Source organism: Passer montanus, unplaced genomic scaffold (assembly GCF_014805655.1).
Source record: "Passer montanus isolate IOZ18808 unplaced genomic scaffold, ASM1480565v1 scaffold49, whole genome shotgun sequence".
Taxonomy (NCBI): Eukaryota; Metazoa; Chordata; class Aves; order Passeriformes; family Passeridae; genus Passer; species Passer montanus.
Window position 1 is genome coordinate 4,396,467 of NW_024369818.1, and position 71,040 is coordinate 4,467,506.

The 71,040-nt window shown below is 43.3% G+C and overlaps 1 protein-coding gene across 3 annotated transcripts; it reads left to right on the forward strand.

Annotated features, from left to right (window-relative positions):
• The first annotated feature begins 18,766 nt into the window (after nt 1-18,766).
• Nucleotides 18,767-47,525, forward strand: RPS6KA6 (ribosomal protein S6 kinase A6). Of its 3 annotated transcripts, none has more exons than XM_039722555.1 (21): nt 18,767-18,822; nt 22,451-22,567; nt 25,151-25,232; nt 26,321-26,401; nt 26,898-26,977; nt 29,741-29,847; nt 30,109-30,146; nt 31,195-31,337; nt 32,090-32,160; nt 33,450-33,538; nt 33,959-34,023; nt 35,738-35,840; nt 36,876-37,000; nt 37,287-37,412; nt 37,861-37,950; nt 38,584-38,742; nt 39,168-39,329; nt 39,719-39,795; nt 40,492-40,609; nt 41,632-41,772; nt 42,603-47,525. In XM_039722555.1, exons 1-21 carry the CDS (start codon nt 18,778-18,780, stop codon nt 42,726-42,728), a joined length of 2,145 nt encoding a protein of 714 aa, XP_039578489.1. In that variant the 5' UTR covers nt 18,767-18,777; the 3' UTR covers nt 42,729-47,525. The 3 variants fall into 3 exon arrangements, with proteins under 3 accessions (XP_039578489.1, XP_039578490.1, XP_039578491.1); XM_039722556.1 differs by lacking the exon at nt 25,151-25,232 and adding an exon at nt 25,475-25,556 and having other exon boundaries at nt 42,603-42,865; XM_039722557.1 differs by lacking the exon at nt 25,151-25,232 and adding an exon at nt 25,475-25,556 and having other exon boundaries at nt 37,290-37,412; nt 42,603-42,865.
• The last annotated feature ends 23,515 nt before the right edge of the window (nt 47,526-71,040 follow it).

Here is a 71,040-nt window from a genome sequence, read left to right on the forward strand (position 1 = left end):
GCACCATGGAGAAATGGAATGGCAGAACAAGAAGAGCTGGGAATGCTCAGAGTGCCCGCCATGGACACCTAGATCCTGGGGGAGAGAGGAGGAGCAGCTGGGAATGGGAGCAGAGCACAGCAAGGCTGGGGTGGCCCTGGCTGACCCTTCAGAAGGCTGGGAGCAGTCACCTGAAGTGTCACCTGAAGTGTCCCTGGTGTCACCAGGGCTTGGTGGAGCGGCTCCGCGCGAGCGCTGACGGCGCTGCCCGTGGGAGTAGCTGTGGGCTGGCATGACGGGGGATTTTTAGCTCAATAAGGAAAAAAATAAACCCCAACCTAATTTTTTTTTGTTGTTGTTGTTTGCTTCAAGCCTCACTATGAGCTGCATATTGTGTGGACTTTTCACTGGAATGTTTTAGGAGTGGAATGCGTGCAAGGAAAGGAAAATCCGTGCACAAAATAATGATTTGTATTGAAAGCAGTGTAGTAATAAGCAAAAACTAAAATACAGTCCATTAGAAAATCCCCTGCTTAAGAGGTTTTAAAAGCTGTTTTTACCCTTATCTACTAATAATAAGTTACTCTTTTTTTTAATATCCTAAAGGTTTTACAGTGATGAGTGTTTTTGCTGGAAGCATTTGTTAGTCCAATGTATGAGAGCTTGAACAGATCCCACTCATGCTCTGGATAAACTGAGTCATTCCAGCTTTCTCATGCCAAGATCTGACCTTTGATAACTTTAATTTATGCTTTTTGGGTGCCTCTTTTGGGTGACTTTGGATGACAAGGTGTATTGTCATTTACAATATAACCACTGAGGCTTACAAGTGTGTTTAGGGCTGATCAGCCTGCTGGTCAGTGAGGGGTTAAGGACACCTGTAAAAGTTCAGACCATGATTTCCAGCTCAAAAACATCCTGAGGGAGGAGGGAAGTGGGAGGTGTCAACAGGACACAGAATGGGTTGGGGTGGGAGGGAAACCCATCCAGTGCCATCCAGGAACAATTTCCACTGTCCCAGGCTGCTCCAAGCCCCATCCAGCCTGGCCTTGGGCACTGCCAGGGATCCAGGGGCAGCCAGGCCCTCACTCCTCCCAGAAGGAAGAATTTTTTTTCTAATATCCCATCTAACCCTGCCCTCTGGAAGTTTGAAGCCATTCCCTCTTCTCCTGGCATTCCAGGCCCCTGCAGCCTCTCTCCATCTTCCCTGTGGGCTCCCCCAGGCACGGGAAGGCCACGATGGGATCTCTCCTCCAGCTTTTCCTTGCAGCATTGCTGCTCCATCCCTCTGAGCATCCTGGAATATCCCAGCCCTGGAATATCCCAGCCCTGGAATATCCCAGCCCTGGAATATCTCAGCCCTGGAATATCTCAGCCCTGGAATATCCCAGCCCTGGAATATCCCAGCCCTGGAATATCCCAGCCCTGGAATATCCCAGCCCTGCCTTGCTGCAGGGCCGTGGCAGTTCTTCTGGCAGGTGCTTTCCCAGCCTGTGTGAATTCCTCCCGTTCCATGCCCGCTCCAGGGATGGGAGCAGCAGCCAAGGGGAGCTCTCCCTGTTTTCCAGCTGTGTGGAGCAGAATGAAGCAGAGGTGTCACTGTGACAAGCCAGCAGCCCTGAAAAAGCACTCCCAGAGTCTCCAAGAGAATTTGGAGGAAGCCAGAACCGCGGGGCTGGAGTTAAACAAACAGGCAGACACACAGGGAATGACAATTTTGGGCTCCCCTGAGCTTTCCACAGCTCTCAGCAGATCCATCAGAGTGACACGAGGGGAGTCAGAGGGAAATGCTGAGCAACCAGTCTGGCATTTTATGGAGGAAACATCCTTTGTGGAGAAAATATTTATGGCAAAATGTTCTGTACAGAAAATTGATACCATGTGTTTATCCCATTAATATCTTATCTAAGGGGTCTGGGGGTCTCCTGCTGGTTCTGTGCTCAGGTAATCATCTCCCTCACTCAAAAAATGTCATTAATTGAGTCCATTGGGTGCAAAAAACCACCATTAATTTAATCCATTGGGTCAACTGAGTAAAAAAAATGCCATTAATTGATATTAAATGGGTTAATAGTTTTATTTCTAGCATTAATACAGATGAAATAATCTCTGAGTGAAAACATCTTTTACCTGGAGTGCTAAAGAACCAATATTAATAGCTAGGTGCAACATAAAATACTTTATAATTGTCTTATTAAAATGCATTAAGCAATGAGGACTTTGTCATAACGGAAGAAATATGTTACTTCTGTTGCTGCCAGCTTAATGATTGTGCTTAATCACCCATTGTTTGGTGATTGAAAATTTGGAAAGGTGTTTTAATTTAAATTTTGAAGCAATCCCAGAGTTCATGTGCTTCTGAAAGGCATTTTTGAAGGCAGTTGTGGCACTCACAAAGGCACAAGCTCGCAGTAAATCCAAGCTGCTGCTCTCCCAGCCACATGCTGCCTCAAGCCCTCGCTGCTGAGCTCAGGGACAATTTTAGATATCATTTAACAAGGCTGACTTCTTTTTTTGAGTTAATTTGATCTTCAACCCTTGATCATCTGCCTCTGTTTATGTGCAGTTATCCATCCTTGAAGATTTTCAAAGTAATATTTCGCTGTGAATATTGGAAGTATTTTAATTCTGACTATCTCTTTCAATGGTTCCTGTAATTACAAGGTACGTCATTCATTTGAGATTTAAATCTGCTTCCTTCCCACACAAACCCAGCATTATTTCTTTTTTCCTCGAGATTACTGTTAGCAGATTTTAAAAGTGAAGCTTATTAATTTTTTTTTGTATTAAAAAAGCAGATCATCCTCTTTTGAAGAGTCCTGCCCTGGTGCTTTTTGCTGGCCTTCCAGGGGTGGTACCAACTGTGCTTGTTGCAGGAAGAAAAGTCAAAGGGTGCTCCTCCTCCTTTTACGAGGTAAATATTGATGCTCAGAATTACATTATTTGAATTTTCTTCAAAACACACAAAGTGGTGAAACATAGTTGGGCTGGAGCTGAGGTTTTGTAGCTTCATCAGGGAGGCTGAGGTGCCCCACCAGAATTGTCCTTGCTGTTTGCAGGTGATTTCTGCTCACTCTGTGCCTCTGCTGCTGGGCTGTGGGTAAGAGCCATTCTTTACAAGTCTGACCTCATCCTGTGAGATGTTTCCTCCTGAGTGCTCCTGCTTCTCACTGAAGCCAATTCACAACATCTCCTAAAAACCCTCCCATTAAGGGCAGGAGGATCTGCCTCTCCCATGGCGTGGACTGGATTTTTTCCTCATCACTGGAACTCTGCTTGTCTCTCAGTTTTTACCCCTTTTAGCTGTTCTGCCACTGTTCCATCAATGCCTGTGACAGCTCCTCAGTGACAGGAGAAGCAACTCTTTCAGTGTCAAACTCAGCTTGTTGAAGACTCCTCATAACTGCTTGTCCCTGTAGATTTACAGCAAAGGAGGAAATATGACAAAGAGGTGGCAGGGGTGGTGAGCCCTGTCCCTCCTCGCTCAGCACTCGCTGCCCCGTGGCTGCTGTTGGTTATTAAGAACAAGGTAATGACCTGCAAAGTGTTTTGTGGCATCTCCCTGTAGGAAAGACACTGATTAAAGATCCATTGCCTGGAAACTGCTGCTTCAGATTTGTCCTGGATGTGACTGGGACAGTGTTGACACTGCTGGCAGTGTTCTGCTATTGGATAGTGTTGGAGGATGGGCAGTGAGCTCCTGCAGGGCAGCACAGGATCCCAAAATCCCTGAGGCTGGGGAAGACCTCTGGGATCATGGAATCCAGCCTGGGACCAACCCCACCTTGTCACCTTGAGCATTGAGTGCCACCTCCAGGCATTCCTTGGACACCTCCAGGGATGGGGACTCCAAACCTCCCTGGGCAGCTCCTGCCAAGGCCTGAGCACCCTTTCCATGGAGAAATTCCTGCTGTTCTCCAACCTGACCCTTCCTTGACACAGCCTGAGTCCATTCCCTCTCCTCCCCTGGCTGTCCCCTCCTGTCAGGAGCTGTGCAGAGCCACAAGGTCCCCCCTGAGCCTCCTTTTCTGCAGACTTATACCATTCACGGCTCCATAAGCCGCGGCTGGAGCTCCAGCTCCTTCTCCAGCTCTGTTCCCTTCCCTGGACATGCTCCAGCCCCTCAGTGTCTTTCTGGCAGTGAAATCAGGAGCAGGCTGGAGTTCTGGCACGTTGACATTCTGTATTTAACACACCTGGAAAGCCCAGCTGGGGGAAACACGAGTTAGAGGCAACTTGCATCGTTCCTGAGTCTTTTCAACAACCCCATTGTGGCTCGAGAGGCTTCTCAGCCTAGTAAAGAGTTTCAAGTTAGTTCTAGTCACTTACCTGCTCATCTACATATAATACTGTTATTTGTCTAATTGTTTCTATTCTGGTGTGTTTGCTATGTAAAAATGCAGTAAAGCCATTATGCAGGAAAGGAAAAGTGGTTGAGATGATTATTCTGTTATCAGTCATGACTAAGATGAAGAGAGATATACTAGCAAGACATTGTTCCTAAAATAGATATCTTGCAAACAAGAAATGTCAGTCAAATGAGGTTTAAATTAAATTCCTGATAGCAATTACTTACAGAATTATCATGCTCCCATTGAAATTATTATGAATATTGTCACCAGAGTTAATGGGAAAAGAAGTTGGGCTTAAGAGACTGATTCTGAAACACATTCCAGAATGTGCTCAGCTCATGTCCTGCTGAACCCAAAGTCACAGGACTGCAAAGAGCATCCCTGGCTGAAGAGTGGCTCCAGACTCAGGGCAGTGGGAAGAGGTGAAACTGAGAGCTGGGCACTTGCAGGAAGTATTGAATGGCCACAAACGAGTGACCTCACTGGGAGCAGAACTGATGAAGTGCAGAAATGTGATGTGTGTTCCAAATAAAGAACTGATGAGTCAAGTTGTGCCCCAATTGGAGCAGGAGCAAAGTCAAGACGGCTGGAAAATAACCTTGATTGTGGTGGAGGAGAAAGAGCAGTGGAGCTGTGGGGACCCCCAGGGCAGCAGGGGCTGGCAGGCTGTGGGGCTCTGCCCCTCCAGCACTGGGGACCCTTTCAGCACTCACTGCTGCTGCAGCAATTATCTGAAGAGCCAAACTGATACCCCTCAAGTGGCATCCACGACCTCCTCCCTGCTCCAGCAGTGCAGCTATTACTCATCCAGTCAAGTCCTTTTGTTACACAATAAGGAGAAAACAACTTCTAAATATATAATTTTAAATCAGTATCTTTATACTGCAAGACACAAACAGCTACTGCTGAATTATTTCTGACAGATACTAAGTTCCTATTTCATCTTTCAGGTTGAGGCATTTTTCTAAGCATGGCTCAGTAGGAAGTTAATTATAATCTTCCAAAACGGGAAGAATTTTCACCTGGGATGATTAGGATACTGGTTTGAGGCATGGTATGTGGGCTCCTAGCTAAAGTTAGGCACTGGCAACATCTTTGGCTCTCTCTCACTGCAGAAGTAACACCTTCTGCTGTCACAAGAACTACCCTGAAGATGGAGATCACGACGATTTTGGATGCAATCAATCCCTTAAGTATTCCTCATTGTTGATACATTTGCATCTTGGAACGTCATGGTGGTTTATTCTGCGCTCTGAGGCGATATTCGCTCTGAATTCCAGTTGGATTTTTCAAGTTTGGTTTCAGCTCCAAGGATAAATCAGGTTTGAAGAACTACAATGAAGCAAGTTCTGGAAAAAGGACAAAAGTATGTGAGATTCAGGTTTTTTTTAAAAAAGGATCAATTGCTTGTGGTAGATTTGCCATCTGTTGGTGTGTGCACACTGCTGCAGTGACTTATTTCAGTATTTAATTACGTTTTCTGACTGCACTTGGCTCAGCTAACCTTGGGAGTTTCTATCAGAAATACACTTGGTCATGTTTTCGTCAGTGGCTTTTGGAAAGAGATGAATTACCAAAGAAATTCTTGTTGATGAGTCCTTAGGAGGAGCTTGGACAAAGCTGGGCCTTGGGGTTCTCACTGAGTCATTACGTGGAGGCTGCAGGATTCCTGTGGTCTCTGCTGGGCTTTCCTAAGCTCAGACTCCAAAAGTGCCCACAAAGCCTGAGGTCCATCCCTGGAGGTGGGATGTGCTCCTGTGTGAAATCCCAAATGTGCACAGGGGATTAATGCCTCTCCCTTGCAATAGAAAGCCAGGGAACAGCAGATCCAACCAAGCAGCAGGCTCAGAGTGAGGGACTTTGGTGATAAAGGTGGAATTTGTGAGGTGTTACAATCACTTAATTGTAGATATTCCAGAAAATTTTGGCAAGAGGATGGAAGAAATATCCCACAAGATTGTTCTGTGCAGGATCTCACCCTTGGTTTATGAAACCCGAATTGCTTGAGCCTGAACACAAATCTGGAGCTGTATTTTTAGCTATTGCTTACCCTGTTTGTAGGTTCTGTCTGGCATCTACTTTCCTAGCCAATGTGGAGACAGGATACTGCATCTTTAATTTCTATTTTTCTTTGAGGATAGAGAAGAACTGAGATGTGTCAGTTGGCTGGTTTATAGCATTCACTCAGTTTTGGGGTTAAAATACAAACTACAGTATATTTGATTTCAAAATGCATTTCAAAATGAAGGAAAACGAAAAGGTTTTAAATGAAACAAATATATATAAGCATAAATAAGTCAAGTAGGATCTTCATTCACCATGCCTATGTGCAGTTTCCATCTCCTACTGCCAAAGCACTGTGATCAGCAGAGATAAATTCATTGTATTTTCCATATGGCTGGGATATTTCTTGAGCTCATTTTGGACAAATGTGGCAAAATTTGCTGCTAAGTCTGTCCTGTGGTTCCAAAATATCCCCCAAAATATGTTTGCTTTGACGGTGAGAATGAAATAGTAGATCTTTCTTAAGGTGTTGATCTGGGAGCATCATCTCCCAATTGGCTTCCTTTTTTTATCCCTAAGTGAGCATTTAAAACCTCGCTACAGAAGCACAAAGATGGGATGGGGAAATATAATGAAGCTGAGGCAGGGACTCACCACGGGCCTCTTCCCTCGCACTTTTACTCTGACATAACCACAACAGAGAGGTTCTGGCTGCTCCCTCGTGTGAGTGCCTCCTCAAGCACACAATAAACTGTTTAACAAGTCACACTGTTTGTGTCTGATACCACATCTCTGTGAATACACATAAACCAGCTTGGCTTAGGTGCATATTTTAAATATCCAGAATATACAGGGTGGGATATGGACTCTCACATTTCTGTTTCATAGTCACACTAACATAGCATTGACTGAAGATTTTGTCGTGATGCTGTTCCATGACTTAATAATAGAATCTTAATCAGATGTTTGGTATTGGGATATCAGTGTCTAAAATGGTGAAAATGTTGTTGTATTTACCTCCTTAGACCTGAACAATTTCCTCTGTGTGTAGAGGATTTCCACATTTTAGAGGCCCCAGCTGTCCCACGGAGCTCCCCAGGCCCTGTGTGAAGCAGTCCCCCCTCTGGAGCAGTCCTGGCAGGGACCCAAGGCCACAAGGACACGTTTTGGTTGCATCAGGACAGTTGTTTTTCCTGCTGGTGGGAGAGCACGGACAGGACGTGCTTTGTGCCCAGGAGCATTCATCCCCACAACAGGGAAGGGCTGTGCTGCCCTGGCTCTGCAAATGTGCTGAGCTCGTGTTGTACAACAGATTAAAGGTGAAAGGATGATGAACTGGAATAAACTCGCCCTGAGGAATTAACTGTATCCCCCCCCAGCCAGCCTCACAATCAATCCTGGAGTTCAGCTTGCCTTGAGCTGAACCCCCAAAGCCAAATTTGTACCTTCTCCCTTCCAGGGGCATCACCAGAGCTGTAAAAGCAGAATGGAACAAGCAAGGGCAGCTCCTCAAACTTTGCTTTTTGCAGTTTCCTTCCTGAGCTCTTCCAGGGGAAAGCTCTGCTGTCCTTGCTGTGGTTTGGCTTCAGTGTCACTCAGCTGGGAAAGGAGGGGAACAAAAGGCACTGGCCTGATGAAAATATTTTTATTTTTCCTTTCCTGGAAAACTTGCTGGGTGAATGAGCACAAAATTTACAGGATTCTTCTGAAATAATCCTGTTTAGGGTAGCTACAGATTGCCAGAAAACTGGAGAGGGAGCACCAGTCTGTCATTGGCCTTTCTCAGAAGTGTCCTGCTGGGAATGACATGCAGGAAATGTGCAGGGATTTAAAGTTCGTAAATAAGCTGTTGTTCATATGTTCAAGTGTGAATGATGACTTTCAGGGAAATTGAGTAAGTAAAGTAAGTATGGATGCTGTCAGGGCTGCAGGTGCATAAAAGGGACAGCTGAGTGCTTGGATTTCATGTTGCTCATACTGAACAAGCTGAATTTTGGCTGCAGATTCCATTTACTACTATATTATTATTATTACTTTTATTTTTATTCCTTTCCTATTAGGCTCAGTAAAATGCCACTGTCAGCAACTTTACCATGCTGTTGAATTAATTTTGAAGCAAATCTATATTAAGACAGTAATTATTTTGAACCCTTCATCTAATGAAAGTCCCTCAGAGGTTCTCATGCTGCTCCTACAAGGACCTGCTGAGGGATGGAATGGGCAGAACCTGCTGAAGAGATGAAGTTGCTGAAATGTCAGAAATATTCAGCTGCAAATTGCACAGCAGGGATGTGATACCCCCAGCTGAAACCTGGGCACCAAATGAGAGCTGATATCCCTACAGGCAGATTAGATGCTCAAGAAATATATCCAGGTATATAATATCCAGATATATAATATCAAAATATTCATTTGAAACCCAAGATATGGGGCCCTGGTCCTCCTAAAACAGTGACTTGCTAATGTATTTTTGATGGCTTATTTCTCTGTAAAAGAGCATTTGAGGGGGATCTTGCTAATTTTTACATTTTAGTGACATACTGTTGCCTTTTTATTGAATGCCTGTTGCTTGTTTGGTTGTGAGACCTAAAATAACAGAAATTCTGAATTTCCTTTTTCTTATATCTACATACATAATAATTTCTCTTTTCTAGCCTTTGACACAAATAACAATCCTAGCTCCTTTAATTATTGCTTTGCTCTGAACTTCTCAAATCCCTGGGGATGCAGAACACTTGTTTGCAGCCTGTTATTATTTGGAGCAATGGGAGAAGTCAGATGCAGGAAACAGCATCTGCCACAGGAGTTTTAGACACAAGTTCTTGTTGAGCACTCCAAGAACTTTCAGAACTCACGTCTCACTTGCTTTCCTTTGTATTTAAATTAAGTGCCTGATGGCACTGATGAGGTATGTACAGATGTAATGTCACAGAAGATTTGGTGACACTGGTGTGGCACTGGGATATGGCTGTGTGCACCAACAGCCTGCAAATCGTTCCTACCACAACAAAAATAAAGTGACTCAGCCTGAACCATTCTATATTTAAAGTATAAATTATTGGTTGGCATAAACTACCTGTGACTTTGCTCCTCCATTTTCCCACCTGATTTTTATTTCCTGAAGGACAAGCATTCCTGGTACACACTCCAAAACATTTGTCTTCCATGGTTGAGTTCCAGACCCTTAAAAACAGGCTGAGGTGGCAGCTGGCTGCTGCTGCAGTGACACACTGACAGCAGGCAGCTCTTCAGCCACAGGGAAGGGCAATGGGCAGCTCCGGGGTCTGGGAACCAGCTTTAATCAGGGGCTGGAGCAGCACAGCTCGTCTGTGCACTGGCTGACTTCTGAGCCAAAAAAATCAGCATGGAAAGTGTTTGAGCTATGGGGTGCACCAGCTTGTTCCCTTGTTTGTGCTCATTTCATAGAAATTATTTGGCAATTAAGAACGGGTTGAGTCTTTGCTTTATCTAGCGGGCAAGGCTTATCAATAAGTCATGCAGCATGTCCAAATACAATCTGTCATTGAAGCAGCTTTCTATCCTTTAGAAACATACTGTTGACAGCATCACCTAGTGCCATCCAGCTCCTGAAATCGAGCGAAGTGGGAATATTATTTTTCCCCTTCCCCTGGCCCCGTGGGGCAGCGCTGCCGCGTTTCTCCCCGCACACCCGCCCGCGGGCAGAGGCGCGGGGCCGACTCGCTGTGAGGGCGGCGGGGCCGGCTCGCTGCGAGGGGCGGCGGGGCCGGCTCGCTGTGAGGGCGGTGAGGCGGTTCCGCTGCTTGCCGCAGCCCACGGCCCCGGGGGAGCGGGCTCTGCCACCCTGCCGCCCGCGCTTCCTGTCCCCACGCCTCGCACATTCGGAAAATAACAAAACCGAACGAAACTTTTCGTGGGTTTTTTTTTGTTTTTTTTGGTTTTTTTTTTTTTTTTTTTTTCCCCCCCCCCCTGTCCCCTCTGGGGGGAACAGCCTCGCCGTGCGCGGCCCGCAGCCGGTGCCCCTCAGCGCCGAGCCCTGACAGTCCCCTCAACACCTTATTCCTCATCCCCAACCCTTTTATCCCCAATCCCTGGGTCCCCGTCCCCTCAGCCGTGATCCCCCTCAGACCTGTCCCCGCAGCCTCGTCTCACCTGCAATTCGCTCACCCCCGTCCCTCACCCCCAATGCCCCTCATCCTGTGTCACTCACCCCTAATCCATCCACCCCACACCCCCTCAGACCTGTCCCTCACCCCCAACCCCTCCATCCCAAATCCCCTCGTTCCCAATCCCCTCATCCTCAATCTCCTCATCCCCATCCCTCCATCTCCAATCCCCTCATCCCCAACCCCTCCATCTCAATCCCCTCATCCCTCATCCTCCATTCCCAACCCAATCCCCTCATCCCAATCCCCTCATTCCCAATCCCCTCATCCCAAACCCCTCCGTTCCCCATCCCCTCATTCCCAATTCCCTCATCCCAATCCCTCCATCCCCAACCCCTCCATTCCCAACCCCTCCATTCCCCATCCCCTCATCCCAAACCCCTCCGTTCCCCATCCCCTCATTCCCAATCCCTCCATCTCCAACCCCTCCATTCCCAATCCCCTCATCCCAAACCCCTCCATCCCCAATCCCCTCATTCCCAATTCCTCCATCCCCAACCCCTCCATTCCCAATCCCCTCATCCCAAACCCCTCCATTCCAAATCCCCTCATCCCAATCCCCTCATCCCAAACCCCTCCATCCCAATCCCCTCATCCCAATTCCTCCATTCCCAATCCCTCCATCCCCAATCCCCCTCAGCGCGGCGGCGGCGCCGCCCGCCCGCAGCCCCGGTGACGTCACCACGCGTCATTCCCCCCCCCTCTCCCCATGCAGGGGATTCTGCCCCCGGCGCGGGCCGTGACACGTGTGGAGGTAGCGGCACCGGCACCCCGGGGAGGCCGGGGCTTTGTGTCGCCTCCCGGCCGCTTCGTGTCACAGGTGTCCCTCCGCACGTAGCCTCCGAGGCGTTGTAAACTCACTTTTATGGCCGTAGCTGCTGTGAAAAGTTACTTTGAGTTCTGCAGGAAATTTGCTGGCGTTAATGTGGCTGCGCATCCAGGTAGGTTGTCACTACGGAGGTGCCTTTGCCTTCTCCTGGAATAATTATACATTAATTACCATACGCGCAACGAGCAGAGGAGAACCAGGAGCGCCTGGTGAGGTTTGGATGCTTAAACGTTGAATAACTAACTCTGCGTTGGTTATCATAAACACAACGGGCAGAGAGAAGCAGGGGCGCCTGGCTGAGGTTTGGATGCTTAAACGTGTTAAAGAACGAGGAGCAACTTCGAGGTATTGTTTAGGTGCTTCATCAGCAAGGAGCAAATGCAATTTAAAAGAAAATAAAAGGTGAAACTGGTTCTGTTGCAATGATTCCTGTGCCTCAGCAGAACGTGGTGCTCGAGTATTAAAACTCTGGCACTTTGAAATCAGCAGTGAAGGGTTGCGTATCAGGTATCGTCAGCTATGACAAATAAAAGATTACACCTAGGTCTGTTAGACACACAAAAGATGTTATCTAAACAAAGTTGCTTAAAACTGGTCAGACTTGCTCTCTGTAGTGCACCAGACTCTGCTTATTGCAAGTGAAAAGGGTCTGTAGCAAAACCATCTCAAAGTACAAAATGTGCAAGAGTGAAAGGATGTCCTTGTCTTGTTGAATTTTTTTTTTCCCTGATAAAAATTGAAAGGGAAAAAAATCCCAAGATTTCTTAGTGCTTTTAATATTTGGGGATTTTAGTACCACTGCCAAGTACTATAATTACTGGATATGCATCGTATACCAGAAAGTCAGCAGAACTATTAAGGTTTATTTGTTCATATTGTTTGTAAAAGCAGTTTATTGTAATTGAGGTACGAAACTTAGCGAAGGTCTGAGAACTTTCTTGGTCCTGTTGATCAGTTCTTCAGGAAATATTAGGAAATTACGATGTATCAGTGGTGAAATAATCAAGTGTAGAGCTGAAGTGGGATGTGCATCCCTGGGTGTTTTTTGGCTGGACAAGCCCCCCCACCAAGGGGAGCCAGCAGAGCACGGGCAGGGGTGTCCAGCTGAAAGGGCTCTGTGTGTGTGACACTCAAGGCGACTGTTTGCAGCAGTCACTCGTTAAATTGCATTTTCCAAGGTCTGTGTGAAGCTCCTGCAGTTGTGCTCCGATTAAAAGGAGATTAAAAGGTGTTTGTTGTGTCCCTGTTAGGTTTGGCCAGCAGCACTTAGAGCCCATTTGTGCCAAACCAGTTTCTTCAAGTTGAGTGTGAAGTTCCCAAATGACAGGAACAAATACCTGTGTTGTCATAACCCTTTCTGTAAGTGATCTCAGGGGTGTGCTGCACTTCTCACTTGGATTTCTACATCCACGCAGCTTGGGGATTCAACAAAGGTGCATTTTATGTCAAAATGAATTTTAGTTTTGACTTTCAGTTCGATTTTACAGAATTAAGTATAGCTCACAGTATTCCTTACAGCCTTGTACTGGCAGTCTGAGAGATCTCTGACCTTGGCCTTGCTGGAACTACAGTCAACAGAGCTACTGTGAAATAGGTTTTTATTTTGAAGATTAACTTGTGCCTTCTGGTGCTCTTGTCCATCAGCTGTGGCACAGGAGGAGAAATCCGAGGAATGGTTTTCTCTGAGACTCTGCTTGTTGACTAAATTTAGGATTATGTTATTAGCAGTAAGTGCATTTCCAGTAGCACTTGTGTTGACTTGGAGTAAAAACACCTGGCAAGGAAAGGAGGTGATCTTGAAAGTAGGAAACAAATTTTCATGCTTCGAGTGACAAGAACAGCATGAACTTTTGGAAGAAATTATTGAAGGTCAGGATTTAATTATTTTGCCCTTTTTGTGAGGGGGTCTTTGAAGTGCTGAGGATTTGGGGCTGTGCACTGTGTTTATATTCCTGTGACACTGTCACTTTTGAAGCTGTTTTGTGACTCTGGGAATTCCTTAAGCCTAGGTAGGAAGGATTAACGTTGTGCAGTTAAAGCTTCAAATATTCAGTGAACTTCTTCCCCCCTGGATATTGGATTAATAAGTATTTCCATGGTGATAAAAATAGGTATGAGGGTGTTGATCATAATCAACTGTTGTAGATTATGAAAATGTAATTACAGTCTACAAAGAAACGGGAAAGTAAACATTAGCATTTTAGTGACCAAGCTGAATGAAGTACAGAAATAGTTGGAATTGGGCAGAATACAGGAATTTGGGCACTTTCTGCCCCTTGAACTGGGAGGATTGCATTTACAGCGAGCTCTGTAATTGCTGTAAGCACATGCTGTTTGCAAGACATGAATATTGTGAGTTGCATAAATGCAACCTCTTCTCAAATACTTATTTTTGCAATAAATACTTCAAGAACCAGTTGCTTAATTGCCTGATTGTGACAAGCAAGACAAGGCTGAAACAAAAAAGTGACTGAAAACTAAAGTATTCTGCTGGAAAACGGGGCTGCATTGAAAGTTGCTGCCCTCCGAAAGGATTTTTCGCGAGCTGAGCTCTGCTGCTCCCTTTGCCAGTTGAGATAAATACATCTTTGATTTTGGCCAGTGTTTTCAGCCCATCTCTGGAGCACGTTCTGAGCCCGGTCTGTCAAAGGCCACTGAATTTTGTCAGTGTTAGGAGTTGCATAACTCCTTTGTGAGTAATTACTGGCAGTGACGTGGATGACTCAGCTCTACCTAGTTCAGTGCATCTCTCAGAATCTCCACAATCGCCTGGTGTTCTGCTGAGGGGACAAAGTAAAACATTGCCCCCTAATTTGAGTGCCCTCAGCCACTGCAGCAATGCACGGATTTTGTAAAGGTCTTGGAGAACAAGTTGCCTTTAAAAAAAAAAGTTTGCACGTTAATGCTCTTAAAGAGAAAACAATGAGTGTCTTTATGCACTGAAGTGCTGCAATGCAATAATAATGATGGTGGGTTTGTATACCACTTCTGAAATTAATTTTGGAAATCTGCTGTAGTGTTCTGAGTCTGACAGGAGCCAGGAGTCTGTTGCAGGTAGCTCAGCTTGCTTCCTGCAGGATACCTTTGGAGGCACTTCACAGTAACCCTAAAGAATGGCATGATTTGTTTACTCATTATAGGTAGAATTCTGCTATTTATGTAGTACTTCACTACATTAAGAATAAAATTTGAAATAGTTGCTTTCCTCAAGTTTAAATCTAATCCTTTTGTAGAATTACCTGCCATTAAATATAATTTGCAGGCTGGCTGCTTTGTGCCCTTTGATTCTGGAGTTAAGGTTATGTACACAGGCAGGAATGAAAAGATCTCAAGTCCTTTGCTAATTCAGTGATCCCTGTGCTTGGGGTCAGCTTTGTGTCTTGTCAGAGCTGTGACTTCTTGGAGGCACACGTAATTCTCCCTTGATCTGATAATGGGAAGGATCAAAACGTTCTTTTAAAATCACTAATTATATGTTGCTGAAGGTTTGGTGTCCTGTCTGAATGTATGATTTATTTGCCACAGGAAAAGAACTTTGTAGCTCTCCCTAGTAACTGATTATGGGTTTCAGGTGCTTTAGATTGCTTTATCCCCTTTTTCACTTGGTGTGTTAAAGAGTGTGAGGGAGTTTAGAGGCCTCTTCCCTTTGTGGGGGGGATTGAGAGAGTGGGGCTGGCCCAGAGTTTGTGTAGGTGGGGGGTGCATGTGCCCAGAACCCTCAAACTCCTCAGACCTATCTCAGGAAATCCTCAGTAGGCCAGTGTGTTGCTAATTAAATTAATGGTGCAAACTCTATATAGATGTAATTAAGAATAAATGAGGAACAAATGTGATCGTCCTGTCAGGGTATTTTTTTTCAAAGTCTTTTTGACATAATTGGGATTTCTGATGTAAGCTTCCACTCAGATATTTTGAAATAACTACTTGAAGGATTCCTTCTGTTTGTGGGGAGGGAAACTGCTCATTCCTGTGTTCATGTGGGAGACCTGAGGTGCAGCTCTGGGAACACCCCAGGAACTTCCCAAATGGAGCCCAGGGAAGGAGGAGCTGGGGAGGACACAGGAGCTTTTGGTGACCCTTGGGTAGAATTTACCTGTTTGAAGCCAGACAAGATTTTAGGTGACTAGTGCTGAATACTGCTTTTTACTTCTAATTATAGTATGATGATAAAATTCCCAGTTCTGCTTTTTCTAGAATTTTTAAAATTCTGTTTGAATCCCTCAGCGAAGACATAAAAAACCAGGGCAGGATGCTCCTGCTTTGTATCTTCCACTGCATTTCCTGGGATTAGGCTGTTTTGCCGACCTTTTGCTTGGCTTCTTTCAACCCAAACCTGTAGACCCACCAAGTCCCAAGGAATTTACCGTGTAAACAGTGAAAACATCCTTAATATGGGGGGGCAGATGGTTCCAATCTTTGGTGATACTGGGAATAGTTCTGCTGTACTAATCAGAGGAGGAACATGTGCAATTGTCATTAAGCCTTTTCCCAGCCCTTTGGATATTCTCCCAAGGAAACAGGGATGGTCCCAGCCATGGGATCCATTTAATCCAGAGGCATTTTTCTCCCTGCCAGGCTGTTGGGACCCTCATCCTGCACCTCTGCAGAAGTGTCCAACCTGCCAGGTGCTCTGACCTAAACTTTGAGCTCATCTATTTACATAGTTCCTTTTGTTATTTTTTACTAATCAACAATGTGGGGTACTTTGTGTCATTTCCAGATTGTATGTTTGGAAAGTGTCGTCAGTGTTTGCCTAAAAGTCTGAGTTCAGTTTGTCTTTTCAGAGAGTTAATGTTTAAAATGTTCAGTTGTAGGACTTGAGCAGCACCGAACAGCAAAATGACTGAAAGATGAAGGAATCTCCTTCACAATCATAGTATTGGCTTCTTTCACCTGCTCTTTTTATGGAGAGCTTTGCTTTTTAATTCACAATAATAAATTAAATTTGTGCATTGGTAGATATGTAGTAACTATTGACTTAGAGGTTAAAATTGATCTGTTCTGTATGTTTGTGCATGAATATTCATGAATAAATCACTAAAAGGAACCTCACTTGGCTGTGGAAGCTGCATTTTGTATCTGGTTTCCACAGAGGTGGGAAATAAGTATTAACTGTCACTTTTCTTTTTTGCCAGCTTCTGGTTATTGAAACTCAGCCAATTAAGTGACTGTACAAGACAGTAATGATTTGATTTTTGTCATTGACTTTTTTTAGCTGAATTACTTAACAAGCTACCAGACTTTGGGTTCTATTCCAACAAGTTTGCAGATTTTTGTTCCTTGTGGTTTTTTTTTTTAATGGACAGTGACCAGGATTCATAAACAAATATGGCAAAAGTGTAGTTGTGTGTATCAAGAAATAAAAGCAGATTCATGCTCTTGAACATCAAATTCTTTGGACTAGAAATTGGCAGGTGTCCCAGTCTGTATCAGCACAGAGAGACTGGACAGGAAAAAACAAACACAAACCAAGGAGCACCAGTGAAGGGGAAAAGTGTACGATAGGAAATTGTTAATTAGGATGATTACCTGCCATAAAAATCCCATAGCTTAGTGCACTTGATTTGCCAGCAAGTTGAAAGTACATTAAATGGTGTTCTCAGGAACAACCTAGATGAAGTGACACGCTGATTTTGGGTTCAAAACCCCCTTTCAGCCCCATTTTTTGTATCTGTATTGTTTTCAGTGTATCTGCAGTTCTTCTGGTTGGTAGTGTTGGTTCCAGAGCTTAAATTTAAGTAACAAAACTGGAAATTGTTGCCCATCTTTATAGAAGGAAAAGGTGAAGTGCACAATAAAATCACTTTGTTCCTTCATGGACTTTAACTCAATGTTATTACATTTCTGGAGTAGAAACCCAGTTTATTTCTAGTTCCAAATAAGTTTTTTGGACAATTTTTGTGGGCTTCACGTTGATTCACACTTGAATGTAATTTATGGTGTTATGAAAAGAAATTGCATGGAAATGAGGTTGGAGGTCAGGCTGAACTTTGGTGTCACTTCTGGATTTATTCACTTAATTTGTACAATAACAACCACAGTGAGTGTCTTGTCCCTCCTACTGTCTAATTTGTGAAAAAATATGCAAAAAAAGAAATAAGTTATGTAGCAAATGAGTAGCTTTGGTTTCTGGATCCAGAGTAATGCAGGAGTGATTTTTGCCTGGTGGAGTTGGGGTGGCAGCACATGAGAGATGAATGATGGGCATGGGTTGGAGGTACCATTGGTTAAACTGAGTTATCATAAATAGAAATTGGGGAGTGAAAATAAATGCAGCTTTCTGCTATTTCCTTGATCTGTTTTGCTTTTTTTTTTCCTTCAGTGAGGATATAGTCCAAATATAAGTGCCAGTATCTTGCTACAAAAACTGGAGATTTAATTTTATCAAAAGCATTAATTAGTGAATTAACTCTTAAAAGCTCTGCTGGGTACAGAGCTGTGGTACAAACCTGTCCCTGCAGCCCCCCCTGTTCCTGCAGGTTCTGGGTTTGGCTCTGAGCAGAGGAATCTGGGGGCATTTCTCTGTAGTGCTGTGTTTTACCAACTCCCATGCTGACAGCAACTCCATCTTCCACTATCTTAGGGATTTTAGAAAAATTCAGAAGTACAGGGAAAAAAGTCATTACCTACCCTAAGAGTTGAATTGGTCGATTTTCAGAAAGAAAAGTTTGAGTTTTCTTATGTCATTTCTAGTTAGTATTTTAGTGTGAGACCTGTGCCATATAAAGGTAGAGATGCTGAGCAATTAATATATAAATAAATTAGCAATTAGTAGCAAAATCCATAATGGCATTCACCCGTTTTTGTCAGGTATTTCCAGTTTTTAATGATTGCTTTGCATGTCTGAACAGAGCATGTCCTTCATATTTCTGGGGTTTGGTTGGGGTTTTTTTGTTGTTTTTTTAGTTTCAGCACTGAATTATTTGTGACTTAGAGAGTGCTTAAACTGAGTTTAATTTTTTTTTTTGTACTGCAGCTGTGGGCTTGGTATTTTCCAAAAGGCTTGGAATCACTTTTGCATCTTTTCCCTTTAAACTGCAAATTAATTTTCCTTAGAAGACTCTAGGTTTCTGAAAAGCATCTGCAGCATAAGTTTCATGCATAACTGAGGAATTCTGCATTAGTGTCATCTTGTAGGAGTGGTATCTGTAGCTTTTAAAGGAGTTTAAATTAATCCCAATTAAATAACACTGGCATAATAATAATAATGATGGCATTTACAAAGGGAGATGCTAAATGATACATAAGGGAGATGCTAAATATAACTACTGAGTAGTAGTGTTTGTTTGAAACTACAGCTTTAAATTAGAGCAACCCCACCACCAGTTCTCACTTGTGTGCTCTGAAATGTAAATTGGTCGAATTTTGAGCTCTTATTAATTTGAAATTGCTGGGTCTTAATGATGTTTTTCTTTTTTCTTTTCTTTTTTTCTTTTTTTTTTTTTTCCTGCAGCTAAATGGCCGGAAAATGGCAGATGAGCCTATGGAAGAAGGTGAACCATATTCCTACCATGTAAGTGTTTGATTCCTGCTCTCTTCAGCCACTCATTAGCATGACCTCCTGTTGCAGCAAAATTGATGCATTCCCTGCTCTTTAATAACTTCTGAAGCCATCATTTTATTATTGACAATATCTGAGGAGACTCTGAGTCTCAAAGATGGCTTTGGAAATCAGTACCTGGGTAGGGACTGTTGTAAATGCCTTGTTTGGGAAACTCTGCTGCATGAGGCAGAGCTTTGTGGAAAGACTCCCTGTGCTGGAGGGAGCATTTGTTCATCCCTCAACCTCTGAAATGCTCAGGCCAACCTGGGACCTTTCATACAGAGTGCTGAATGCTGCTCTTGCTGCAAGAATTTGTTCTGCTTTTGTAGTTTTTTTGTGTAGCTGCTGTACTTTCAGCTCAAAGGTACTGAATTCTGCTTTTTTAGAGCAGAATTAACGTGTACACCAGTATGTTAATTTTGCTTTTATGTAGAAATATCCCAGGTAAGCCCCTCTTGTGCAGGTTTTTGCCCAGTGCCCCTTCAGGAGATGCTGAAGATGAGTGTTCTGTGTGCTGGCTAAACCTTGGACTAAACTTAGGCTCCTCCTGTGTGTGGTGAAGTGGCTGCCTGCCCATGGAAACACTGGCCAGCATTTCCCAGCACACTCCTTGTGTTTCTGAGCTGGGTCACAAAGGCATCTGCTGCCCAGAGTCCCTGGCAGTGCCCAAGGCCAGGCTGGGCAGGGCTTGGAGCAGCCTGGAACAGTGCAAGGTGTCCCTGCCATGGCAGGGCTGGCACTGGATGGGCTTTAGGGTCCCTCCAACCCAAACCACTCTGGGATTGTGGGATAAATCGATTTTGTCAAAGCTGTAACCACTGCTTTGTGTTACAATAACATTTATAAGGAGGGGTTTTGGAGAATGAAGTCTTGGGCACAAGCCCCGGTGGTGCCTGGGCATTTCCTGGTGTGGAGTAGGTAAATAAAGTGTCAGAGTGGTCTCACATGTAGCAAGGAAAGGAGCAGTGCATTGTCTGAGTTTTCTACTGCTCTAGAACAAGGATGAGGAGGTGGTTTGAGCTCTGGGGTGCCTGGAGCCACATTCCAGGGAGCTGTGACAAAGCCAGGACTGATCCCGCTGTTTCCTTGGGCTCCCTGGCTCCTGGTGAACCTGCTGGGAGCAGGGAAGGGTTGAGTTCCCTCTTGTGCAAGGCTCTGGGTGGGAGCTGCTGCCTCAGCTTGCAAAGAAATTTGCTGCTTAAGCAGCACAACACAAAGTGAGATAACCAAATTTGTAGTTCGTGGAGGCCAAAGTAGAAATGAAAATGAAAGTGGCTCGGAGCTGCTCAGCTCTGTGTGCTCTCTCCTTGGCAGTGATGAAGAGGTCTCTTACACCTCAGTCATGCCAATTTTTAGTACCTTAATGGTAGTTAAGTAAGTGAAATTATATAGACATCTTTTGTGGAGATAAAGCACTTTATTAAAAAAAAATACAACTCATTTAATCCATCTCAAGTTAGTCTTTATTTGCATGGAAAACATTTCTCTCCTGAGTTCACATTTAGAAATCCTCTCAGTCTCCTCAGCAACCACGTGTGATGTCACAGGCTAATGGCTCGAGGTGGGTGATAAACACAGGAGAGGCTGAACTCTTAAAGAGCTTTTCTCATGCAAAGTTTCACGGTGTTAAGGAATACAAATTAGGATGGTGAAGAAAAAAGGCTTCTAAATAGAATATTTACATATTTCATAGGAAGAAGCAGCCATTAAGTCTGTTGTACAACTTGGTGTGTAATTAGACAACTTGCTGCTTTCATCTGTCATCAGATGACTTCGAAATGCTGCTGTTCTTACCTGCCTTAAATTAGGCATGTGTTTAAAAAGTAAAGGAAAATGAAAAGATAGGTGTATGTGCCCTCTGAGTGCATGAATGCACAGTCACCAAGGGGATGGATGAGGGGAAGGTGGGATTTTACAGTGTGTCATCAGTGTGTGATGGGGGTTTGTGACCAAAGAGGGAAATAAAGTGGCTTGGTTGTGAATTATAGAGTTAACTTTGTTTTCCAGCAGTGTCTGGTGTTAATACCCACCTTTGTGTGGGAAGCAGGCAGAACAAACAGGCCTTTCCCAGAAGGAGGATGAAATAAGGGAGGGGAGGGGAAAGGACTCCTGTGCACTAACAGCTGGACTGCAGTTTGGGAATATACCAAGATGTTTGTTTGAACTCTCATTCCCCTCTGGACAAGCAAAGCAATTAAGGCAGAAGCAATTAATGCATTGTGATGATGGCTTCTTTTTTTTTTTCTTTAATTACTGCAGCATGTACAAATTCAGATGAGCAGATTTCTGCTCTGAATTTCTCTGTAAAACCAGAATTTCTTCCAGGTGCTTCTGTAGGAACTGTGATAAAGCTGATTGAGTAGAAGTTTCAATGCACAGTTTTGGGCAGTAAGTTCACCTGACTACAGAATGATGTTATTTCCAAAACCCAGCTGTGTCATCCAGTGCTCAGGTCCTTTCCTGGTGCTGTTTGCCCTTCTCATCGAGGGCTGTAACTCACAGGAGGTTGGTGGGGTGGTTTCTGGTCTCTGCTAAGAGAAGCTTTCAAAATAAAGACCTGAAGAGAGGCTAGGAGACAGCTGATAATCATTTGATGCCCCAAAAGTGAAGTCATGCAAATCAGATGGGATTTTCACTCGTGATTTTGTTGTGTACAAGAACTTGATTGATCTTCCTGCTAGGGCTGAGGGTGCTGCTCCTTTTCCACCTGCAAGCTGAGGTTGCTGTTCTGGGCCTCAGTTTTTAATTCAGGGGTGCTTATTTTGACACCTTGCTTGTTTTGGCTCTCAGAAACTTCTCTTACACCATAAAAGCTGCAATCCATCATGGGATTTGTGTCATCAGGAACGTTTGTCTTTCCACAACTGGAGCTGCTGTGCCCCGCTTTGCTAAAGATGAGAGGGACATGAGACAGTCAAGAGAACATTAAATCACTCAGCCAGCTCAGCATTACCCTCAGCTGTCTGAAGGAGGTCCCCACACTGGATAATCTTCCCAGGAGCTCTGCACCCCAGAGCTGTTTCTTCTCTTGGATGCAAGAATTCTCAGAGTCCTTAAGATGACTCATCTCTTATTTATGGTCTTCAAATGCTGCCTGTTCCTCCAGCTACAAATGGATGACCAGAGTTATTATTTGCTGCTGTGAAAAGCAATAATTACCCCAAATGATGAAATTCAATTTGGCTTTCATTAAGACTTATTTCAGGAAGGGGGAAAGATGAGAAGAGTAATCACTGGGAAAACTAAAACTGCTAAGCAGAGGTGAAGCACAGAAGTCTTGGTTTAAAAATCTGTGCATATATTCATTTCATGTAAAATAATCCAGCTTTTCTGTAGTTGAAATATTTGTGGAAAAAGGAAATGAGCATTCTTTGAGAATTTCCCTTCAGTTTATAAATTTTAGATGCATCTATTTAAGAAAAGATAGATGGGAAAATTCTTCATTTGAACATTTTTTCTTTAAGCCTTATTAGAATTTAAAATATTTTACTAAAATAAAACTAAACAAAGAAAAATCCAGGTATTTACATGCACTTTTAGCAGACTTAGTTACTGCAGACCTGCTCACTGTTGTGTTTTGTTTGCTTTGAAATTACAGGATGAAGGAAGTGTGAAAGAAATTCCTATTACACATCATGTGAAAGAAGGATGTGAGAAAGCAGACCCAGCACAGTTTGAACTACTTAAGGTTCTTGGACAGGGATCATTTGGAAAGGTAAGATGATAAACTTGTTCCATAGACCTGTCCAGACATTCCAGGGAAATAATGGCCAGCAGAGTTGCTGGGAAGGTTTGAAAATGTATTGAGTAATGGAATCCTTTGCCAGCCTTGCTCCAGAGCCATGGACAGAACCTTCTGAAGGAAATGCTGGTTTGTCTTTTGGTGATGGGACTTGACATGCTGGGAAAGTTCTTCTCAAGACACAAAATCTGTATTTGTGTAACTGCAGAAGAGTTGATTGTGGCAGTTGGGAACTTAACCTGAAATACATTTCCCAGCTTATTTACTTTTTCTAGTTTGCTGTGTTTTTCAAGTGATCTCCAGCTAAAAGACAATAATTATTCAAATGGCACAGAGGAGAAATATGGAAGGGTTTTTGTTGCAATATTTCCCTTTTGTAATGTGCCACTGGGTGTCACTTTGCAGAAATGAAGTTGAAAATCTGATCTCTGTCACTGTGTTGAAACACAGTAGTTGAAATATTAATCCTAGTGTATAGGAAGGTAATTAATTCTTTAAAACCAGACTCAAACTACATGTTTTGCAACATCTAAAGTAGTCAATCAGCTTTACATTTGTTCCCATTTTCCTGTTCTTCTGCTGGCTCTGTGTGTGTCTCTAGGCAGGAACAAACCTCTGCATAGAGTACAGTGAGAGAGGAAGACATTGACATTAGGGAGGCATTCTGTGTGTAACAGATTGTGTAGAGAATAGATTTTAAACATTTCTTAGTATTTTGAGGTTTCAGAAACATTTCTTTACCTGATAATGTTGCCAATTCCCTCACACACTTCTCAGCAGGAGCCTGAAAAGGCTCCATGTATTTATTCCTCCTGATTTGAGATGTCTGAAGCCACCTGAGGGTTCAGCACAGCTGGCACAGCCAGCCCTGCCTCAGATTTGGCTTCCCAGAGCTCAGGGTTGTGCCAGCCTCAGGAGTGCTCCTGCTTGGGATCCAGCAGCTGGGCCAGATGTGCTCTGAGCTTTGGAATGCTGGCAGTGCCTCTTCAGGTGCTGCACACCTGAGCTCAGAGCTCTTTTTCTCTGTTCTTTCCTGTGAAAAGAGAAAACAAACCAGGAGGATGAGTGGCTGTTTCCTCGTGGTGTTTTCTCTTCCCAGCTTCCACTCCCAGGGCCCTTCCTTCAGGCTTGGCAAACACCAGAGGGGTTTCCTGGAGCCTGCTTTTGACTTCAGTGCAGGATTTAATAATTCCACAGAAATAAAGGGTTAAACCTCCTGAACTACTGAATTCTCTCTTCATTCTCTCAGTAATGATGTGCCTTCTGAAGCAGATGTGGAGTTCTGGAGGATTTGTCTGCAAATTAAACAAATAGGTGGTGCTTCAGTAGTTTGCAGCTATTTTGGGTCTTATTAGCTAAATTTTTTAACTTGTACAATAATTCTGATGTCCTCACGGGTTGTTGGTTGTTAAGATTAAAATATTCCTATGTGCTTATTATTAATATTTTATAATTGTGACTGTGTTCATCTACAGCTGTTTCCTTAGTTGCTGGTGTTCAAATTACTCCCTTTACTATTTTCTATCACCTTGGCCTATAGGAGAGCACTGTTGTGGGTCAGTTATTGGGCAAAACTTATTAAAACAAAAAGCCAGACAACCTTGAAACATGATATTTTTCTTCTAACCAGAGCTTAAAATAAAAACATCCCCTTTCCCAACCTTGTACAACTTAGTCATAACAGTGCTTGCATTTCAGATTCTAGAATGGAAAATCTGACAAGATCATTGAAAAAATAGCTATAATTTCTATATATAAATAAATTAATTGTAAATGGAGGTCTGGATAAGGTGAGATCAGAGAGGTAATTGTAAGGAGCTCTTTCTCTTGTGATTTATATGTTGTGTTTTTTGGTTTTGTAAGCAAAACTTATTCATTCATAACTAATAATTGCTATTACAAGAACAGCAATTTAGAAGTAAGAGCACATATCAAACCATTTTGTAAATTGGAAGATCTGGTGGTTAAAAATTAGTGTAGCTCCATGTTTTTGTAGTGAAATACTTTATCTAATATGCTTTTCTCTGTGTCAAGTTGTATCCCATCTATCTTTAAAACTCTTCTGGAGAGAGAAAGTAGAAAAACCTGTTGGAGTTGCTATTCCAGAGGGAAAGGGTGCTTTGATCTTAAATGGTGAGGTTTCCTCGCTTTCATCTCACCACTTGTACAGAATTCATTAATAAAAATGAATGTTTCATATTTGAGACTTGGGTCTTAAACCTCAAAAACCTCTTGGGAGGTGGCAGACCAGGCAGAATTGTCATTCTCCAAGAAAGTGATAGAAAGAAAAACTTTCTGTAACAACTTCTTTGATAAATCAGGAAAGAATCCAAAGTTTGTGGCCAGTGCCATGCTTCAGAGAGCTTGGTGCTTTGCAGCTCTGATCTGATCAGGGAATGCATTTTTGCTCTGCCTTTAGAGGTGTGTGCTTGGTCCAGAGCACTGGAAGCTGCCTGGCATTAATGGGAGGTTTGCAAAGGCTTTGTGAGAGTTTGGGTTTGATTACCTTTGATTACCAAGCTTGCAGTGATTTAAAAATGGGCTTTGTATTGCCAGGTCTTCCTTGTGAGGAAGATAATTGGGCCTGATGCTGGGCAGCTTTATGCAATGAAAGTGCTGAAAAAAGCTTCTTTAAAAGGTAGGTTTGTCTTTCAGCTGAGACTTTGGACTATGGGGTTTAGTGCACCTGTATTTAAAAGCTTTTTTAAAATCTTAAATTTTTGTCAGTGAGTTCATAACTCTTCTTTGATAGGAGTTTTTTTTTAGAGTAACTTGTGAGCTCATGTTGAAACATTAATGGGAGGTTTGCAAATGCTTTGTGAGAGTTTGGGTTTGATTACCAAGCTTGCAGTGATTTAAGAATGGGCTTTGTATTGCCAGGTCTTCCTCGTGAGGAAGATAATTGGGCCTGATGCTGGGCAGCTTTATGCAATGAAAGTGCTGAAAAAAGCTTCTTTAAAAGGTAGGTTTGTCTTTCAGCTGAGACTTTGGACTAGGGGGTTTAGTGCACCTGTATTTAAAAGCTTTTTTAAAATCTTAAATTTTTGTCAGTGAGTTCATAACTCTTCTTTGATAGGAGTTTTTTTTTAGAGTAACTTGTGAGCTCATGTTTAAAGACTATTTTAAATCTGGCCAGGTAGCTTTAATTATGTGGTCAGAAATGTTCTTTCAAAGTTGAAAATTGGATTATTTAATTCTGTTTAGACTTTTCATTATATGAAAACAAGTTAATTTCATAAACAGTTTTCCTTTTGTCTTTTGTTAAGTCAGAACTCTGCTGTGGTTAAAATTAAGTCATTCCCTTGTTCCAGGAGCCAGAACAATTGAATTCAGGGGTTTGGCTTTCAGGAGACACTTGAATGGGTGCGAGTCCACTGTGTGTAAATAGAGCTGTTACTGTTAATGGGGGAAAAAGTAATCTTTAAAATATTTTATATTCAGGACAGAGAGTTAATTCAAAAATTGAAGTTGGGAACATAGGAGCTTTTTTTGTGAAATCAATATGAATTATCACAAAATATGGGCATGTGCTGGAAATACAATGAAGCAAAGAAGAAAGTTGGGGCGGGCAGGAAACAAACCAGAGTTCTGCTGTCTGAGTTTTATGGGAGACTCAAACATTAAAAACAAATCAGGTGATGAGGCAAGAGATTCCTTCAGCCAGCAAAGCCTTTCTGTGTTGCACTAAATCCATCTGTGTATTTTTTTGTTTCCCGTCTCCCTCAGTCCGGGACAGGGTCCGCACCAAGATGGAGCGCGACATCCTGGTGGAGGTGAACCACCCGTTCATCGTCAAGCTGCACTATGGTTGGTACAGATCCCTCTGCTCTGCTCCTTCCCTGCTTCAGGCACAGCTCTCTCACTTTGGAGGGCTCACATTGGGTTCTAGCAACTTGGGAAAATAGAAAAAGGAGTGTAAATACACAGCTGTGTAGAAAAGTTTTAGGTTGAGCCCTCTTGTAAGAACTTTGCGAATCTTTACGTTCAAGTTCTTTGTACTTTTCTTGTACTTTTCATTGATTTAAACCAAACCACAGTAATTGATGTCCTTGCTGCTTCCCTGTTTGACAAAGGAGAAATAAAGGAACATTATTTTAATCATCTCTCATGACTAAGATTTTCTTCTGTGAAGGAGCAAGGAATCATTCAATAAATTGCTTTGTGTGCTACTGAATTATTTCACTTACACAACAGAAGTATTGCCTGTGACTGAAATTTCCTAGTTGTAAAAGCATTCAGATTTGTTTTGTAGTTTTGTCATACAACTATTGATTTTTATTTACTTTTTTAAAATTTTTTTAAGCCTTTCAGACTGAAGGGAAGCTCTATTTAATATTGGATTTTCTCAGGGGAGGAGATGTATTCACACGATTATCCAAAGAGGTAAGTACCTAAAATTTTATCTCCACTCACTCTTAGACAGGGGTTGGGATTTGTTGGTACAGGATTGGCTTCTAAACCTGTTTTCCCCATATTTCTTGGCATAGTTAAATTTTTAATAACTTTTGGGCTTTCCTTACATATTCTAGATTCTGTTTTATCCTTAAAAAACCCGAGTGTGTATTGATGAGTAGCCCAAGTTTTAATTTGGCATCTGCAAAGTACAGTTCTTTTGTCTAAAAATGTTTTGTTGCTTGGAAACACAACTGAAGTAAATGAATATTTAGCACTGAAGGAAGGGGATGTGTAGTTCTCATGCTCTTAGTCAGCCTAGGTGCTCCTGGAATCCTGCAGCCCTGAGAGCTTTCTGCTGCACTGTAAAATTGCCTGGTGCTGCAATCCAGATGCTCCTCCTGAATCCCACAGAGTGGGAGCACAGAGTGCCTTTGAGCCCACTCCCCTCCACCCAGCCCTGGCACACAACTGGACCTTGAATTTTCATTTCTATTTTTGTTTCCTGGAGGGAGAGCTCCAGAGGAGGGAATGGGATACAGCTACAGGCTGTTATTTTTTTAAAACCTTTGCCATCAAATATTTATTACATGTTACCTTAAGTGTTATGAACATGTTTAGAAGACTGTTATTTTCTTTTGGCAAACCTTTTATAAAGATCTAAATTTTTAATGGCAGTTTCTCAACAGCTTCACAGCAAGTGAGGTTTTCAGTGTTTTCACCACTGTAAATCCATTTATATTGCCAAAGCACAGGAAAAGCCACTTTCTTAAATGAGCAAACTGTGTTATCTGATTTTTTTCATGGCATGGAGGAGGTTGTTTATTCCCAGTATGTAATGCCAGGAGAGTTTTTTCCCCTTATACTTCTCATGAAAATAAAGATTTTACTTTAGGAACAGGCAAAAGAGAATTTAAAGGCATTTTTGTTAAAAGCTGAGCTTGGTAACACAGTGATTATGTCTAAGAATTGAGGTCAAAATTAATTAATGTGGAAGCTAAAATGGCTGTTAAAAACTTCAAGTGACTGACTTGTCCTGGGTTATTGGAGCAGGAGGTAGGCAAGAGGTCAGGCTTTGATATGGAATGTCTAATTGCAGAGGGAATTCTGGAAGAGCAGGAAGAGCTGTTCCCTTGCACTATCCCAGCTGGGGTTACCCCCTCTGGAACATCTTAAATAAGGGATGCCAGGCTGTCCATAAGGACTCTTGCTACTGGCTTTTATGTATGTAGATAGGAAAAAAATCAGGTTTTTATTTTCTGGTAGGAGTAGGAGGTAGTTTCAAAAGTCCCTGGTAAAACACAGCCTGTGGACAATGCACATGAGGATAAATTCCCTGTGGCATTCCATACTTTGCACACAGGATTATTTTAAATTAATGTGGTTTAGTATGAAGTTATTAAAGTTATTGACGTTATTTTGTTGGTCTTTAAATTCTAAAGTGGGTATGAGAGTTTCAGCTGTGTCAATGAGATGAGTGTGTAATGAAGTTCTTATTGGTAATATTTAATGGAGCTGACTTGCATCATGTTTGACTTGACCCAGAGAACAGCTTTACATGTCATTGTGGGGAGATGGCAGATTAACATTAGCATCATTATATTGTGAGATTTGCATTTTGGCTGCTCCAAGGAGTAATGAAATCCAAGGAGTAATGAAATCCAAGGAGTAATGAAATCCAAGGAGTAATGAAGTCCAAGGTTTCCCTTTGCTCTTTTGAAAGAGGTGAAAGCCAGCGTGAGCACTGATCTTTGGAGGTGTGAAGGTGACACTTGTGGGGTGTCACAGCTTCATTGTCACCGAGGTCAGCACCTGTCATTGTGGAAATCAGAAATATTCTGATCATACCTGAGCCCTGCAGAGCAGGAGCAGAGCCAGGGAGCCCAGGGACTTCCATTGCAGCTGAGTGGCTGCCCTGCACTTCTGTCCTGAGCACTCCACAGGTTGCTTTAATTTCATATACAAAAACTGAGCCTGCTTTGGCTACTGTCATGTTCCACAAATGACTGGAAGAGCTTGGGATCCTGCTGGATTCAGCAAATAAGGGAATAGTTCCCTTAAAGCCCAAATGCAGTCCAGCCATTTAAAGATTCCAAGCTCCTCCAGTAATCTATAGAACATGACAAGAGCCAAAGCAGGCTCAGTTTTTATATATGAAATTAAAGCAACCTGTGGAGTGTTCAGGACATCTCTGCTCTAGAAGTAACATCAATATTTCAGTGTCTCGCCAGGGTTCTTTAGTAGTTTTTTTTTCCTAAGAGCAGAGCAGGTTCTTCAACTCCCAGGCTGTCGTGGTTATTGCCACCAGTGATTTATTCTCCATGTTTTTTTCCTAAATTATTTTTGCCTTTTTTTTTTTTCCCTAAATCTTGTTAATGTGAATTCACACTCACCCAATACAGCAGCCATATATTAAATTTTATGATGCAGTGGAAAACTGTCTGGGTTTGTGGCAGGAGGAGTGCTGAGTGTCAATTACAGTAAATATAACAATTAATTTATTATCTAAAAGTTAATTAATGCTCTGCAGTAATGCTGATGGTTTTATTTAAGTATTGCAGGTAGTTCTTTGTGTACTTTATAATTAACAGATACTAATAAAGCATTTCTCTTGGCTGAACTCATGAATTATGAGTTCACAAGGGACTTTCAAAACTAAGAAATCTAGGCAGACAGGAGTATATATATTTTTTAGATTGCAGTTTTAAAAACTGAAGACAAGATCAGAAGGTAAATCTATACAGTTCTTATTAGGTTATGTTTACAGAGGAAGATGTGAAATTCTACCTCGCAGAACTGGCCCTTGCTTTGGATCACCTTCACAGCTTGGGAATTGTGTACAGGGACCTGAAGCCAGAAAAGTAAAGTAAAATGTATTTTACCACTATTATGTGTATTTTGCTTGTTGCTTTGCCTTTTCCACTGTAAAAAATTAAAACTATTTTTGTTAGAGATTTTGTAAACAAATACAAAATGTAAAACACATATCTGTGGTTCGAGTTAAATAATACTAGCTCGTTAAAAAAATAACAGAATTTGATGTCATAATTTTTAACTTACATTTTAAATGTTTTATGTAAGCATTGATCTTTGTTTTGGTGAATGTGAATTTTAATTTTCAGCATTTTGCTTGATGAAGCAGGACATATCAAGTTAACAGGTAGGCACCATTCATTCATACAACTCTTTGTAAATAAGTTTTTCTGAGTTTCTGTATTATCAATTTTAAGTGCATGTAAAATTGCAGAAAGTAGTTCTGTGAGGAGCAATCCAAATACATATATTCTCAAAAATGATGTATATAAAAGACTGTTTAGAAAACAAATCACTATAAATTTCTGAAAGCTTTAAATTAGATTGAAGGTGATGATTTTGTACTAGAGATTTCATCATATATTTTAATCTAAGATACTGCTCTTAGATTCTAAGAGAAAATGTTTTTCAAACCCTCAAAGACTTGATAGAATAATGGTGATGGAAATCAGATTTATGAAATGCATACCTTTTAAAATTCTGCTATATTTAAACACAATTCAATCCTGAATTTGTCACTTCCTTCTGAAAGTGGAAATAATGGATGGGATCATTGATTAGCAATCATTTTCTCCTGTGAAAAAAAGGGTGTTTGAGAGCTGAGCCAGTGTCAAGGGCTTGTGTATTCACAATAGGGAAAAAAGTGTTCTGGGAATGAAATATTCTGGGAATGCAGGGCTGTTCTGTGCTGAAGTTGAGGCAGGTTACAGAACCATGTTGTCTTATGTAACACCAATATTTTTAGTGTGATTTTATTTATTCATCATTCAGTAAGACCAAACCATGCAGACTGCATTCCCTTTGAAACTGATTTTTACTTTTATCCAATTTCTTGTGTGAATAAAGCAGGCAGTAAACAGAGAAAATGAGAACTTCTGAGTATTTTAGAGCTCTAAAGGTGTAGGATTTCAAATGTCAAGCTAATTCAGTAATAACTTTGATGGCTAATCATGATTTTAATGACTTTTAGAATGGTTTTGGAGGTGTGTAGTAGACGAAATGTGCTCTCTCCAGATACCTGCAGTCTCTTGTTTCATGGAGAGCTGTGCTAATCCCATTTCTGAAAATAACCAACCCAAACCTCTCGACACTTGCATTTTGAATCACCACCTATTGATTTATTTGTGTTCCCTGGCATTGTTCACTGGCTGTGTTCTTGTGGTGCTGTGTTGTAGACTTTGGACTCAGCAAGGAATCAGTAGACCAAGAGAAGAAGGCCTATTCTTTCTGTGGTACTGTAGAGTACATGGCTCCTGAAGTGGTAAACAGGCGAGGGCACAACCAGAGTGCTGACTGGTGGTCCTTTGGGGTCCTCATGGTACTGTATTTGCCTCTTGCTTCCCTTGCTAAGCTCACACAAATGCACTTAGAATAAGCTTGTCCAGTTCTGGTTAGGGATGCTTGGGTGAGGGGGACAGTTCAATGACTGAATTGCTGCTGGGTGGAATAAAACAGATTTTTCACTCTAAGGAGTGTTTATCAGGCACCTGAAAAATCCTGGGTTGTCCATTAGTAGTTAAAGCCAGTTGTAGTCAGTGAGAGACTTCACTTTGTATATTTATTTTGCATGTTACTTGATAGTTAAATTTAAATACAGACTTGAAGGCTTGGTTTGAAGGAATATAAATGGCATTTCTGTGAGAGTGAGCCTGTGGAAGGAATGCTGGAGTGGAGTAGTGAGATAAGCCAGTAACTGCTGCCACCTCTGCCCTTCCTGGGGTGTGTTAGAGCATCAGCCTGACATGGAGATGGACCTGAAAAGTAAACTACTGTTCTAGAATTTACCTTTCTTGCAGTTTTTGGACTATGGCAACATCTAGAACTGATTGTGGAGGAGATTTTATTACTTTCAAGTAGCTTGATGCATAATATTCCTCCATCATCATGCTACACTGTTGTCATCATGTAAACTGCAAGTGAGAGCAGAATTTTAGATTTGGGAACACTTCCATAATCTTTTCAAAGTTCAACCAGTGTGGTGTAGAGGTAGGAAAGAGTGCAGTGTTTAACACTTTGTTTCAGCAGTTGGGGGAAGAAGTGTTGATTTAGATTAACATTTGTTCTTTCCAGTTTGAAATGCTTACTGGTACCCTGCCATTTCAAGGTAAAGATCGAAATGAGACTATGAATATGATACTGAAGTAAGTACATCTCCTTCCTTTTTCAGAAGTTCAAAAATGTCATTTTAAACATGTTTTAACAGCTTGTTATAACTCCTGGTCTTGTGGAAGTTGTCCCCATGGCAGGGAGTGGAACAAGATGAGCTTTAAGGTCCCTTCCAGCTCAAACCATTTTGTGGTTTTAAGAGCACTGAGCTGCAACAGGAGCAAAAAGCAAAGCCCCTTGATAAGCTTTAGATCCCAGACTGTGAAGTACCATTAAGTATCGCCAGCAATTAAAATCTCAGGGATGAATCTGTGCTTTGATTGTAGGCGTATAATAAAGATAAGAGCAGTGCAGTGACTGAGAGCAGCTTGATTTCCACTCCTGTTGTCGTTACACTCCCTTGCTACTGTTACAGCACACCTTGTTTTGTAAGCAGCAGGTGATCAGGTGTTGCTTTGTGTACAGATGTGTGGGGAGCCCTTACGTGCTCAAATTCTCATCTTAAATTGCCCCAGTTACAACAGAAGCTGCTGGACTGGACAAACTGGGTGAGCTGGTGCTCACGCAGTGGAGCTGTTGGGCAAATATGTTCTCATCTGTCTGTGCTCAGCTAGCAGAGTTTCCTCCTGGCACAGGCAGAGCCTTGGCCCTCGGAGGGGTGATGGGGAGGGGAGGAGGGAGAAGCTCTGCTCTTCCCAGCACAGGGCACTTGGAGCTTGCCCTGAGTGGGAGTTCTGGTGGTGCTGCCTGTGAAAGGATGGCCTAGACCACGAGCTGCCTCCCTTGCAGCTCCCAGATGCTGCAGTTCTGCACAAGAATTTACTGCCTTGGCAGGAATGGAAATAAAGTTTTCATTAAATACAATAAATGCTAAAGTCAGTGAGATTTTATATGACGGCTCAATGAGCCCTGGAGGAATAGTAGCAATCACTTCAAGGGCAGGTAATTGGGGATTTGGTGAGTCTGTTCTGTTACTGGTATTTATTTTTGTAAAAACCTCCTGGTGACATGAAGATACCTTTTAAATTAAATACTTATATATTCCTGAGATAATTATTTTACTCTGTTTCAGCAAAAAGCTTGCTTGGGTGGGGTTTGGTGGTTTTGGTCTGATGTGTTTGTTCATTGTGGGGTTTTATTTTAAACCAGTCCTATAACAGGAAACTTAAAAAGTTGATGAGTTAAGTATGTGCTCTCTACAAGGCTTTGGAATAGATCCTTGATACATCAAACTGTGCAGTGAAATCTATGTAGACAGTAAAAACTGTCTTAGTAAAAACTAAGATAAGTTTCTTCCTCTGACTTGTTCTCTGTTTTCCTTTAGAGCAAAGCTGGGAATGCCTCAGTTCCTCAGCCCTGAAGCACAAAGTCTCCTGAGGATGTTGTTTAAAAGGAACCCATCAAATAGATTGGGTTGGTTCATTTATTTGGATCTTTAAATAGTCAACTCAGCCTAGCTTGTTATTTCAAAGAAAAGCAGTTGCTTGAGGCTCTCAAGCTCTGGGTGATCAGAAGCATTTGGGCACCATTTCCTGTTAGTTTGGATCATGGCTTCCAGGGTTTGGCCAGGGAATGGTCAAAATGTGGGATCAGTGACTCAGGAGTGAGCCAAAGCTCTGACAGTGTCCCAGCAAAGAATATTGACACTGTATTTATGAGTTTCTTGTGTTTTCTTTGCCTCCCTGAGTATTTTACATCCTTGGAATATTTCTGTATTCACAGTTCACTGAAATAACCATGTCTGTGCAAACTTTTTAGAAGTGAACTAATTTTTAGTGCAATCTCAAAGACTTTGCCCACAAGTGTGTTAAACACAGTCTTCCTTTTGTTCAGGAGCTGGTTCAGATGGAGTTGAAGAAATCAAGAGACATCCTTTTTTTTCTACTGTTGACTGGAATGTGAGTACAAAAGGATCTGAATGATAAAGCTGTTGCTAATTTTTCTGTGTGTTGTGGCATTTGTAGAAGTATTCACATCTGAATAGGGCACAGCAAACACTGCATTACTGCTGACTGGCACATCCTGGCTTCTCCTCGAATTCCTTGGCATCTGGAGCTGCAGTATTTACTGCAGATAGAGATTATTAATTACAAATCGTGCATTTACTTTTTAAATAATTAAGAGTTGCAGCATTCGCAAGCTGAAATGGTCCATTAGAGCATTTGTAGCTGGGAGAGGCTGCTGGTGCTCCCAGGAATCCTGCAGGAAGTGTGTCCAGAGCTCCCTGTGGCTGTGGCTGTCCTGGGCTTCTGCTGCATCACTCCTGTGCCAGTCACAGCTCAGCAATGAACTCAGGTGCTCCAAGATGATCCAAAATCCACAAGTTCACAACTCCTGCCTTCAGTTTCTCAGCAGCACCTTATGGTTCTGCTCTGTGGTTCACTCGTGCTCGGAGCTGTGTTTGCCAGAGGGGTTCTCAAGGCCAGGGTGCTGTGTGAAATAAATCCCCCTTGGCTGGGAGGCTGCTGTGAGTGCTGGATGGAACAAATCAGATGTGGCTGTGCTGACAGAGCTGCAGCCACACAGGGCAGTGCTGTGCTCCCCTGTTCAAAGCCCCTCATCATTATCCATCTATTTATCTCCTGTATTTATTTCTGAAAAGTGATTTTCTAGCTGTGTTCATGCAGCAGCTACCTCAGAGTCTGTTCAGCAACAAGTTTTTAACAACAGTAAAACTTCACTGCTTTATGTGAATGCACTTCAGCAGCTGTTGTCTTGTTTGGCTTGATTATTTACTTTTTTTCCTTTTGAAGGGACTGATGTTGAAATAAATACCAGCAGGGAAGTTTGAAAGCTCAGCAGTTCTAGCTCCATCTTTTTTCTTTCTTTTTTTTTCTTTCTTCAATTTGTCAATAATTTGTATTTATTTCACTCTGGTGGTGTTCATGACACATCTGTATTTTACTTCTTGAATTCTTTGGGATGAATTTAGGTCCTCTTTCCTTGGTTTTGATTGGTTAGTTGGCTTTTTTTTTAACTAAAATATACTGTATGCTTTTATGCAGGAAGGTCAGATTAAAAAAACTGCAAAAACTAGATCTGAAGGGAGGAGAGAAATGGCAAGGAAATGCTCTTAGAACTTCCTGAATTTTGCATGGGGGATTCACCATCTTTTGACATAAGGTTTTCTGTTCCTTAGCGACACTTCTATATTTTACCTCTTGAATTCTTTGGGATAAATTTAGGTCCCCTTTCCTTGGTTTTGATTGGTTAGTTGGTTTGGTTTTTTTAAACTAAAATATACTGTATGCTTTTGTGCAGGAAGGTCAAATTTAAAAAACTGCAAAAACTAGATCTGAAAGAAGGAGAGAAATGGCAAGGAAATGCTCTTAGAACTTCCTGAATTTTGCATGGGGGATCCAACATCTTTTGACGTGAGGTTTTCTGTTCCTTAGCTGCAAATGGGATTTATTGCAGATTTGAGGTCTTTCCCTGATTTACTTGGGTGGATTAGGAAACACCTGGAATAGAGCTTTGAGAATGGGCAGCTCCTTGCCAAGAGGGATGTGCCTGACATGGTTTGAGGTCTTTGTCCTTTCCCCTTTATCTTGGCAAAATAAAAGCACCCATGGAAGCTTCAGTGACCCTTAAATCTTTGTCCTTCTCTTTCAGAAACTGTTCAGAAGAGAAATTCAGCCTCCATTCAAACCTGCCTCTGGAAAGCCAGAAGATACTTTCTGTTTTGATCCAGAATTCACAGCAAAAACACCAAAAGGTAACTGTGCATGGCTCTACATTGGTGAGGTTTATAGGCAGGAGGGTCAAATTCATGCTAAAACAACAAACAGAAAAGCCAGGGACAAAGTTAAAAGGAAAGGATGCACCAGGGTTCCAGTGCTTTGAAGGAGGATGTTCCCCTCAGCAGGTTTCTGTTCTTTGAATATTTTGCTAATCTTGGACTCAGGAAGAAAAAAATAAATGGAATATTAAAAGCTGGACTGTGGTTTCTAGTTATAATTCAAGTCATGCATGCAGTGTTTGAGAGGAAGTATTGAATATTAAAGTAAACTCAATTTGATTGCAGCAGTGATTCTTTTTAGGGTCAGTATTGCATTGAGAATGCCTTGCTTTAAGAAACATTAACTATTGTCATTATTATTTCTTGGTCTGCTTTAAGTTTCACTGCAGGTTTTCTTTTGTGAGTTTTTTCTTTCCTGCTGCATCCAGCCTTTAAACCCTCTTCTCATGATTGTTTGGAGAAGGTCTGTGCTCTTAATTGGACAAAATTATTGAGCTCTGAGATTTCAGACAGTGAATTCAGAGGTGCACAGAATATAACCTGAGGAAAACTGAATTCTAATAATTCAGGGATATTTTTTCAGTGGAGATTCACTAATTGGATATTCTTGTGTTGCCTCACTTGTGCCTTGGCAGCAGCTCATTCACCACTGAAGCTGCACATTCTCTTGTTGTTCTTCTGTTATACAAAACTGTTGAGCACAAGACAATTATCTTTAGTTCTTTTCCATAAGTAGTTCTGTTTCAATAAACTTCTTCCTTTCTGTATGAGCTTGTGTTTGTACAGAAATTCCTGCAGTGCTTTTTAGTTTTAGATGAAAACCTGGAATACTTGTTTGTGTTATTGAAGTAAAAGAGCACAGATAAAAACCAGAAGTTTTATTTATTATTTAACATTGGTTTTCCTCTTGCTTGCTTCCCTTCCCTCAAGATGGTTTTTGTACCATACCTCTGAATGTTCTGCAGTGGCCCTGCTGTAGCCACACTAATCCTGTGTGTCTGTGTGCCCCAGATTCTCCAGGGGTCCCACCCAGTGCAAACGCCCACCAGCTCTTCAAGGGATTCAGTTTTGTTGCAACTACTACTGTAGAAGACCATAAAATATCACCCCTCACCAATATCCTGCCCATAGTCCAGGTAATGCTTTGCTTTTTGGGAAGCTTCCTTGGCATGCCAAAGACTGGCCAGTGTTCAGTATTTACTTTGTTCTTGCTTTGTTGAGGAGACCGTTATAAAATGGGTCTCATTAAATACTTCCATGGGATATTTTTTAATTTTAAAAAGTGAGTTGCTGTTTTTCTGGAAGAAGAATTTAAAAGAAAAATCATGAGCAAGCAGGAGAATCTTCTGCTGTTGGTACCAGTGTAATGGCAAAGAGAAATTTGTTGCTTTAGATAACCACTTTCTTGTGTTTTTTTTAAAGCAGCTTCATGGAAACAGTGCCCAGTTCACTGATGTCTATGACCTGAAGGAAGATATTGGTGTGGGCTCCTACTCTGTTTGCAAGAGATGTGTCCACATAGCTACAAACATGGAGTTTGCTGTGAAGGTACTGGCATCAGTTTCACTCTGAAAATATTGGCTCTAGTAGGTTTGAAAACTTAGATTTGTGAGTTTTCCAGTTGCTGTGTTTTTGTGAGTTTATAAGTTACAGTCTTGGTTGCTGAAAATACTGTACAGTGATGGGAACACCTGAAATAAAGTGAGATGCACAGGGGTGGAACTGGACTGCAGGGAATTAGTGATGCTTCAGACCAGAGCATTTCCTTGTTCAGTGGAGCAGGACAGGCTGCATTAATGACAGAATTTTAACAAGGATAGAGCAAGAAATGAATAAATGGGATGAGAAGCTGGAGGATGAATTACTAATGATTAGTAAGAAGTAATGAACTCTAGAATTTCTTATGCTGATATTGAAATGAGAATATAAATACAAAAAATGTCTTTATTTAATAGATTTTGTTTATGCAAGTTGTTTTTCCTGTTATATTTTGCAGATAATTGATAAAAGCAAAAGGGATCCCTCAGAAGAAATTGAGATTCTCATGCGCTATGGGCAACATCCAAATATTATTACTTTAAAGGATGTATGTACCTCCTTTTCTGCTGCCTCTTATTAGACAGTGCTGAAAAAATAAATGCAGATATAGGCAGTTTATTGGAATTCATTAAATTTCTTTTGCATAGAAAAATCTTCTGGGAGAGCAGTATGTAACAGTAGAGGAATTGTCTCAAAACACAACATTGTCCTGATATTCATTTTTCTAAAGGCTGTTTAACCAGCTTGAAGTGAGGAATGATGTAAAGGTTAGGAATGCCATATTTCTTCTTGTTTCAAAGGAGCAGCCAGTGTGTTGGTAACCTGAGAAAGCAGTGGCCTGCACGTTGTCCTGTCTGTGCCAGAATGGCCCTGGGAAGGAAAGAGCAGCCAGGAGTGTGAGGCTGCTCTCCTCTTCCAACAGCAGCTCTTACACTAAAAAATGTAACTCAGAGTGATGAATTAACAACTTGAATTGGGAGTGATGAATTAACAGCTTGAGTCATGAGCTCCCAGGATGACCCAGGAGCTGCCTTGCACTCCCTGCTCTGGCAGCCCCTGCTGTTTGTGCTGCCTCTGCTGTGGGAGGAGGGGATCCATGGGCATGTGTAACTACAGATGTTGCCTTGTCAGAATGCCCTGTGTGTGTTCTGGGTGAGTGCCCTGTTCAACCTCTCCCCAGGTGTATGATGATGGCAGATTCATCTACCTGGTGACGGAGCTGATGAAGGGGGGGGAGCTGCTGGACCGGATCCTGCGGCAGAAATTCTTCTCGGAGCGGGAGGCCAGTGCTGTGCTCTTCACCATCGCCAAGACCGTGGACTACCTGCACTGCCAGGGGGTGAGTGAGGAGTGAGGGAGCCCTCCCAGCCCTGGCACAGCTCTGGAGTTACCCTCCCTTGCCCTCCATGCTGTGCTTGGCTTGTTTTCATGCTAAGAGGTTTTCTATTTTATCACAAAGGTGAATAACAGAAACAACTCATCCTGTTATGCTGGCAAAGCCTTTGGACTCTGCATTTTATAAATCTGCAGATTTTTGTCCTGTTCTCCTTGTTGCCAAGTGGTGGTGTTGGTTCCAGTTGCATTATGAGCCAGGAGGTTTTTATTGCATTACTTGAACTAGAATTTTTGGGTAATTTAAAGTGATATATTGTTTAAAACTCTCATAAGTATATTCATCTAGAGAACAGCTTTTACAAATTGCAAATTACAACGAATGTACCTGCTCCTCCTAAGTGATGGCTTTTCAAATGTCTTTGCTTAAAGGTGGTGCACCGAGACCTTAAACCCAGTAATATTTTATACACTGATGATTCAAACAATGCTGATTCCATCAGGATTTGTGATTTTGGATTTGCAAAACAACTTCGAGGAGAAAATGGACTACTTCTGACTCCCTGCTACACTGCAAACTTTGTGGCACCAGAGGTATTTCAAGCTGCTCTGTGTTTTAATTGTGCTGGCTTTGGTGCATCAAATGCTAAAACTTTCCAGTAATGCTTGGAAAAAGACCTCAACAATTCTGCTACTTTTCTTTAAATATAATCACACATGCTTTTTAAACACTGATGCATGTGTTTATTATAAACCTGCTTTAAAAACAGCAGAGTCCACCCTCAAAAATAAGATGTGAGCCTGGTGAAAATCTTAAAAGATGATCTGGGAACAAGAAATGTTGATGTTTACTGCAACCTGTAGATTAGAAAATCAGTAATAAAATCTCTGACATGATCCAGTGATGGTCTTACCCTTTCTTAGTGTTGTTTTGGGGTGTTTTTTTAATGTATGACAAGTCTTTAACACTCTTTGTTTCATAGGTTCTCATGAGACAGGGATATGATGCTGCTTGTGACATATGGAGCTTGGGAGTTCTCCTTTACACAATGTTGGCAGGGTGAGAATATTTCTGAGCTGTTTTGTTTACCTTAAATCCCAGAATGTTGCCTGAATCCTTGCTTCCATAGAAATGGTGAGGCATTGCCTGGTGGAATGACACAGACACGCAGGTGGGACAGGCAGCTCTGAGTCAAAGCCAAATAAACCACATTTAGCTCCAAGCAGGATCAAGGTTTCTCTTCCCAGTGCAGGATTTGGGGGTGCCAGAGACTTCCCCCAGTTTTCAGGAGGGAATGGAGTCTGTGAAAATATGTGGTGGGTTTCTTTTTACCCTCCAGCCTCTTGTCCTCCCACCCCATCCCATTTACTGACCTCGTGTCTCCTGCCTGTCCTCCCACCCCATCCCCTTTACTCTGGGTTGTGATCTCTGGAGTTTCCTCAACATCCAAACCTGATGAAGCTCTAGGAAGCATCTAGTGGCCAGATGAGAGATGTTTGCTGAATTCTTCTCTAGCAGAAGAAGAGCAGGTTTTTAGTCTTATGGCTAAATCCTGTCTATTGGAAATTATTCTCTTGATAAATCTGCACTTCCCTTTTAATATTAGAAATATTAATATTTAATAGTATGTGTGTATATTCTGTGATATGTTTCTGTTTGCAGTAGGATATTGACTCTGATTCACAAGGTGTTACTAATTTCTTGCAGTTTTTATGTATAACAAGGTGGTTTTGTTGGTTTTTTTTCTCTCCCCAGCTATACTCCATTTGCCAATGGTCCCAATGATACTCCTGAGGAGATCCTAGTACGGATAGGCAGTGGAAAATTCTCTCTAAGTGGAGGCAACTGGGACACTGTTTCAGATGCAGCAAAGGTGTAAATGTGTTTTGGTTTTATGTTTTTGTAGAATTGCAATGAAATCTACTGAGCTTTATCAGCTAGACTGCTCTGTAAGTGTAGTTTGTTATTATTATCTGCAGACTTTATTGGAGGGAAGGATATCTGCTCCAACATTTTATTTAAAGACTCCATCTGTAATGAATATAGATTCCCTGGGATGGTGTTGACCCACTCTGTGGGTATCTTAATCACCAGTGCTACCTTTTAAAAAGATCAGCCTTAGTATTAAATATTAATGTTTAAATATTTTTTCCCAGTCCTTTGGAAGTGCACTATTGTTCATTTCAGTAGGAGTGATTCAGAATGCTTGTTGGCTCTTGCTGTTTTAGCATGAGAAATTCACTTCTGTGTATTTAAGAATGCTTCACATTTTGTACCTAAAACAAAGGGAACATTCTGTCAGCTTGCTCATATTTTGGTTTTATTTCAAACTGTTGCTGTCTCTGTTCTGTGCCCTTCCCACCCACCTCTCCTTTGGACCAACGTTGTAATTAATCAGTAGCTTGTTGCTAATGCTTCCAACAGGCAAAAACAAGTGTCCATTGCTGTTGGCTTTATGCTTTATGTGGCTTCTTGAAGGAAAAATTCCTTGCTGGTGTCTCACTGTCCCTGAATTCATTTGTAGTAAGGAGACAGCAGAGCCCAAAGTGCAGAATGAAAAAGGAGAGAGATTTGCAAATAATAGCTTTCCTCCATAAAATCTGCCTGCTACATTTGAATAGGCTTTCTAGTCTTTTAAAGATTATATTCATAATAAACATGAAAGGCACAACAGTGAGTTGCTTTGCAATCAAGGCTGGCTCTGTTGAGCTGCTCCAATAGTACCACACATTGTTCTCAGCCTTCTGCAGTGTCAGGGCACAGAATGATCCCGTTTGTCTGCTGATCTCTGTGCGTTGGCATTGTGCGAATCCCTCCACATGGGGTGCTTCTCTCATGGCTGCCATCCCTGAGGAGCTGTGGACTGAGCAATCTTTGTGTTTCCCTTGCCTGCAGGACTTGTTGTCTCACATGCTGCACGTGGATCCCCACCAGCGGTACACGGCCGAGCAGGTGCTGAAGCATTCCTGGATTGCCTGCAGGGACCAGCTGCCTCATTACCAGCTCAACAGGCAAGATGCCCCACATCTAGTAAAGGTAAAGCCACCTGGGATGCTGCTTCAGCAGGGGGCTGTGCAAGGACTTCAGTTGCCTTAGAGCTACAGGCAGAAATCTCATTTTTTCTATTTGTTTTCCATAGTACTCACACATTAAAGTTACATAGTGAGACAAATTCATGGGATGGTGGAATGGTTTGGGTTGGGGCAGGGACACTTTCCACTGTCCCAGGCTGCTCCAAGCCCTGTCCTGGGCACTCCCAGGGATCCAGGGGCAGCCACAGCTTCTCTGGGTACCTGTGCCAGGGCCTCCCCACTCTCACAGGGAACAATTCCTTGCCAGTGTCCCACCTAACCCTGCCTCTGGCAGTGGGGAGCCATTCCCCTTGTCCTGGCCCTACATGGCCTTGTATAAAGTCCCCTCTACAAATTAAATTAGTAAATAATTGTTTTTAATAATTAATCTCCTTCAGTGTAGGGGAAGAGATTTTTGTGTGTGTTTTGTGTAAGGTAGTTCTTGAGCTGTTTCTGAAGTCAGGAGCTCAGTGGCCACTGCAGTGGCTGTGTTTGAGAAATTGGTGCTAATCTGGCTTGAAAGATACAAATTCTGACCTACATTAGCAGGTGACCCCTACATCTAAGGGATACAAAAGAAAGGGAAAGAAGTGTTAGACACCCATGCTTAGACATTGGAAGGATGTAGCAACAGATTTTTTCCTCCTAACAAACTTCAGAGAATTCACATGACCTGGCATAAGTCTTGTTTTGTTTTAATGGAGTTTAGTTGAGTATTTAATGTTTAATTGCTTTATTTTCTGATTAAAACTTCTACATATATGAATTATTATTACATATTTCCTTTTCCCCTAGGGAGCCATGGCTGCTACATATTCTGCACTGAATCACAAGACATTTCAGCCAGTGCTGGAGCCTGTGGCAGCCTCCAGTTTAGCTCAGCGACGGAGCATGAAAAAGCTCACATCCACAGACTTATAGATCCACTGGGACACCTGAGCAGACACAAGCAAGGGGGAACCCAACAAGTGGCTCTATTTTGCCTGACCTGTGATCAAAAGGCATCTATGGTTTCCTGCTACACTACTTGAATTCTGTAAAAGTCCTTTTTTTAAAAAGAAAAAAAAAATCCACAGGTTCATACTGTGTTTGTTTTACAGGCCGTATCTGTTAAGTTAATTTAAACATCAGGTACACCATATTGAATTTCTCTACACTGTCCTTTGAGATCTGTTGCAAATATTCTTTCACATCCTGTATAGTTTTGCTGGGTTCAGTTAAAAAAAATGGTTTAGGGGACCGTTGCCAATGACCAAGTTGTACATAAAGTGTCAGTGTGAGTTTTCTTGCTTCACACCTTCAGACCCTGCTGTGAAGGGCAAATTCTTCATTTTGTGATTGGGCACTATTGATTCAACTCAATTCCTTTCCCTTGTCCATGACCATTATTGAGCAGTGTGATGTGCCAGAGTTCATTAATCACTGTTGATTTGGTAGCTCTGTGTTTGCATGGTGCCAGTAACTGAGGAGTTTCTGTGGAAATACAAACCAAAGGGATGTGCAAGATCCTGCACTTCAGTTTGATCTTTTATGACCCAAAAGAAATGCTGGTTATGGTCCCTAACAGGAAAATGAACATTTCTGGTTGTTACCACAAATTGTGTCCTGCACTGAGCTGGAGAAAGTCAATATGTGCATAAACTGTCACAATTCAGGCTCTCAGAAACATTGGTGCCACTTCAAAACAGCATCATGCAGCTCAATCCTTGGTTATTTACATTTCCCATCCATTAATACAACTACTGTGTTATTTTCCTCAGCAGTCTTTCCACTAAATACACCCAATATTAGGTTTGTTTGGCATATGAGACAAACTGACACTTTATTATAACCAACTTGGCACTTGGGGTTTATTTTTTATTTATTTGATTTTTTTAATAGAAGGTTGCTTCTCTCTGACTCTCTCGCCGCATGTACAAATATTACAGAACAGAAATGCAAAATTCTCTTTGCCTAACTGTAGGGGTAGCTTGGGAAAATAAATAAGCCTTGCTGTGTGCCCAGATAAGGGAATTCTGACCAAGGAATTTCACAGTTATGGACAAATTCCTTTCAGCATCCTGTGGCCAGCACTCACTCACCCTCTCTGTCTGGTTTTAGACTTCAGCTGTTCCCAAGTGCTGGGAAGGAGAGGAAATTCATTTCAGGGCCAGAATTACCTTGGGGTTTCCTGACTCCAAACCAATGCTAACTGCTGGTAGTTCATGCTGAGATACACTTAGAAGTGTTTTCAAAAGTTGTAGACACTGAGCAGTTGTAGTGACATAGCAGGATGATTATAAATATTAAATATATTAGTGACATTAGGCTGTGCAGTGACCAAAACTCAGACATAGTTCAGAATCATTTGTCATCATTGAATTTTCAAGTGCAAAATCCCAGGGCTGACAGAAATCAGTGTTTTGAGACAGCAAAAAAAAAACTTCCAGGAGAATTCTGGCCCAAGCACCAGGAGTGGTGGTGGTAACTCACATCTCACTAGAGGGGTTGGCTGGTTTTTGCTTATACCTGTGGAGGACTTGGTGGTGTTGGAAGTACTTTTAGATGAGCTGCTTTCTTCTGTTGTGGTGGGGGAAGATGGACATTATCTGGCCAAATAGTTAGGTATGAATATATGTAGATTTGAGACTTAATGATATAGCAAACATAGGTGTGCTCTTTTTGTCACGCAGAACATCCCCCAGATGGAATTTCTTGAGTGTTTGATAGATGTTGGAAGCTTTAGGGGCCATTTGTGCCTAGTTTTGAGGTGCCTGTTTGAAATGCTTGAAAACTTATCAAAGAACACAACTGCTTCCTGGAAAGCTCTTTGTTTAGTACAAAATCTGCCCCTTTTGCAGCTGCTGCATCCTCCTTTTCCTTAATGAAGACTTTTTCCAGCAAGAATGCCTGGAAACCTCTTGTCTAACGTTCTGTCAGGGTCATTTTAATGTAAATTTAAAGATGACTGCCAGAAGAATTTGAATTCACTCAAAAAAATGCAAAAGTGATGGACATTAAACCCCCTGAGCCCAGGTCAAGGTGTGCTGTGGGTTGAAATGTAGTCCTGAAAGCTGTGTTGGGGATAAGAGGTAATGCAAGGCCTGGCATACAGTGAGAATGTCAAACTTGAATTGTCTTCAGCTTTCCTGTGAGGCAGCAGCTGGTCTTTAATGGCTTTACCCATGAATCATTTACCAGTGTTTCTGTTGGTATTTTCTTTTAGCTTGCTTAGAAGCACCACAGAATAAGCACCTTAAAAGCATTTTGCACAAGAGCAGTTGGAAGCAGCCGAAGGGACTCAAGTTGTTCTTGATGTGCAGCACAAAGGTGGTGAGAGGAAAAGAACACAAACAAGATGGATGTTCTGATTCATTGCTGAGTATTTAAAACATTTCCTGGAAAGTTATCCCTGTTTTATGTCACTGCTGGCCTTTAGTGCAAGTGGCACTCCAGGGATAAAGCAACATTACAGAGTTGTCTTATTGTCTGAAAGCATATGGATGTGTTATATCTGACAGGCCAGTGTACCCTGGTATGCCAATTATAATCCTTATTTAGGGGGAAAACTTCCCTTGCTCTATTTCAGCATATCAGTCCTGGAAATATTTGGGATATGCAGGAACACAGAGTTCACTTGCAGTTTACTTTTATTGTATTTAAGGATCATCTTTGTGAGGCTCCTTTGGGAATTCCTTGTTTCTCATCCCTTTCTTTCCCAGCTTAGGTTTTGGTATCTAAAAGTAGCATGGTCTGCTCATGAGCTGTCAGTTAAAGGTTTGAGATGGAAGAGCAGGTAATGGGAAAATGCTCTGGCTGCAGTGAAAGGTTGGTGGAAATTCTTTCACATCATCTGGGCACAGTTCAAGTTTACAAACTGGTGATGTTCTTACTGCCTTACTGAGTTAGAAAAAAAAGTCAAATTTTCACAAATTTCATAATTACATAGAAGTAGGCATTCAGACTAAAGGAATTTCCAGAGAACTAAATCTTAAATTATAGAAGATTTTGGCCATGGCTTCCTGCCAAAAAAGCTCCTGCTCTGGTGTTTGGTGATGATCATTATCAGTAGTTCCAGCTCTGGTGCACAGAAAGCAGATTCCCACTGGAGCTGGAGTGGGCTCAGGACCTCTTTTGCTGTTCTTTCACCCCAGGATATCTCAGTTTGTACCTTCAGGTATCCCTTGGGTATAAAGTGAGGAGCTCTGTTGTATTCCTGTTCCATGTCCAGAAACTGCAGTGGCACCATGGCGGGGCCCCAGGGCCCTTCCTGAGAGCTGCCCTGCTTGGGTGCAGTCCAGCCCCTCATCTGTGGCTTGTGTGGTTTTCTTCTTTCTCCCATTTTGCTCAAAATCAGTGAATTCCCCTTGCCCATGCCAGGAGGTGCAGGGGGCTGAGCCTGCTCTTCCTTTGAGGCCTCTTGTTTGAATGTTCTTGCAGCCAGAGAAGGCATCCAAAACCTCACCCAGGTCAGTCATGTTGAGCTTGAATTCTGTCTTCCATGTTTTAATTCCTTTTCCAAAGCTGTTCTTCAGCTGTCCAGTAGTTAAAATAACCTCTAACAAACTTCAGCAGGTGGGAGTTCCTTGCAGTGTACTTAGAGACTGGTCTGTAGAGCTGTGTTAAATTAATTACACAAGCTTAAATAATTCTCCTGGTTTGTATCAGTGAAATTAGGCTAAAACATCAATGCAAACACAGGGTTTTATGTATTTCTGTAGCACTTAAGCTTTTCAGTCCTATTCAGAACTAAAAGTTTGCAAATATTTGTGGTAGGGGAGGGAGGAGCAGGTTTTCTTTCTCAAAGTTTCCAGAAAGCTTCTGAAGCTGTGATCATAATAGAGTCCTGTAATCCTGTAGGAGCTCCGTAGGGTTAAAAACACAAAATTCTCCTTAAGTTTGTTCCAAAGCTCTTTGAGGTGTGCACTGATAGCTGTTGGTAGCACCCCTGCACTTCATTCATGCCACACCAGCCTTCTGCATCAACATCTGTCCCTGCTCCAGTTATTTTTAAATATTTTCTTCTCCAAATCCTGCTGTTCCTTGGGAATAGAAGAATGGATTCAATTTTGAAAACCCTCACCCTTAATATATGTCTGAAGCTGATTGAATATTATAATAATTTGCATATTTAGAAAGTCTCCCACAAAATCATCAGCAGCTGGTTTTCTTGAGATTTTTCCTGTGTAATGAAAACAAACTTTCTCTGAAAGCTTTAAAAGATACTTAATTGATTATGTCTCTTAATTATTAATTTTTGGGCAATAGCTTATTACCAATAGTGAGTTTGAATAACCCTGAATTCTCTCGTGGGGTTTTTCTCTCGAGGATGCTGGAGGTGGATCTGCTTTGCAGGACCAAGTGTTCAGGTTTGGCTGTTTTTCATTAGGCTTTTGAGCAGTGTTTGCTAGTTAATTAATTAATTGCATTGTCTTAATGTCCCAAGCACTTTGGCATCTTGCACTGATGCTCTGGTTAGAGCTGAAACTCTCCTGGCACGTGGCTGAATCTCCATAAAGGGCATTAATTGAGACCAGTGTGCAATGAATTCCATGCTCTGAGGTACTTCAAAGATGAAACTCTACACAAGGTCCCCGTTATCAGATATTGTAACTGTCATTTCCTTCTCTTAAGCATATTGTGGATTTTGTATCATACTGTATTTATTTCATTTAATTTTAAAAGAAATGTTTTCTTTAAAGCTCTGTATATATTGACATTAAAGTTTGCATTGTACTACGTTCTCCTCTTCTTGCAAGGCTGGCTCTGGCAGTGCAGTGGTGTTTCTCTTGGCACTGCTGCCTTCAATTACAGCACACCAAAGGCAAACTCAAAATTGTATTTATTTTTGTCAAACTTCCTGAATAATCATAAAGGTACAGTTTTAATTAGCTGGCAGTTCCTTGAGTACTAGAATGAAAGGGTTGCAAATTCATAACATTTGGTAATTGACAGAAATCCATCACTTCTGCTTTGGAAGTTTGCTTCTGTTTTTCAAATGGATATAAAAAACAATGAGCAAACATTCCTAAATTAAATGTATATGAATTATTTCATAAACCTTGCCAAAAACCTCACATACATCAAGAGCTATTTATAAATTGATATTCAGTCAAGTGTTTCATGCCATACTTGCAGCAAAGCAGACATTCAGTGGTAGGATTGATGTGTTACCTCAGGGTGGGATCATCTACCTCTGTGCTTTTTAAATATAAACTCTATAACATTTGTCTAATAAAGTCTATTAAATTTGACTCCATATATTAAGAGGAGATAATTTTCCTGCAAAGATCTGATCCTTTGAAAATAGACACTTGCATTACAAGTGGCAGGAATGACATAAAAAAACTGGGTTTAAAATCCTCCTGAGGTATTTGATAAGTGCTGCTGCTGTTGGTAATCACAGTGGTTTATAGATACTTTATTTTTTTGAATGCACAGGAAGGTTTTCCCACCTTTACTCAGGTCCATCTCCCAGGTGCTGTTTGCTCACACAAGAGGCAGAAGAAGGGAGGGACTGGAGCCACAGGGGAGGCAGCAGGTACAAGTTTCCCACATTGTCATGATTTGATTTCATTCAAGTCAGGTAGAAAAACGAATCAAATTGGAAAAAACCATTAAAATAATTTTTAAAAGCCCTGAGTCTCAGGTATTGAGATCTGCAGGCTTGGTGAAGGTGTTGCTGGGTGGAAGGAGACGAGGCATGGATTAAAAACCCAACCTGACTGAATGTTTGGAGAAACCAAGGACAGGGATGAGCTAGGTGTTAAAAAAGAGACTCCAGAATGTGCCTCAATTGCATCCTGCTCTTTGTTTCCCTTCAAATTTTGGTTCTCAGGAGCTGTTTTCCCCATGATTCATCTCTGAATCTTTATGACTGTAAGAGGCACCTTCCCACATCTCTTTTGGGTTCTTATGGGATGCAAAATGTTTTAAGGTAAAGATGTTCCCACCTTTGCTTGCCCCACTGTAGCAGGAAGAGGGGGCAAGCAGTTTTGCCAAAATAACCGATTTAACTATTTATTTTGACTTTTGTTAACAATTTCCCCTCCAGAACCTCTGGGGAACTTCTCTCAGAGGTTGGGGCTTCTTGTGGGCCTCTTGAAAGCCACAGAAAGCTTTTGGCAGAGGTGAGGTCAGTTCTGCAGCCCTTAAGGCTCAGTTTGGGCAGGGGCTCCCTTGCAGCTCCCTCCCCTTGGGCTTGTTTGCATTTCCAGCCTCGGAGCAAACCTTGAGCTCTCCAGAGCTGGTTTGGGGCCTGCTCTTTGATTTTTGGCGTGCAGGAAATTCTACCCCAGAGCAACCCTGCACCAAGCTGGGTTTAAACAAGTGCAATGCCCTAATGCTGGCTGATGGTGCAAATTCCTTGTTCCTGGGCAGGTGCATTTTGGGCTCTTGTGGCCCTCAGCATCCAGGTTGGTGTCCTGGTCTCTTTAGGGATGGCTGGAATTACAGAGGGAGGGATAGCTCTTCGTTTAAGGGGGTTTATTGCTTCTTTAGGCTTTTGTGGGGAAATCAGAGTGTAATTCTGATGGGTTTGTGCCTGTCCTGTCCATGGCAGTGTCCAAGGGCTGAGGAGCAGCGTGGGGAAGGGGTGCAGTTCTTTATGATCACCTTCCCCAGGGGAACGGGCACCGGGAGCTCGCAGAGACCCCGAACCCGCTCGGGATTTGCAACGTCGGGAATTCGCTGTCCCGGGGGATGTGCGGGCCCCGTGCCGGTGATTCCCGGTGTTCGCCGTGCCGGCATTCCCGGTGTTTGCCATACCGGTGATTCCCGGTGTTTGCCATACCGGTAATTCCCGGTGTGTGCCATACCGGTATTCCCGGCGTTTGCCATACCGGTATTCCCGGTGCTGGCCGTGCCGGCATTCCCGGTGTTTGCCATACCGGTATTCCCGGTGCTGGCCGTGCCGGCATTCCCGGTGTTTGCCATACCGGTATTCCCGGTGTTCGCCGTGCCCGGCCCGGGCAGGTCCCGGCGCCGCCGCTGCGCTCCCCGCAGCCCCCAGGAGATGGAGGCAGCGCCCCGCAAGCGGCCCCGGAGCCTTCCCGAGCATTCCCGAGCCTTCCCACCGGGACTGATCCCGCCTGGAGCCCTCCAGGGCTCACCGCGGCTGGAGGAGGCCCGGCCGGGAACGGGAGTTCTGTTGCGTTATTGGAATTAATTTGTTTCGTTAATTATTTATTTCCCCATCTTGAGAATGTCCTGTTCTCCTGGTTCTCTTGTTTTCCTGCCTGTGGGATGTGGCTGTGTGATCCCTTCATTCCCTATCCCGAAGAATTTATGAGAACAGCTCCACATCTCGCTGCTCCCGGCTGAGGAGGGCGGCAGGACCAGCCTTGGAGCATCTCCCTGAACCCACAGGTCACACCTGGCAGGGATTCCCCAGTACTAGGAAAGGAGAGGAGCAGGAACAATGAACTCACGGGTGATCCTGAACTGGGGGATCCCCGTGGATCTCTGGGTGCAGCTCCTGTCCCTGCCCAGACCCCACCAGTCCCTCCCTGGAGCGTGGTCCATCCTCTCCCGGGCTCTGGCAGGGGTTGGGCTGGGAGCATTCCCGGGGAGCTGCTCCATCCAGGAGGGAGGACAGGGATCCTGGAGTGTGGGACTTCCCTCTGCAGCCCTTCCTCTGCTCCTCCTGAGCAGCCAAGCACAAAAACTTCTGGTTTGGAAACAGCAGCACCAGGCAAATCTGGGAGTTGCTCATCTAGAGCAATTTTTGAGGTAAATAGCAATATTTTTGATCCAAGAAGAGATCAGGTGTCTGGTTTTAGTGATTTTTTTTTTTTTAAATTTCAACACCTGTATGCATTTAAACAGAACTTGATGCATGTTTACTGTTTTCATTAGGAAATTTATTACAATTTAAAAGGCTCTGATACTCCATGGTTCAGCATCTGGAGTAAACTGTATGATAGAAAAACTCTCATTAAATTCTGATAGTAAGACAACAATTTAGGAATAAAAATCAGTTAAGATCCTGCTTTGCCAGGTTAGAAAATCACATTATGATCAAGATGAAGGTGTTCTGCTCATGGCAGAGGGGGGCTGGACTAAATGGGTTTTAAAGTCCCTTCCAACCCAAAAGAAGGGATCTCCTTGTGCTGCTCAGGCTCCCACTGCAGAGGAGGGAGCAGAAGATGAACCTCAAGTTAATTAACAGCTCCAGCTGCTAATTCCCCCTGCACCAGCCCAGGAAGAGTGAGCTTGCTCATTGCCTGTGCCCCATGGAAAATGATCAAACTCCAAAACAGCCGAAAGAATTAATTTAAATGAGCTGGCAGTGCTTGTCAGGGAGGGAATAAGGGCAGATTTGAGGAAATTAATAACGTAACTCAAAGTTCCCAGCAAACTCCTGGCAAAGGCAATGTAAACTTGGTTTCAAATTAATTATTGCAAATAAACATTTGAAATGCTACAGGCCAAATTAATATTTCAGAATTCTTCACTATTTATTACTGTGCTTAATTTTCTTACTTAAATATAATTTGGGCCTACGGCTGTTAAGAATTTAATTTTTGAGGTACTTTAATGAATTATAAAACATGTTTTAAACAGAAATGAATAGCTAATAAATGCCAAAAGTGATTAATTTTCTGAAACGTGCAAAGGCCTTTGTATTTAATTTTTTAAAAGTGCCCTAAATTGTTGGAAAGTAAAGAGAAAGAAAATACAAAGTGGATCAATTGAAGTTTGGAATAATTTACTAAATCACAAATAGTTTTGCTATGGCCATGTGTTCTTCCAGGAGTCTCCAGTCCATTTTTTTGTGTCCTTTAGACAAGGTGGTGACAAGAACATGCTCTGCAGACACCTTGCTCTGAACCCCAGCTCCCTGGGTGAGCAGCACCTCACCCTGTTAAAAACTGACATATCCAAGCTTTCCCTGGGATAACACAACATCAGAGATCCAAGTTTTTATAAACCCATGCCTTTCTGATTATTTTAATATATTGTGGCTTCTTTAAGAGAAAATGCAATTGTGAGAATGAGATTTTTATACTTTAGGTGAGATTTTAATATAAATTTTGGAACTGGGGCTTGTGATGTGTAAAATTCCACGAGGTGGGATTTATGTGCACAGCTCCCTGCACAGTGGGATGGCAACACCTGCCATTAATTTTTTTGTGGCTTGAAACTGAGCTTGATTTAGATGCTTTCATCCCAAGGGAAGAGACGTTTTCTGAAATCAGCCCAGTGGTAATTGTTTGGAGCTGAGAGTGAGCTCACTGAAATTCCCCATGAATCAATGGGGTGCTGCCAGTGATTTATGGCCCAGCACAGGTCCCCAAACGTCCTCACAAATTATCCAGGGCTCAGAAGGGGATGATTTGCTGCCAGTGACACTTTGGAGACTGCTCAGCAGAAGTGTTTTCCAGCAACTCCTGTTGTAGGAAACTCCTGCTCAGCAGTGGGGTCAACAAAACAGGAATTCCTTCCAAATTTCCCTTTTTTTGGGAGTGCACAAATGTGTGGACATCCCAGCATCTCTTCAGCAAGGAGTAACCTCTGAGCAGGGCTGGGTTTACCCCTCACAGCCCCTGTTCCTCCTCAGCAGAAGACACAAAACCTTGGAGAAGCAACAAGGTGAGATGAGACCTGGGTGTCCTGCTGCTTGATCACGGGACAGAAACATTATTTGGGATGCAGGGATAAAAGGCCAGATGGAATTCAGTCATTGGAGGGGACTAGAAAGGGAGATTTAAAACAAAACAACAACAAAAAAATTCTTAAATTCTTAAAGGATAAAGTTATTCTAAAAAGCATCATCAGGAAAGAAACGCTAGAAAATCTCTACCTGTGAAATTTTTGCATTTCTTGGCAAGTTTCTTTACCCTGCTGTATTTCTTCCTTGTTTTTAAGCTAGGATTTATAGAAAAATGATTAAGTGCTATTTTTTTGTCCTCTGGGCTTTGAAATTTCCTAAATTCTCTTTACTTTGAAATTCTTTTTCTTCGGAGCCTTTTGAACACTGGAATCGATTTCTGTTTCTTTTCTTATTAATGAAACCATTCATCCAAGAAAACTTTGGAGAAGAGAGATCTAATTTACAGCCCTACCCCAGTGAAAAGAAATCAGGTGAACAATCAGCTGGACCATCCAAAGGATTATTACAATTGCAACATAAGCTATTTAAGAAAATGTCTATGGGGAAATATCTGGAAATGTAATAACTTAATCCTAAACATGAGGAAAACAAAGCAAATTACTGAATATAACATAAAAATGGAGAGTGGAGCAGAGGCAGGTGCTCACCTGGGATGTCTGTTTTAGGCAGGCAGAAGGTTTTGTTTGGCAGCAATTTCAGGCTGAAGGTGGCCAGGATGGCACTCAGGTTGCTGATTTATTGGAAAAAACCTCTTTTTTTAGTGTTTGGATGGTGTGGGACTTACATATGATATGCTGTAAAAGGTGATTGATCCTAAAAGTGAGGTTGAGTTGTGTTTGCTGTGGCAGGTGCAGAGTTTCTGGCTGAACTAAGGCTGACACTTCAATAGAGAAATTCTCCTCACTTTGAATATTTCAAATGTCAGAATATCAAGGATCCTGCTCACTCTCTGTTAGTACAATCCCTTATCCTTTAGAAAGGTTCACGTTTCCATCTGGGCTGATTTGTAGGGATGTCAGGAATTGTGTGAGCACATCACAGCTGACCTAAGAGTTGGTTTCATTATTTATTGCCTTTAACCAGCATTTTCATCCCCCACTTTAATTAACTCTGCCAAAAATGGCTTATCTTTCTGGCTGATCTTGGAGGAGGGACGTTGTAGCCATTATATTTTCTAGAAAAATTCCTTCACCTAGGATTCTTCTCCTGGGCAGAGAGAAGCCTCAGAAAAAAAGGAAAACAATAATTATCTCATTTGCTTCTCCTGTGTTTAGCTGCTTTGGAATGTGGTTGGAGATTGTTTATCTCCAGTGGTTTCATGTGAGTTGTTTTAACTTATTGGTCAATCAAGGGCCAAGCTGTGTCAGACTTTGGAGAGAGAGTCACGAGTTTCATTATTATCTTTTTAGCCTTCTGTCTGTATTCTTTAGCGTAGCTTAGTATAGTATTCTTTAATATAACATAGTATCATAAAATAAAAAATTAGCCTTCTAAAACATAGAATCAAGTTCATCATTCCTTCCTTCATCAGGGAACCCCACAAATACAGCAGGAAGCGAAGCTGAATCCATGGGTTCATTTCAGGTGGAGCAGGAGCAGGGTGCAGCCCCAGAGAGGGCGACGGCTTTGGAAGCAGCCACAGGCTGGAAGGGCAGGACTGTGCCTGGATTTGGGGCAGCTGGGGGAGTTTGGGAGTCTCTTTGCTGTGGATCAGTGGGGATGCTGGCAGAAGTGCTTGTTTTAGGGTCGTGTGGCACCGCACGGATCTCTGGTTCCTCACCTTCCCAGGCAGCCCGGCGGAGGCAGCGGGATGGAGGGAGGCTGCCCGTGGTGGGATGTCAGGAAAACCTGCTCCCTGCCCACTGCCAGCCTCTGCAGGGCAATTATTCATGCTGCAGACCCAATGCTAGGAGACATGGGCTCGGGCAGAGGGAATGTCTAGCGCTGGTAGGGCGAGATCATTGTGCTGCAAGTTGAATGAAAGGCGTTTTTTTTTCATAACAAAGATAAGACAGGCAGTGAAAGACACTTTTTTTTCCACGAAGGAAGAAGGCGTTATCCTGCCTAAATGATTTAGACAGATTTTATTTTCTTGGAAAGCCTTGAGTCTCTTCATGGATCATTGTCTCCAAGCTGAGTTGCTCAGTGAGACTTTTTGATGGCAAAGAGACCCAAAGGGACTGAAGGGAGCCCTTGACCTTCCACCACTGCAAGTCTGGAGCCATAGAAATGTTTGTCAGCTTTGAAAAGAAATGGCTGCACTGGAGATCCTCTCCTTGCAAAAATCCCTCAATCTGGAGCCACAATGAGGCGTGATTTTAGCACAGATCTGCCAGGACACATGGGTTCCTTTTTCCTTTCAAATAAAATATGGAAGTCAGCTGGAGAGTCTGAGCTTTTGGGATATGACAAGGAAAACATTCAATCTTCTTATTTTTAATTCAGGCGAGGTGAGCTTTGTGTGTAATTGGTTTGCTGGAAGCAAAACAAATATGCTTTTAATTCTGGGAGAAAAAGAGGGTTGACAAATGCTCCATATGAGAACTTGGCATGGGCACCTCTCCTCTGGGGAGCAATTCTTGTGTGCAGAGAGAAATGCCCAGGTCCCAGCTCCACCCAAAATCGTGGCCACCAGCCCCAAAGGCACTTCTGCACTAATGGAGGTGAAATCTGGGCTGATCTGCACCATCCCTTGCTCTGGGTGAGAGGAAACTCTGGGGTTAATGCAAACGTAATTATCTCTTAATTTACTTATAGTTTGTGATCCCACACTGGTCAAAACCAAATTCTCCCTCCTTGAGCTGGGAATTATCTTTTTCTGCTTCTCTCCCCTTCCTTCCCTGTTCTTCACACATACAAAAATAAATGGTGTTGCCCTAGGCTGAGCTGGGGACTGACATTGTGTGCAGTTCCTATTTCCAGTAAACAAAATTCCTGCTTGTCACTTGCAACTCAATAATTCCTGGTTTGTCAACAACAACACCAGAAAAGTTGTTTTGGTTTGGTTTTTAACAACTCTTTCTAGAGCAGGACAGCATCTCCAACCACACACTGGTGACCCTGCCCAAACAGGGAGGTGGAACCTGATGATGTTTCAGGTCCCTTCCAACCCTTCCCAATGGAATTAAAACAACAGGATTAACCTGCAGGGTTCATTTCTCCATATCACAGGAATACACATAACAAACGAGGTGAGAACAGGTAACTTCATGCCAGTCTTTATGTTTCTGCCCATGAATTTGCTGTTTGTTGTGGGATTGAAGCAGAGGGGCATTGCTTGGGCTCGTTCTGAGCCCCCACTGCTCTCAGGGAAACCCAGCAGGGCCCTGGGGCTCACTGCATTTCCATTTCCATGCCAGGAAAACCCCCAACAGTTGCTCATGGGATGCCTGAGAAATGTCTTTTTTTAGAAAATCTGTATGAAAATGGAGGGCATACACTGCCCTGTAGAGGAGGTTTTTTTTTTTTCTGTGAGGGATAAAAGGATTTTTTTCTCTTCAGAAATGGTTTGAAATTGCCTTGCTTGTTAAAAACATCTTTTACTCATGTGAATGATCCATAATGGGAATTCCTCCTAAATCATCACTTTGATCCCAATAAATTGGCTAATAATGACTCAAAACCTGTGTGCTGATTCTTGACCTCTGTGAAAGACAAAATTTGGAGGAAAATTTGGAGCCACCACCGTTTGTTTGAAATCAGGCTGTGGTGTACCAGAGTGGGGGCTGCACCCAGGGCAATCAGAGCAGGATGAGTGTTACAAGGCAGTGGAAAATAAGTTGTTACACTCATTTATTGGTTTATGTATCCATAAACTTTGTCATGTTCAGCATTTTTGTGTAAGAAGAATTTTGCAGAGAAAGCAGACGCGGACTTTTGTTGCAAAGTACAAAATAATGATGTTCAATTCACTGCTGGGTCTTATTCAAACAATATTTACCTACTTAAGATATTAAAATTAATCACTGCTGTTTACACTAGAAAATCATCCATAATACCTTTGCTTTTTGCCCCTGGATTTTGTTTTTCAAAGGCTGCACAAAGAATTGAGGCTCCAAAGAGCTCAGGGGAGCTGGGGGGGTCTCCTTCCTTCCCAGCCTTGCTGCTGCTTTGGGTTCCCCTCCATAAATCCCCACCCAGTGGGAATTTGGGATGTCTCCTTCTGGGGGAATGGCTCCTGCAAAGAGTTTTGTCTTTGGCTGAGGAAGCTCCTTCTTCCAAGCAGCAATTTCCTTCCTTCCTTGTCTCTTGTTTATGAGGAAAACATAAAATCCCTTTCTGCACTTAAACTCATTCTGGTGATGCTCTAAATTCTACGCTTAAGGATGCATTTAATTAAAGATTGACTATGGCATAAAGTGGAGGTTAATTAAATATCAATCAATCCCTGTATAAAATACATGTAAAGGGGCTTTGGTTCAGGCAGTAAAAGGAGCTCCAGGAGGAGATTCCCCTCTTGCTCACTGCAGAGTGGCTTCCCACACTCTTTTCCTTGCTGATTTGCCATTCAGGATGCTGAAGCCCTGCAGAAAAGCTGTTTTTGTGGAAAAAAAAGCCATGTTCTGACCCACTCCTGCTGTTCAGAAGAGATTTCACAGGGACACGTCCACCACCACTCTGTTATGGTGATGATGCTGTGATTAGACAAAACTCTCATTGGTTAAAAAATATTTCTGTTCTCCCAAAAATTTTTGAGAAGGTCCTTTATAGGGGCATCAAAGGAATCCAAATTCTCCAAAGTTAGTAAAATAAGATGGCTTTTCATGGAACGAGCTGTTAAGCTGCAAGTGCCTTGTTGTAGGATATGAATGCTGTTGTAGGATATTGTGTACGCTGAAATTCAGGGGAAGTCCAGGGAGGAGAGAAGTTTTGGAGGGTCTGGAAGAGGAGTCCAGCACAGGAGAAGCTTCATGTAATTTTTATATTCTTCTCCCCTGTTCTGTGTTCCCATGAGGGAACATTTTGGGAATTTTCAGAGAGAAATCTGGAGTTTCTGCTCCTGCACTGGTGACTTTTAAGCCATGGACAGACTTGGAATAAGAGACCTAAAATTTACACTGGACCAAGAGCAGAGTTTAGTCTCTCTCTAGACCTAGTTCTTTAGGAGACCCTAAAAGAATGATTTAAACATTCTCCCTGTGCTCCATGCTCTGTAGTGCTTCAGGAACACTGAATGGTGAAAAACAAAGTTTTCCTGCTTCAGAGTAGGGCTTTATTTTAAATAATATAAAAATCCTTGATTTTAAAGTTTAGTACTTTTTTTTAATTGGGCATTCTCGTGTTTAAACTACTAAAACTAAACATATCAGCTTTAGTCAGGAGCAAAATAATAAAATATTAAAATATTTTCATTTTAAATGCTCTGTTCCATTAAAAATATCATTGTTCTTTTATTTGTCATAAATCCCCTGGAACCTGAGCTTTTCCCACTGGGTCTTAGAGATTTCCACCTTTTTTAGAAATCTGCTTTACAGGGCTGCAGTGATGCCCTTCCAAGGAGCTCAAGGCACTTGGTCAGCATGGCAGGAACTCTTAGAAGTATTTTTCCAGCCTTGCAGAAGGAGAAAAGTGAGCTCCAAGCCTGTGAAGAAGCAGCCTGGGATCCAGCAGCTCCTGCCACGTGAGGTGCAGGTTGCAGAAATGAAGTTGGAAGTTAATTGTTCCTGCTGCTGAAGGGCTCAGGTTAGTTGCTGTCTTTACACTAATTTTTGTACCATCTCAGTGACCTTCATATCATATTAACAGTTTTATATTATGTTAGCAAATTGCTCTGCCAGAGCTGCAAGTCTGATTGCATTCTGAAGGTCATTAATATGATATGAAAATATTATTGTATTCTCTCCTTTCATATTTTATTAGTGATATGGAAAGCAATAAAGGAGCTGATTTTTGCTGGGAGGTTCCCCAGGGAAAGTTGCTCTACAGCACTGGTGTCCCACATTGGCTCCTAATCCAATCTCAATGGGAAGTTCAATTTCCTCATCATTAATTATTTAGCTGTATTTAACTGCTGTAAATTCTCAGATTAATTTTTTTTTTTAACTGTTGAGTTTGATGACCTCCAAAGACATTGGTATTAACCAGAGCAATATGAAATACAGTCACTTCACACAAGTGGAACCCACTCTTCCACCAGGGCTTGTGTCAAGGTGTAATAATGGCAAATTTAATTTTTCTGCTGCAGGAGGGAAGGCTTATTTTATTACTACCTTTGGTGCAACTCAGAATTGCAGCACGGAGGAGGAAGGTGGTGGCAGCTGGGACATTCCTTCAGGCACTGGAGATGTCCCCAGGACATTTCCAGTGGTCACCAGCCCAGGGACAGCTGCTGTAACCCCCAGAGCTCAGCTTGTACCCAAACATTTCATTTATTAAACAGTGTGGAGTGGAAAAGTCCTGACACAAGTGAGCAATGGGTAAAACTGGGCAGTCACCACCCAGAGCCAAGGGTCAAGGCAGGAACTTTTGGGCAAGTTTTGGCTCTTATTTAAGAACAACAAGGCTTTGGACTTGGAGGAAAGTGGGTTAGAAACTTGAAAAGAGATTTTAATAGAAAGAAAGGTCATTGCTTGCAGATACAAATGATTTGTGAGGTAACAGATATTTTAGAGTAACTTTGGTAAGCAGCAATTTCAATTCTTCAGTGCTTCAACAGCCCTTAGCTCACACTTAGAATGACACCTAGCAGGAGTTCATCAAATGTCACCCACAGCAATACTGGATTGTGATATCACAGCACCCAGACATCAGGGCTTTAACATGGTTTTGCCAAGCAGAATGTTTAAATGTTTGAATTTATGCTTTTTCCCTGCCACAGTGTGAGGCTGCTCCATGTTCATGGGCCTCAGTTGTGTGACATGGAGAGCCTCAGATCCCGGGAAAATGCTCCCAGAGTAGGTTTGTCATGGGGTTATTGGAGGTCAGAGCTGTCAGAAAAGTCAGTCTGGAGCTTCCCTCAGCCTGGGGAACATCCCAGAGGGCTCCTGAGCAGCACAGGAGAAAGAAGGATGCAGTGATGCCTTGTGAAGGCTGCCCTAGAGCAGAGACTAGATGGAGCTAAAGAATAAATTAGGGATTTATTAAAAGGCCTCAACAGATCCACCTTGGGCAGCACAACCCAAAATGGTCCCAAAATGCACGAGCGCTGCCGGGGTCTGTCCCTGGGCTCAGCTCTGCTCCATGTGCACATTGCAGTGCAGTGTCCAATCCCACTGCAGCCCCTGCAGTCCCATCCTGCTTGTTTTTCTCTCTGCAGCCCACGGGGTTTGTGCTCCTGGGCTGAGATTTGGGTCATTTGTCCTTGGTGCCCAGCTGGAGCAGGAATTGTTTTGTCTCCCTGCTCTGTGCAGAGCTCACCATCCCCTGATATGAACCCAGACCCACACACTAAAGCAGCACAGAACCTGAAAAATATAAAAGCTATAAACCTGAGGCATCAACAGCACTGGGAAGAGAAGGATGGAGCACGGGGAAGAAGAAAAGGATGGAACATAGGGAAGGAGGATGCACACAGGGAAGAGAAGGATGCACACAGGGGAGAAGGGAGCGATGCACACGGGGAAGAAGAGGAGGATGCACACGGGGAAGAAGGGAGCGATGCTGTTCGCTCCAGGGAAAGCGGCTGCAGGCGGCGCTGCTGCACCGAGAGCGGCGGGGCTGCGGGCCCGGCACCGGGGAGAGCCCGGAACGGCACCAAAAAAATGCACCCCGAAAACGCACCCCCGAAAATGCACCCCCGAAACGGCACCCCGAAACTGCCTTGCACCCCAAAACTGCACCCTGAAAATGCACCCCCAAAAGCGCACCCCGAAACTGCCCTGTGCCCCAAAGCTGCCCTGACACAGCATCGGTGTGAGCCCCAGAACTGCACACTGAAACTGCCCAGCACCCCAAAACTGGCCTGCACCCAGCATTGGTCTGTGCCCCAAAACTGCCCTGAACACGCAGCATCAGTGTGTGTCCTGCACCCCAAAACTGCCCTGCACCCCAAAACTGCCCTGCACTGACCCTGCCCCAGCACTGCTGAGCACCTCAGCTCTGATCCTGCACTTACCACTGGTCCTGAACAGCTTCTCCCCACTGTACCCCAACTCACTCAGCCCCCAGACAGCCCCTGCACCCCAACACAGCCCCCAGACAGCCCCTGCACCCCCTGAACCCCAGCACAGCCCCCAGACAGCCCCTGCACCCCAACACAGCCCCCAGACAGCCCCTGCACCCCAACACAGCCCCCAGACAGCCCCTGCCCCTCAGTGCTCTGCCCCTCCTGGCTCATCCAGACCCACAGTGGCTGTGGCCAATCTAATCCATCCCTGCTCTCTGGCTGTGGGAGCCATTCCCCGTGTCCTGTCCCTCCATGCTTTGTCCCCAGTCCCTCTCCAGCTCTCCTGGAGCCCCTTCAGGCTCTGGGAGGGCTCTCAGGTGTCCCTGGATCTCTTCTCCAGGTGAGCACCCCCAGCTCTCCCAGCCTGGCTCCAGAGGGCTCCACCCTCGGAGCAGCTCCCTGGGCTCTGTTGGACTCTCTCCAGCAGCTCCACATCCTTTCTCTTGGGATCCCTGGTCAGGATCCCACCTGAGCAGGGCAGAATTCCCTCCCTGACCCACTGGGGGTGAGCCCAGGCTGGCACTCCATGGCCAGGATTGTCACTGCCGGTGCCACCGCAGGGCACCACCAGGTCACATCACCCAGGGCTGAGGCTGGCACTCCATGCCCAGGATTGTCACTGCCGGTGCCACCGTGGTGCTGCCCCGGAGCCACTGCAGGGCACCACCAGGTCACATCACCCAGGGCATGACCTGGCTTCAGATTTGGGCTGTAAAACTCCAGGAGAGCTGAGGACAGAGCAGGCAGAGCCACGCTGAGCCCCAGGAGGAGTTTTATTGGCAATAATAAAGTTCTTTGGTGTCTCTTACAGGAGAGAGGAGCGTGTCAAGTGCGATCCTCTCAACGTGTCTGAGACAACACTGTGAGAGCACTGAAGGTAAGACCCTGTGGGCTGAGCCATATTTCATCACAAATAGAGCCCTTTAACCAACAAACTTGTTCTGGGAAAGTTTCCAACTCCGACAATCTCTGGCGTTGTGGGGTGGTGGGATCTCTCATGCTAGGAGCATCAAAGGAGTCTCTGGAGATGCTTTAACAGAGGACAGGAGCCTGGGAGGGAGACTTCAAAATCCTGGCAAGGGTACAAATAAAATACACTTTGGTCTTAAATTAATGTAAAATTTTATGAAACTGTCTCTCGGAGATTATTCCCAACGTGGAGTTATAAAACAAACAAGCAAACAAAAAGCAACAACAAAAAAATCCCTGGCTGGTGTCCACAAAGAACAAGTGCTGTGGTTTCCAACCTCTGAACGACATTATCCTCCAGAAACTGCCTCTTTGGGAAGATTCCACATGGCCAGGCTTTATCTGCATCCTCTGCTTAAAAAAATGGAGACATCCCAGGTCTCTGGAAAAAAGATAATTTGTCCTTTGACCTAAACACTAATTTATGCCAAGGCTTTCCCTGGTAAGTCCTGCACGTGCCCTGCCAGGGCTGTGTCCACTCTCTGGACATCGTGGGGCTCTGTCAACTCCAGGAGATCCACCCTGAATATCCAAGCTCCCCATCCAGGGCCTCCCTGTGGCTGGAGAGCTGGGGAGGGACGTGTCCGTCCTGGGAAGCAAACAAGAAACACAAAGGAAGAGGACAGAAAAAAAGAAACAAAATAGAAAAAACCTAAGCTGGAGAAGGAATTAAAAGAAAAGATAATAATAATAATAATATTAATGACAAATTTTAATTAATAAGTGGCTAATTAATTTTCTAAGCACCATAAAATTGCCATAGCAGCCTAATTGCTTTGCTGCTCTTGCCACCAGGCAGGGAGGAGACGAGGAGTTCTAATCCCCTGGATTTCCACGTGGGAGGTGCTGAGGAAGGGGACACGCTGGGGCAGTGCCACCACCCGGGGAGCTGGCCCTGTCCCCTCCAGGTGCCACTGCCACAGGAGCAGCAGGGCTGGGACGGCTCCGGGGTGGGGTGGGGAGGTGGCTCTGACCCCACAGGGACACAGGGACCACAAGTGGCTTGCAAATGGATTTCCAGCTCGCCATGATTCTGGAAAAGCATGAAGACACCACGGGATTACTGCAGCTGCTTTCATCCTCCCTTTCAAACCCTCTTACCCTCTTGAAAACAGTTTTTGACTTAACGCCAGCACAGATTATTGGTTTTATGCTTCTTGCTCTGTAACAAGCACGTACTTATGGGAAAAGACTTGTAGGAAGTCACTTGTAGGAACTGGGGATGTGCAGATATCAGCTCCCAAAGCCACGGGAGCTCCTCAGAAGAATCCACAATCCTCCTCAGGCTCTGGGGATTGTTCCTCTGGGCTGCCTGGTGCAGCTGTGCCCAGCCCAGCCACCTCCTGTCCTGGGGACAGCACGGTCACTTTGAAGCACTCATTCAATGAGAGGGATTTTTTTTTTCCCCTGGGCTTTGTTTTGGATTTATCTGCATTGAACCCTCTGTCATGTGCTGGGTGTGTTTTCAGGAATGAGTCCTTTCTTTTCCTAAAGGTGGTTATCAATGAAACCACATCATCATTTGCCATCATATTGCTACTAAATGAGATTTCACCTCATCCTGCAATTCCTGAAGAAAAAAGCAATGTCTGGTTGGGGGCTCTGGGCTCTGTGGGGCACAGCACAAATTCTATTATTTCACACAATTTGTGCTGCTGACTCTTCTGCCTCTGCATATTTATCTTCCTTCCATTCCCAACAAACTTGTTTTTTCAGCACTTCTTTGTCATAAGGATGATGAGGATTAACTAAATGCATGTAAACATAACCATAAAAAGGGGGGAAATTACACTGCAGGAGCAAACCTGATACTCTTCCCAGTTCATTAGAATTTAATGAAGAAATACTCAGTGCCCAACAGGGGAATCCTAATTCATTATGTCTTTTGAATTCTCATTAAGCATATGCATGGTGACTACTGGAAACCTGCACCCTTTCAGCTCTGTTGTCCATTACCCTGACTAATAAATAGTCATTATACTTAAATACTGATGAGGAGACTCGAGGAAGTTTTATTCCTGTAATTAATTTTCCCTGGTTAACTCCTGATGATTTTCCAGAGCTTCTGCTGGTGGCTGAATCAAAATCCTTGCACAGGTGAGGTCAGAGAGAAGCTGCTCTAAAAGTGATTTGAAGATGGAGAAGAGGATGGACCACACCCAACCTCTCCCCACCCCAAGGATGCTGCTTTAGGTTTGAGGGGCTCTGCTGCTTTTTTATAGGGGAAAAAGCTTTTTATCCATCTGAATCCCTAGAAGTGTCCAAGGACAGGCTGAGCAGGGCTTGGAGCACCCAGGACAGTGGAAGGTGACTCTGCCATGGCAGGGGGTGGAGCTGGATGAACTTTAAGGTCCTTCCAAGCCAAACCAACCTGGGATTTTAGTGGTGTTTGCTGGTTTGGGCCCAGTACCTGAATGATGGTGGATGTTGGCTGAAGTTTTCCCAGAGTTGATGCTTTGCAGTTTTCCACACTCTTGAGTGAAAGCTTTCAAAGGAAGGCTGTGTCAGGGAACATGGAATTACTAAATCCTTCCGACTTCTTATGCATCTTAAGGCAATGTTTAAAAACTTTAAAATGTTTAAAATGTTTAATCACTTGGAGCTGTATTTTACTCCATAAGTGGCAAAGGGTTTGTTCATTCCTGTATCTCTTCCCAGTTGTTTATGCTTTTTGTATTTTACCTTTATTACTAAAGCTCTGGAAGGGATCTCTGGTGGCTGCTTTTATCACAGCTGTTTTCCAGGGGACTTCCCTGCCCTGCTCCCTGCAGCTCAGCTTTGGGGGAATGTCTTGTCTGTCAGTGCTCTGGGGGGTGCCAGCCCCCAAAAATCCCCAGCTCGTGGTGTAAACACCAGCAATGGTTCTCTGGTGTAGGACAGGACCCACCCGGGGCTGGGACAATTTTGTCCAGATGGGAATTCAGGGATGGAAAGGCAGCTGATGAACTCAGAGCCAGAGTGGTGGCAAATGGCTCAGCCAGGAGTCCCCTGGAAGGTGGGATGAGCCATTCCTGGTGCTCCCGGTCCCCAGAGGAGCCAGAGGAGAGGAACACTGGAGTTATTGTCACAGAGCTGGGGCTGCCATGGGCTGGTGCTTGGCGTTGGATCAAAGCGGATCCCGAAAGGAGCACAGCAGGAATGACAATCCCGGGTAGAGTCCCCATCCCTGCAGGGACTCAAAAGCCCTGTGGCTCTTGGGGACATGGCTCAGTGGTGGATTAATGACTTGACTGGATGATCTCAGAGGGCTTTTCCAACCTAAGCAATTCTGTGATTCCATATCGTCCTGGGCTGAGCTTCCTTCACTGCTCCAAACAACATCCACTTTCCCAAGGCATGTGAATCTGAGATTTTTATTGCTTTATATTAGATTTTATTTTGCTTATAAAGGTGCAAGTGAACACAGTAAATCTGTATCGAAAAATAAACCACGTTTGTTGGTGTCTTTAACCAATGGACTGCTCTTGACATGCCCGAGGAGCCCAGGCTCCCTCTCACTCTCCCAGGCTTTAGGAATCAGTCACTACTGGTGTCACTCCAGTTACAAATCACCACTATAATGAGGTTTTATCCTTTTAAAACAAAATAACTTGTATTAATTCCTTGATTTCATAATTGAAGCCTTGACTTTTAAAGGGGGGGCAGGTGTTTGTTGTGATTAATAGGAGACATTCCCTGAGTATCACAGAACTTTACTAAATCTTAGTAATGGTGTGGGGGTCAGTGTCACTGTTATTATAGAAATGATAATTATATCTTTGGGAAGCTGTCAGAAAAGTATCTTTTCCAGGAGTCAGAGCAGTGTAAACAGACTGTACAGGCAGGCACTACCCTTTCCATCAATAGGTAAACAATCTTTGTTAAGCTCATCTTGATAGTCTTATTTTGTTGCCACATTTTAATTACTCATCCTGTCTGTTTATATTCCACTGCGTTTTGCTGAAGATACAAGCTTTAAAAATCATTGGTATTTAGGAAAATCCAAAGCTGGGGTGATGCATGCTCAGGTGCTAATTTATTTACATCAATTAATTTCAGGCCCCTGATGTAAACCAATTAGTATTCAACACTTAATGGAGTCATTATCTGTCAGATTAGCTTTTAGAAATGCTTGTCACTGCTACAGGACCAGGCAGCAGAACTTTGCTAATAAAACTAGCAGAATTAATGGAGTGAACAGCATAGATAATGACTTAATGTGGAACATACAGTATAGAAAAGAGACTGAACAACTGTCTTGGAGAAATTAAGATATCATTGAGCCGGCTACTTTATTCCAAAACTGAGCTCAGATGGGCTCTTTGGAAACATCAAAGGTGTCTCGCTAAGCCTTTGCAAAGTTTATTTCACAACAAATAACTTCCACCCTTTGTGCCCTCGCATGCTGCAGCCCAGCTTGGTGTTGCACACAAAGAGAAGCTTCTTGTTCTACCTCCCTGCTGTCACTGCAGGCTGCTCCTTCCCAGGACTGGGAGTTACTGGGAGCATCCAGGTCACGGGGCTGTGCCTGTGGGTGCCACCTGAACTGCCCCAGGTGAGCTCTCCTTTGGGGGAGGCACTGATCACCTGCTGGGCTGTGAGGAAATGCAAAATTACTTCTATTTGGACAGCAGTGTTTGCCCATTGTTTTGTTCTTGCAGGTTAAATGTCCCTTTTTTTGTGTATTTTGTAATTTTCCATGTGCACTTTGAGGTCAGTCTGGTCGTTCTGGTGCCTCGGGGACAGATGACACCTGTGCTAAAGTCATCCCTGCAGGGAGGGAAATCACAGAGCTTAATTCCTACTTAAACTTTGAAAAAAAAAAATGCAAGTACATCCTAAAAACTCATAATGGTGTATTTGTACAGCAATTGCTGTGATTTGTGCTTCACTGGGAACCGTGGCACTGACCTGCAGATGAGTCTGGTGACGCTGATCTCAGTGCAGGGACAGTCCTGCATCTCCAGCCCCTCTCGTGCCCTGACTCAGGGATCAGGGGCTGGTCTGGGGGCCATGGGCTCTTCAATATGTTCATAATGGCAACAGGAATTCCTCCACACCATTATATCTGTGACTGCATTTGAAGAAAAGTCACTAAAAGTGACTAAGCCAGGGTGATGCTGTTCATTTCAGGTGCTCCTTTCCTCGTCACAGCACCAAAGCTTGAACTCTGCCACAAAATAAGAGAGAATCAAGCTGTTAAAGCTGTGTTATTTACTGTTCTTAGAACAAATTGTGATGTCCTGCCAGCTCTGTGCTGCTCACCTGAGCTCTTGTTCTTGCTGGGTAACCAGAGCAGTTCTTACAGTTTTAGGTTATCCACCTTTTAGGAAACACTGTGGGAGAGTTGTCTTCAACCACAGGGATAATTTCACACATTTTTAAAGTCTTCCTTCTTTAAATAACTGCCTTAACATCCTGTATATCCCCCCTATCCTTACAGAATTGATGTGCATTGATGGCCATTCATGCCTAGTTCACAAATATATTGGTTTTTGCATTGATTGTGGTTGTTCTCCTTGGTAGTTTTCACCTTTCCAGAGGGACTCAGTTTCTGGCACAAAATCAACATTTCCATTTGATTTTCAGCACGGCCAGTGGCTGCTGAGAGTGCCTGAGAGGGAAATGGGTGCCTGTGACCTCCCTCCAGGAAAACCATCTCCTTTCAGCTCCACTGCCCAAGAAACTTCTCACCTCCCCCAGCCCTGAGGTTCCCTTCCAGGAGCATCCAAAGGAGGAGGGAGCCCAAACGTGACTCTCAGAGTGCAGGGGAGGTGGTGTTGCACTGCCCTAACTTCCAATATTGGAAAAAGCCCTTGATGACAGCTAGACATGAAATATCCTGTCCCTGTCATATCCATCCCCCGTGGAACCACAAACATCTGCTGTCCCAACAGCCCTGTGAGGTTTTAGAGATATCAGTGACAGAGAGTATTTGTGGATTTGTTTTTTAGTGTGTGATTTTCTCCTCCAGCTGTTTGTGTGTGGGATTCCTGGAGTGGGAGACCCTGGACCACGAGGAAGGAGAGGTTTGGAAGCAGCCTCAGGAAGGAGCAAGTGCTGAGAGAGGGACGTGTTCTGTGCCTGGGTAAGCTGGGCATCACCCTGGAGGGCAAACAGCCAGAGCACCTCTGTCATCTTTGGGAGAAAAAGAAGCTGATTTTATAAACTTCTGGCTCAGATGAACTTCATTTTAATATCTGTAAAGAAAATTCAACCTGGATTAACCTCCCCTATGCTCAGATTTCATTGTGAACATTTTTTACAGCTGTTCAGAGTTTTCTGCTGTTGCAAAGAACAATTAATTTGGGGAACAATAATTCCTGGCTTCAAAGCCTATATCCATATGGCTATCAAGGCAGTTTGTAATTCCATAATTGAAATCATAGATGACTGCTGCAGCATCCTCAGAGGGGCTGGGCTTTTTGGAATGTTTTTTTTTTTGTTTTCCTACTACTTCCCCTTTCTCATCAGCCCAAATGTTTGCTGGTCTTACCTCAGAACTGGTGATGTGACCCCGCTGTCCTTTGTAGGGCACAATGTGAGGTGTCACCACTCAGATGCTGCTCTGTGGTCCTACCTACAAAACCTCCTTTGAAAGGAGAGGAGATTGCTGTTGGATAACATCACTGCCTCCATCACAGCTGGCACTGGCTGGTGCAGATACGTGTTTACATTTTGCTTGGAAGATGTAAACACTAATTAAGCATTAATGTTAATGGGGCCTGGGCCCCTGGCTCTGCTGCCCTGGCTGCTGTCCATCTCACCCCGCTCACTATCTGCGCTTCCTGGCAGAAAATAAGGATAATTATTTATTCCTTTGCAAAGAGGGAGGGAAGGGACACCAGGGAGGGTCATGTAAGGACAAAATACTGTGTTCCTGGGAATAAAACCAAATCCTATCAGCCTGAGAGGAAGGCAGGAGTGGCTGTTACCCAGGTTCCACCGTGGATGTGATCACTCAATGCCCTCTGTATTTCCTCTTCTCTCTTCCTGCATCCCAGCTCAGGCAGTTTGCTGGGAAAAGCCTCTCCAGTTTGCCACAACCCAGGGACAGGGAGGATCAGCAGTGAGTGCAGGGGATGTGAAGCAGCATCCATTCCTGCCTTGGTGCAGAAAATCTACCTTTTGGTTTTAATTCTCTGTAAAAAAGCCTTTCCTGTTCCCTCTTTAAGCACCGCTGTGGGATGAACTGGTGGTGGAGGAGCTCCAGCACAGCCTGGCCCTGCCGTGCTTGTGGCCGTGGCTGTTCCAGGGCTTTGATGGCAGATTTTCCATTTTCCCTTTGCTCGGCCCCGGCGAGAGCCAGCGCTAATTAGGGAGGGTAATTCCTCCCAAACGGGTCCTCTCCCTTTGTGAGCCCGTGGGTTTGCCAAGAGAATAAAAGCGCCCTGATTGTCCCCTCCTTTCAGCCCTTCCCCTGATGAGGAGTGTTGCTACACCTAATAAATTAAAGGACACAAAGTTAATGAATTTTTCATTTGAACTCACAGCTAGGTATGGATTAGCGAGGCTGACGTTGCTGAAGAGCTCAGAATTAGGAAGGGTCCTACAGGGACATTTTCCTCTTTGCTAAAATCTTTTCATTCACCTTTTCAAGCATTATCTTGCTGGGCAGAAAGAGTTCTTTTCACGCCGTATAGCCCGTGGGGTCTGCTTTTTTTTCCACATAAATGTGATCATTCATTTTGTTTGTCTAATGGATAAAAATAAAGGGCAGTGTGAGTGACATTCAGACAGCTTTTCTCCTCAAAGAGAAGGGATTCATGCGATCCTGAGCAGCACTCTGGAGCACACTGAGCATTCAGAGTCCCAATTCCTTTAAATTCCAGTTGACACCAGTGGAAAGTTGGTTTTCCTCCCACTTGAGCAGGGCTGGGAGCTGCAGGCAGCTTGGCCTTGTAAATAAAACTACACTCAATTTATTTAAAAATTAATTTTAAGTTAATGTCAAAGGACCTGAACAATTCGGAATTATTTGCTCAATATGAAATTCAAAAGATTGCAGCTGCTTTTAGTGTGCAAAATGATTTCTGCTTCCTGGAGCCAAACCGGCACATGCTCCATTCGGAGGGAAACATTAATTTGTTATCCCTGTATTCCCTGCCCAAATTAAACTTTTCCCTAAGAACTTCAGTTTGCCTTCACTTGCCTTTTGACATCTGAAAGACTCATTAAAAGAGTGAATCAGGTTTTTGGCTAAACCAGGAGTGCACAAGAGGCTGGGGAGGGTGGGGGCTCTGGGGTCACTCCCCTCGTGGGGTACCCTGGACCAACCCAAAACCCCAATCCCAGTGAGCTCTGGCTTTCCCACCCCCCAAATCCGTGGCTGAATTAATTTAGAGATCGTTTCTAGTTAGAACAGAACCAAGTGGGATCTTTTGTGATGTTTCAAGACACGATGGGGAGGAGGGGCAGAAATTACTGCAAAAATTAAAAGTAAAAAAAAAGGGGAAAACCCCACAGTGAATCCCACCAGGCTCCTGCAGCAGCCCTGGTGTGTGACAGGAAAATCCCTGGGGAAAGGGGGAGCTGGGGCTGCTGGGCACTGGGTGATGGGGTGAGGATGCTCCCTGCAGCCCCTGGCTGTGGGAACTGTTCCCAGAATTCTGCTTCTGCCTCTGGGCTTTCACCGCCCTTCACTGAAACCACTGAGTGTTTGCAGTGTGTTATTTTAGAAACACCAAGATTTTGGGGTGTTTTGTAGGGTGTTTTCAGGGGGTTCTTAGCATGATTTTGAGGGTGTTTTGGTGTATTTTTGGTGCTTTTTTAGGGATGTTTTCAGGGTGGTTTTGGCAGGTTTTTTTGGGGATGTTTCAGGGGTATTTTGGGATGTTTCAGGGGGTGTTTTTGGGGCATTTAGGGGGTGTTTTCAGGTGTGTTTTTACGTGTGCTTTCAGGGCTGTTTTGGGGATGCATCTGGGGTGGTTTTGGGATGTTTCTGGGGCGTTTTTGGGATGGTTTTGGGGGTGTTTTTGGGGATGGTTTCAGGATGTTTCTAGCATGACTTTGGGGGTGTTTTCAGGGTGTTTCAGGGGTATTTTTGATGTGTTTCTTGGGGTGTTTTCAGGGTGTTTTGGGGGTGTTTCAGGGATGTTTTTGTTAGAAAAGTGGCACTGGGTGTTTCCCACAGGAAGAGTGTTTGCCCAAATCCTCCTGCTGGGATCCCACTGTCTCAGTTTCACTGTTCAAACTGGAAATGACGTTTTTATTCAATTTCTGCCCTAAACCTTTAAGTTTTATTGCTGACTGCTTTTGTAATAACTGTATGCTGCACCTATAAATGCATTTCAGCAGCAGATTATTTTATGTAATAAAGGTGCAAAGGCCTTTGGGAAGAACCTATTGCCCATTTCAAGCAGAAACACTCCATGCAGGAGAAATTCCCCCACTTCATAAATAATTTGGGATCAAAGATCCTGGCACTGGGTTAGGCAAGGGTGAGCGTAAATCTGGCTTTAACTGAGATTCATGTTTCTATTAAAAAGTAATTGCAAGGAACAAATCCTGATTGTCTTAATAACTGATATTTATGTCCCTCAAGCAGCAGAATGGATCCATCATTTTATACACAGCTCTGAAAAAGG

Bases quoted from the DNA above. Each gene is read 5' to 3' on its own strand.
- RPS6KA6 (XM_039722555.1), top strand. From the start codon at position 18,778: ATGGCAGATGAGCCTATGGAAGAAGGTGAACCATATTCCTACCAT. The intron at 30,147-31,194 runs GTAGGCACCATT...GCTGTGTTGTAG, and splicing joins AGGACATATCAAGTTAACAG to ACTTTGGACTCAGCAAGGAA. The intron at 39,330-39,718 runs GTATTTCAAGCT...TTTGTTTCATAG, and splicing joins CAAACTTTGTGGCACCAGAG to GTTCTCATGAGACAGGGATA.